This window comes from Labrus mixtus, chromosome 5, assembly GCF_963584025.1.
Source record: "Labrus mixtus chromosome 5, fLabMix1.1, whole genome shotgun sequence".
Classification (NCBI taxonomy): domain Eukaryota; kingdom Metazoa; phylum Chordata; class Actinopteri; order Labriformes; family Labridae; genus Labrus; species Labrus mixtus.
Genome location: NC_083616.1, coordinates 1040497 through 1101444, shown reverse-complemented (window position 1 = coordinate 1101444; position 60948 = coordinate 1040497). Strand labels below are relative to the sequence as shown.

The window sequence follows — 60948 nt, the reverse complement described above, 5'->3', positions numbered from 1 at the left end:
ATCAGTGTGTGAATGTGTAGGTGTGACCTGCGGTGTAAAAGAGCGTTGAGTAGTCAGAAGACTAGAAAATAAATATACAAGCTGAAGTCCATTCACCATTATCAAACGAGTCACTGATAAATAAGTTTGTGTCAATTACAATAAAAGGTTGAACCTTTAAAAAATATGATAGTTAATTTCTTCACAGCAAGAAAGTAGACACCTGGAGGAATTCAGACATATATCACATGTTGATTTATGTTTCATATTTCATGAAAAGAAAACCATCACAATGAAGAATTTCAAAATAAAGTCCAAATTTACTTGAATTATACGGAGCACCAAGTGCGCACAAAATATTTTATTTGACTTTTTGGGACTTGAGGGGCTCCGTAGAATTCACCCTACAGGCCTATTAGATATTTTCCATAAAGTTTCTCATTATTTTAGATATTTGGTCAGTGTATTAAAGAGATACTCCGTGTTTTTACACTCAATCGTGATAATAACTTGAATATCTTTGTGGTTGTGTGTTAGGGTCTTATTTCACCCACTGTTAAAAAAAAAGTGCAGTGTCACCATCTACGTTACAGTCGACATGGCAGGCGACACAAAACCACTGAAATGAATGCAAATGAGCCCGAGCCCCGTGGTTTACATAGAAACAGAGAGCTCCGGGTTTGAATGGAGATGTTGAGCTATTTCCTGGTTGCTTCCTGTGTGTGCGTTTCTCTCTCTCTCTCTCTCTCTCTCTCTCTCTCTCTCGCTGGTTTGAACGTAGCTGACACTGTTCGTCCAATGATATGAGTCCACATGCAGCGCAGAGAAGAGGGGCAGCAGTGAGGCAGTAAAAAGCAGACTGTCAGCACCGTGCCCACCCACACGGAGAGAGAGAGAGAGCTGCGCCACGGTGAGCCACGGCACGACGGCACGGAACGACTGAACACCGGACCGGGTGAATGCAGGCGACAGCGCAGGACAGTGCTGCAGACACTCTTCCACCATTTTCGGAGAATACAGGACGCTCAGACTAGTTCTCCTCCACACAGGGGAAAGGGGACTAATCCCACCGCAACACCTTGGACCGTGGGGTTCTCGTCACACCGCGGTGGTCAGTGGCTGTCCGTAGACTACCCGGGTGTGTTTAATGCTCAGCTCTCAGTGGGACAGAACTCCTCATTCTGAAAGTACTGACACAGTTACAGAGTCCTGAAGGTAAGGAGGCTGCCGTAGTGTTCAGAGTACAGCTGTGCGTGAAGGAGCTGTGCGTCGGTACAACATGGAGAACGCTCACACCAAGAGTGTGGAAGAAGTTTACACTCATTTCTGCGTCAACGAGATCACCGGACTCTCCCTGGACGAGGTGAAGCGTCAGAAGGACAAATGGGGCCTAAACGGTAGGAACACTGACTTCATGTGTGAAACTCTGTTAACGGGAGGCATGGTAACGTGTGCAGCATGTCAGTGTTTCAGGATGTGGGCTAAAAGTCAGCAACATCTCCGGCCGGCCGCTGTTACCTGGTGTTAACCAGCTGTTACCCGGTGTTAACACCCTGTTACCCGGTGTTAACCCCCTGTTACCCGGTGTTACCCCGGTGTTAACCCGCTGTTACCCGGTGTTAACCCGCTGTTACCCGGTGTGAACCCCTTGCTACCCGGTGTTCACCCGCTGTTACCCGGTGTTAACCCCCTGTTACCCGCTGTTAACCCGCTGTTACCCGCTGTTAACCCCCTGTTACCCGGTGTTAACCCCCTGTTACCAGGTGTTACCCAGCTGTTACCCGCTGTTACCTGGTGTTAACCCGCTGTTACCCGCTGTTAACCCCCTGTTACCCGGTGTTAACCCACTGTTACCAGGTGTTACCCAGCTGTTACCCGGTGTTAACCCCCTGTTACCAGGTGTTACCCAGCTGTTACCCGGTGTTAACCCCCTGTTACCCGCTGTTAACCCGCTGTTACCCGCTGTTAACCCGCTGTTACCCGCTGTTACCCGCCGTTAACCCGCTGTTACCTGCTGTTACCCGCTGTTAACCCGATGTTACCCGGTGTTAACCCGATGTTACCTGCTGTTACCCGCTGTTACCCGCTGTTAACCCGCTGTTACCTGCTGTTACCCGCTGTTAACCCGATGTTACCCGGTGTTAACCCGATGTTACCCGCTGTTACCCGCTGTTAACCCGCTGTTACCCGCTGTCACCCGGTGTTACCCGCTGTCACCCGGTGTTAACCCGGTGTTACCCGGTGTAAACCCGCTGTTACCCGCTGTTTCCAGGTGACACTGTTTGCTTTGTAAACACTGAAACCTCATGACAACACCGGGGCCTCATAGGGCTGCTCAATTCACGCTGAAATCATGACCACCATTATATTTGATATCACGATTATTAAACACGATTTACTAATTTACAACATCTGCATCAGCTGACGTTGTTGAGGCAGTGGTGATATGAGGACAAACACTTTGAAAGATTTACCACACATGATAATAAAAACCAACACGGTGTGCAGCACAGTAACAGTTCAATCTCGATCATCTTTGTCCTCAGGGCTGTGAGAAGACAAAACATTTTTTTTTTTTAAATGTGAAACTCTGTTAATTTCCCCGCCCTACTTATCTTGGTGATATGGCGTCAGTGTTGCGCACGTGCCTGCAGGTATCTGTCAGTCTGCAGTAATGTAATCCTTCACAGTGAATCTCCTCTGACCTCAACAGCTGTTTGATATTAATATCACCTGAGAGGTCACGGAGGGGTCGCCTCGCGCCCTGTTAACACCTGAACCGCTGCGTTGATCCTCCTGTTTCCTGTTGGGGGAAACACGAGGACTCAGGGATCTGTATAGATAGGATCCTATCTGTAGTATGAAAAAGGGCCTCACCGTGGTTATGTATAAATACTCTGTGTGAGTGGTAATTACTAAATTCTCTCGCCCTCTTGTTCAGGATGTATGTTTAATGTAATCTGGATCATGTGGGCAGTTTTTTAGATCTCGCCCCCTCTCTCATAGTCGGCTGTAAATCCCCTCGGAGCACACACTGACCTCTGATTGTTTCAGGAATCAGAACCCTAACGCCTCACTAACTCTCCTTTTGTCTCCCTCCTCCGACGCTGCACCGACTCCCTCGTCTCTGCACGCAGAGCTACCAGCAGAAGAAGGTAACAACACTTACCTGCATCCCTACAGCATTTAGTGACATGTTTCTGTGATGCTTCATATTTAAACCAACTCTTCCTTTCTTCAGGGAAGTCTTTGTGGGAACTGGTCCTGGAACAGTTTGAAGATTTGCTTGTTCGGATTCTCCTGCTGGCTGCGTGTATATCTTTTGTAAGTTTACCTGATGACTCATTTCCTCTATCATCTCAGTCTTAAACTCTTGTGCTTCTTGTCTCTTAACTCTTTAAGCTCTCCATTCAGAGTGGGATCATCCTGAGAGGTTCAGGGACTGTGGGACAAGTCGCTACATCCTACAGTTAGCTTTGCATTTCCAACTAAAAATGGCCGACAATGCAAAGTGCTAAAGGGGTTCATGATTGGAGAGCTGTGTGGAGAGCAGACAGTTTATGAGGTGTGCATGGTGCTGAAGTGTGAACGTCTTCAGTCTGCATAACCCCTCTGAGGTTACCCTTTCGTGTTAGCGAGCTGAACAGCTGAGCGGGCTCATGAGCCATCTGAGGAATGGTGACAACAGCAGTAGTAGCATCGAGTTGCTATCAACATGTTGCCAAGTAAGACATCTGAGGCGTGGAGCTTTGCCGCTGTGTAAGGACTTATCCTGCTCTCCCCTGGGGAGTCTCTGACCAGATAAATGATTCATAGTCAGCCGGCGTTATGAACCAGTACCATGAGCGCCCCGCTGAGCGTCACAGCTTCACCAGGGGAACGATTCCACATCGAGTTAGCACTTCATTATTTATTTATTTGAGTTCTTTTTGTCTGTTATTTGATAGGGCAGTGGATAGAGTCAGACATTGAGAGAGAGAGTGGGGGATGACATGCAGGAAAGAGGTCGCAGGTCGGACTTGAACCCGGGCCGCCTGCTTGAAGCACAAAGCCTCGGTACATGGAGTGTGACCTAACCGCTAGGCCATTTACCCCCATGTGTTAGCACTTTAAATTAATAATGCTAGGCATGTCATTTGAGCGACTTCACTTTGTTCACGTTTGAATTCACAGATGGCTGGTGAACATTTGGATAAGTGAGCCCCCCCCCCGTGTGTGTGTGTGTGTGTGTGTGTGTGTGTGTGTGTGTGTGTGTGTGTGTGTGTGTGTGTGTGTGTGTGTGTGTGTGTGTGTGTGTGTGTGTGTGTGTGTGTGTGTGTGTGTGTGTGTGTGTGTGTGTGTGTGTGTGTGTGTGTGTGTGTGTGTGTGTGTGTGTGTGTGTGTGTGTGTGTGTGTGTGTGTGTGTGTGTGTGTGTGTGTGTGTGTGTGTGTGTGTGTGTGTGTGTGTGTGTGTGTGTGTGTGTGTGTGTGTGTGTGTGTGTGTGTGTGTGTGTGTGTGTGTGTGTGTGTGTGTGTGTGTGTGTGTGTGTGTGTGTGTGTGTGTGTGTGTGTGTGTGTGTGTGTGTGTGTGTGTGTGTGTGTATAGCGTGCATCTAGCGTGCAGTGTCCCGTCAGGTGATACAGAGGTGTCAGTGGCTGCTGTCTGACAGCCGAGCAGAGCACCACTCAAGACCAAATTTGGGCTCTGGCCCCTCGGTGGGAGGGCTCTCAACGGACAAACACAGATGCCCACCTGAACGTAAAATAAAGAGTACCGCCTGAGTCACACGTCTGAAGTTTATTCAGCTCATTAAAGTCAGTCAGGTTCTCATAAATAAATCTCTAAACTTGAGTTCTACTGCCATGATTTAGATATTTCTGGTCTGTTCTGTTTTTTCCTGAGATGAAGGGCTGCAGGTTTGTCTCCCTGAATGTTGATAGATCATGTTTATTAGAGCTTAAAGTGAAACCAGCTTTACCAGCTCCTCATCAAGCTGACTCCTGAGTCACATGCTGCTTTTTTTTATCCTAGAATAAATATTTATTTAAGTTTTGAACTGTGACATAACGAATCATTCACAGCACATCGTTGGGCTCTACTTTAACTGACTGAGATGCAGTCTTAGTTTAGAAATTTAGAAAAGGGCTATATAAATCTAATTTATTATTATTATTATTAGTTTGTATGTAGGCCCTGACTGATACTGTATTTGTGGGCCGATACCGGCACTGATAGATTTATAACGACGACAAGATGGTCACTCAGCTGGAAAGTAACTGAGCATGTACGTGCATCACCGCTCGATACTCTGGAGAGTGATGAAGTTTGTTGTAATCCATATAGCACCCTCTGCTGGTGAAAGAGAACTGCTAGTTTAATACAATGAAACTCAAATTAAATGGTTTTTTAATAAATCGAGTCATATCAGCGCATATCTGCAGTTAAATTAGCCGATACCGATAGTCACTGGAAATGCTAATATCGGCCGATTATCGGCTCTATTTGTATGTATATTCATTTTTTGCATCGTTGAAGGTTAAGGACTGTAACAGCAGAGTTCTGAAGTGAAGCCTCTGTAAAGATATTTAAGTTATTATGTCTTTGTCTTCTGCCACAGCAACACTCTTCAGACTTCTTCATTCGCTAAAATGCCGTTACTAAGCTCAGCCGTCATCACGTCTTCTTACATTCATGTTAACTCTGCTACAGTGTACTATCGATGTCCCAGTTTGTGAGGTCACATTGTGTTTCAGCGTTGCAGGAGCACGGCACAGCAGGAGCTCCACATACACACACAGTCAGACATGCACACACACAGCGCTGCGCTCCCCCGCTGTCTCAGCTGATCCTGTCTCACTCCTGTAACGCCTCTGTTTCTACCTCTGACGACGGTACAGAGGGGGGGAGGGGGGGGTCACTTCGTCCTTCAGATTGAAGATCATTGAAGATTATTACCTGATGGGACGTTAACTAATCGCTGGTGACACTCAGGCTCATTTTGGGGCAATTTAAGTGGAACATTTCTAAAGATATCTTAGAGGATCAGCTGTGTCTTCATGAGTGTCTCCATGCAGGACGTGGAGATGATCTCCAAACACAAATGTTCACATGTTCCCTGTGCATTCAAATAAAGAAGTACAAATGTCTGTAGAAACAGCAGCAGCTTTTCCTCAGCACATGAAGTTTTATGTAAGAAATGTGTGGGATGATCCTCCTCAGCTGTTTAGTGTTTGATGTCGAGCTTCTAGAAACTGACGGGCACATTATTTCTGCTGCACTAAAAGCTCTCTCTCTCTCTCTCTCTCTCTCTGTCTGAAACGTCTTTGATAATGAAGCCAAGTTTTGTTCTGGTTTCAGGTCCTGGCCTGGTTTGAGGAGGGAGAAGAAACCATCACGGCCTTCGTGGAGCCTTTTGTCATCTTACTCATTCTTATAGCCAACGCCATCGTTGGTGTTTGGCAGGTGAGAGACTCTCAGACCCTCTTTTTCAGTTATTGAATTAGCATAAAACAAACATCTCATCCGTCGTCCTGAAGGCAGGAACGAAAAAAAAACATGCTACCATTTTACAATAAGAGGACGGTCTACAGAACAGCACACTGAAGATCTCAAGGACAGTTTTACAAACACACTGGACACTTTAGTCATATAAGAAATAACAGACACACTGGACACTTTAGTCATACAAGAAATAACAGACACACTGGACACTTTAGTAGCATAAGAAATAACAGACACACTGGACACTTTAGTAGCATAAGAAATAACAGACACACTGGACACTTTAGTAGCATAAGAAATAACAGACACACTGGACACTTTAGTAGCATAAGAAATAACAGACACACTGGACACTTTAGTCATATAAGAAATAACAGACACACTGGACACTTTAGTCATATAAGAAATAACAGACACACTGGACACTTTAGTAGCATAAGAAATAACAGACACACTGGACACTTTAGTAGCATAAGAAATAACAGACACACTGGACACTTTAGTCATATAAGAAATAACAGACACACTGGACACTTTAGTCATACAAGAAATAACAGACACACTGGACACTTTAGTAGCATAAGAAATAACAGACACACTGGACACTTTAGTAGCATAAGAAATAACAGACACACTGGACACTTTAGTAGCATAAGAAATAACAGACACACTGGACACTTTAGTAGCATAAGAAATAACAGACACACTGGACACTTTAGTCATACAAGAAATAACAGACACACTGGACACTTTAGTAGCATAAGAAATAACAGACACACTGGACACTTTAGTCAAATAAGAAATAACAGACACACTGGACACTTTAGTCACAAGAAATAACAGACACACTGGACATTTTAGTCATATAAGAAATAACAGACACACTGGACACTTTAGTCAAATAAGAAATAACAGACACACTGGACACTTTAGTCAAATAAGAAATAACAGAAACACTGGACACTTTAGTCATACAAGAAATAACAGACACACTGGACACTTTAGTCATACAAGAAATAACAGACACACTGGACACTTTAGTCATACAAGAAATAACAGACACACTGGACACTTTAGTAGCATAAGAAATAACAGACACACTGGACACTTTAGTAACATAAGAAATAACAGACACACTGGACACTTTAGTCAAATAAGAAATAACAGACACACTGGACACTTTAGTCAAATAAGAAATAACAGACACACTGGACACTTTAGTCAAATAAGAAATAACAGACACACTGGACACTTTAGTCAAATAAGAAATAACAGACACACTGGACACTTTAGTAGCATAAGAAATAACAGACACACTGGACACTTTAGTCAAATAAGAAATAACAGACACACTGGACACTTTAGTCATAAGAAATAACAGACACACTGGACACTTTAGTCATAAGAAATAACAGTCACACTGGACACTTTAGTCACATAAGAAATAACAGACACACTGGACACTTTAGTAACATAAGAAATAACAGACACACTGGACACTTTAGTCATATAAGAAATAACAGACACACTGGACACTTTAGTAACATAAGAAATAACAGACACACTGGACACTTTAGTCATAAGAAATAACAGACACACTGGACACTTTAGTAACATAAGAAATAACAGACACACTGGACACTTTAGTCATATAAAAAATAACAGACACACTGGACACTTTAGTCATATAAGAAATAACAGACACACTGGACACTTTAGTAACATAAGAAATAACAGACACACTGGACACTTTAGTAACATAAGAAATAACAGACACGCTGGACACTTTAGTCATATAAGAAATAACAGACACACTGGACACTTTAGTAACATAAGAAATAACAGACACACTGGACACTTTAGTAACATAAGAAATAACAGACACGCTGGACACTTTAGTCATATAAGAAATAACAGACACACTGGACATTTTAGTCACATAAGAAATAACAGACACACTGGACATTTTAGTCATATAAGAAATAACAGACACACTGGACACTTTAGTCACATAAGAAATAACAGACACACTGGACACTTTAGTCACAAGAAATAACAGACACACTGGACACTTTAGTCACATAAGAAATAACAGACACACTGGACATTTTAGTCACATAAGAAATAACAGACACACTGGACACTTTAGTCATATAAGAAATAACAGACACACTGGACACTTTAGTCATATAAGAAATAACAGACACACTGGACATTTTAGTCATATAAGAAATAACAGACACACTGGACACTTTAGTCACATAAGAAATAACAGACACACTGGACATTTTAGTCAAATAAGAAATAACAGACACACTGGACACTTTAGTCACATAAGAAATAACAGACACACTGGACACTTAAGTCACATAAGAAATAACAGACACACTGGACATTTTAGTCAAATAAGAAATAACAGACACACTGGACATTTTAGTCAAATAAGAAATAACAGACACACTGGACACTTTAGTCACATAAGAAATAACAGACACACTGGACACTTTAGTCAAATAAGAAATAACAGACACACTGGACACTTTAGTCATACAAGAAATAACAGACACACTGGACACTTTAGTCATACAAGAAATAACAGACACACTGGACACTTTAGTAGCATAAGAAATAACAGACACACTGGACACTTTAGTCAAATAAGAAATAACAGACACACTGGACACTTTAGTCAAATAAGAAATAACAGACACACTGGACACTTTAGTCAAATAAGAAATAACAGACACACTGGACATTTTAGTCAAATAAAAAATAACAGACACACTGGACACTTTAGTCAAATAAGAAATAACAGACACACTGGACACTTTAGTCATATAAGAAATAACAGACACACTGGACACTTTAGTCACAAGAAATAACAGACACACTGGACATTTTAGTCATATAAGAAATAACAGACACACTGGACATTTTAGTCATATAAGAAATAACAGACACACTGGACACTTTAGTCACAAGAAATAACAGACACACTGGACACTTTAGTCACATAAGAAATAACAGACACACTGGACATTTTAGTCACATAAGAAATAACAGACACACTGGACACTTTAGTCATATAAGAAATAACAGACACACTGGACACTTTAGTCATAAGAAATAACAGACACACTGGACACTTAAGTCACATAAGAAATAACAGACACACTGGACATTTTAGTCAAATAAGAAATAACAGACACACTGGACATTTTAGTCAAATAAGAAATAACAGACACACTGGACATTTAAGTCAAATAAGAAATAACAGACACACTGGACATTTAAGTCAAATAAGAAATAACAGACACACTGGACACTTTAGTCATAAGAAATAACAGACACACTGGACACTTTAGTCATAAGAAATAACAGACACACTGGACACTTTAGTCACATAAGAAATAACAGACACACTGGACACTTTAGTCATAAGAAATAACAGTCACACTGGACACTTTAGTAACATAAGAAATAACAGACACACTGGACACTTTAGTAACATAAGAAATAACAGACACACTGGACACTTTAGTCATATAAGAAATAACAGACACACTGGACACTTTAGTAACATAAGAAATAACAGACACACTGGACACTTTAGTCATATAAAAAATAACAGACACACTGGACACTTTAGTAACATAAGAAATAACAGACACACTGGACACTTTAGTCATAAGAAATAACAGACACACTGGACACTTTAGTAACATAAGAAATAACAGACACACTGGACATTTTAGTCAAATAAGAAATAACAGACACACTGGACACTTTAGTCATAAGAAATAACAGACACACTGGACACTTTAGTCACATAAGAAATAACAGACACACTGGACACTTTAGTAACATAAGAAATAACAGACACACTGGACACTTTAGTCATATAAGAAATAACAGACACACTGGACACTTTAGTAACATAAGAAATAACAGACACACTGGACACTTTAGTAACATAAGAAATAACAGACACACTGGACACTTTAGTCATATAAAAAATAACAGACACACTGGACACTTTAGTAACATAAGAAATAACAGACACACTGGACATTTTAGTCACATAAGAAATAACAGACACACTGGACACTTTAGTCATATAAGAAATAACAGACACACTGGACATTTTAGTCACATAAGAAATAACAGACACACTGGACATTTTAGTCATATAAGAAATAACAGACACACTGGACACTTTAGTCATATAAGAAATAACAGACACACTGGACACTTTAGTCATATAAGAAATAACAGACACACTGGACACTTTAGTCATATAAGAAATAACAGACACACTGGACACTTTAGTCATATAAGAAATAACAGACACACTGGACACTTTAGTCATATAAGAAATAACAGACACACTGGACATTTTAGTCACATAAGAAATAACAGACACACTGGACATTTTAGTCATATAAGAAATAACAGACACGCTGGACACTTTAGTCACATAAGAAATAACAGACACACTGGACACTTTAGTCACAAGAAATAACAGACACACTGGACACTTTAGTCACATAAGAAATAACAGACACACTGGACATTTTAGTCACATAAGAAATAACAGACACACTGGACACTTTAGTCATATAAGAAATAACAGACACACTGGACACTTTAGTCATATAAGAAATAACAGACACACTGGACACTTTAGTAACATAAGAAATAACAGACACACTGGACACTTTAGTCATATAAGAAATAACAGACACACTGGACATTTTAGTCAAATAAGAAATAACAGACACACTGGACACTTTAGTCACATAAGAAATAACAGACACACTGGACACTTTAGTCACATAAGAAATAACAGACACACTGGACACTTTAGTCATACAAGAAATAACAGACACACTGGACACTTAAGTCACATAAGAAATAACAGACACACTGGACATTTTAGTCAAATAAGAAATAACAGACACACTGGACACTTTAGTCATACAAGAAATAACAGACACACTGGACACTTAAGTCACATAAGAAATAACAGACACACTGGACATTTTAGTCAAATAAGAAATAACAGACACACTGGACACTTTAGTCACATAAGAAATAACAGACACACTGGACACTTTAGTCACATAAGAAATAACAGACACACTGGACACTTTAGTCACATAAGAAATAACAGACACACTGGACATTTTAGTCAAATAAGAAATAACAAACACACTGGACATTTAAGTCAAATAAGAAATAACAGACACACTGGACACTTTAGTCATAAGAAATAACAGACACACTGGACACTTTAGTCATATAAGAAATAACAGACACACTGGACATTTTAGTCAAATAAGAAATAACAGACACACTGGACACTTTAGTCACATAAGAAATAACAGACACACTGGACACTTTAGTCACATAAGAAATAACAGACACACTGGACACTTTAGTCACATAAGAAATAACAGACACACTGGACATTTTAGTCAAATAAGAAATAACAGACACACTGGACATTTAAGTCAAATAAGAAATAACAGACACACTGGACACTTTAGTCATAAGAAATAACAGACACACTGGACACTTTAGTCATAAGAAATAACAGTCACACTGGACACTTTAGTAACATAAGAAATAACAGACACACTGGACACTTTAGTCATATAAGAAATAACAGACACACTGGACACTTTAGTAACATAAGAAATAACAGACACACTGGACACTTTAGTAACATAAGAAATAACAGACACACTGGACACTTTAGTAACATAAGAAATAACAGACACACTGGACACTTTAGTCATAAGAAATAACAGACACACTGGACACTTTAGTAACATAAGAAATAACAGACACACTGGACATTTTAGTCAAATAAGAAATAACAGACACACTGGACACTTTAGTCATAAGAAATAACAGACACACTGGACACTTTAGTCACATAAGAAATAACAGACACACTGGACACTTTAGTAACATAAGAAATAACAGACACACTGGACACTTTAGTCATATAAGAAATAACAGACACACTGGACACTTTAGTAACATAAGAAATAACAGACACACTGGACACTTTAGTAACATAAGAAATAACAGACACACTGGACACTTTAGTCATATAAAAAATAACAGACACACTGGACACTTTAGTAACATAAGAAATAACAGACACACTGGACATTTTAGTCACATAAGAAATAACAGACACACTGGACACTTTAGTCATATAAGAAATAACAGACACACTGGACATTTTAGTCACATAAGAAATAACAGACACACTGGACATTTTAGTCATATAAGAAATAACAGACACACTGGACACTTTAGTCATATAAGAAATAACAGACACACTGGACACTTTAGTCATATAAGAAATAACAGACACACTGGACACTTTAGTCATATAAGAAATAACAGACACACTGGACACTTTAGTCATATAAGAAATAACAGACACACTGGACACTTTAGTCATATAAGAAATAACAGACACACTGGACATTTTAGTCACATAAGAAATAACAGACACGCTGGACATTTTAGTCATATAAGAAATAACAGACACGCTGGACACTTTAGTCACATAAGAAATAACAGACACACTGGACACTTTAGTCACAAGAAATAACAGACACACTGGACACTTTAGTCACATAAGAAATAACAGACACACTGGACATTTTAGTCACATAAGAAATAACAGACACACTGGACACTTTAGTCATATAAGAAATAACAGACACACTGGACACTTTAGTCATATAAGAAATAACAGACACACTGGACACTTTAGTAACATAAGAAATAACAGACACACTGGACACTTTAGTCATATAAGAAATAACAGACACACTGGACATTTTAGTCAAATAAGAAATAACAGACACACTGGACACTTTAGTCACATAAGAAATAACAGACACACTGGACACTTTAGTCACATAAGAAATAACAGACACACTGGACATTTTAGTCAAATAAGAAATAACAGACACACTGGACACTTTAGTCATACAAGAAATAACAGACACACTGGACACTTAAGTCACATAAGAAATAACAGACACACTGGACATTTTAGTCAAATAAGAAATAACAGACACACTGGACACTTTAGTCACATAAGAAATAACAGACACACTGGACACTTTAGTCACATAAGAAATAACAGACACACTGGACACTTTAGTCACATAAGAAATAACAGACACACTGGACATTTTAGTCAAATAAGAAATAACAAACACACTGGACATTTAAGTCAAATAAGAAATAACAGACACACTGGACACTTTAGTCATAAGAAATAACAGACACACTGGACACTTTAGTCATATAAGAAATAACAGACACACTGGACATTTTAGTCAAATAAGAAATAACAGACACACTGGACACTTTAGTCACATAAGAAATAACAGACACACTGGACACTTTAGTCACATAAGAAATAACAGACACACTGGACACTTTAGTCACATAAGAAATAACAGACACACTGGACATTTTAGTCAAATAAGAAATAACAGACACACTGGACATTTAAGTCAAATAAGAAATAACAGACACACTGGACACTTTAGTCATAAGAAATAACAGACACACTGGACACTTTAGTCATAAGAAATAACAGTCACACTGGACACTTTAGTAACATAAGAAATAACAGACACACTGGACACTTTAGTCATATAAGAAATAACAGACACACTGGACACTTTAGTAACATAAGAAATAACAGACACACTGGACACTTTAGTCATAAGAAATAACAGACACACTGGACACTTTAGTAACATAAGAAATAACAGACACACTGGACACTTTAGTAACATAAGAAATAACAGACACACTGGACACTTTAGTCATAAGAAATAACAGACACACTGGACACTTTAGTAACATAAGAAATAACAGACACACTGGACACTTTAGTAACATAAGAAATAACAGACACACTGGACACTTTAGTCATAAGAAATAACAGACACACTGGACACTTTAGTCATAAGAAATAACAGACACACTGGACACTTTAGTAACATAAGAAATAACAGACACACTGGACACTTTAGTCATAAGAAATAACAGACACACTGGACACTTTAGTCATAAGAAATAACAGTCACACTGGACACTTTAGTAACATAAGAAATAACAGACACACTGGACACTTTAGTCATATAAGAAATAACAGACACACTGGACACTTTAGTAACATAAGAAATAACAGACACACTGGACACTTTAGTCATAAGAAATAACAGACACACTGGACACTTTAGTAACATAAGAAATAACAGACACACTGGACACTTTAGTCATATAAAAAATAACAGACACACTGGACACTTTAGTCATATAAGAAATAACAGACACACTGGACACTTTAGTAACATAAGAAATAACAGACACACTGGACACTTTAGTCATAAGAAATAACAGACACACTGGACACTTTAGTAACATAAGAAATAACAGACACACTGGACATTTTAGTCACATAAGAAATAACAGACACACTGGACACTTTAGTCATATAAGAAATAACAGACACACTGGACACTTTAGTCATATAAGAAATAACAGACACACTGGACACTTTAGTCATATAAGAAATAACAGACACACTGGACACTTTAGTCATATAAGAAATAACAGACACACTGGACATTTTAGTCATATAAGAAATAACAGACACACTGGACACTTTAGTCACATAAGAAATAACAGACACACTGGACACTTTAGTCACAAGAAATAACAGACACACTGGACACTTTAGTCATATAAGAAATAACAGACACACTGGACACTTTAGTCATATAAGAAATAACAGACACACTGGACACTTTAGTAACATAAGAAATAACAGACACACTGGACACTTTAGTAGCATAAGAAATAACAGACACACTGGACACTTTAGTCACATAAGAAATAACAGACACACTGGACACTTTAGTCATAAGAAATAACAGACACACTAGACACTAAAAAGATGCAGGATGTGCCAGAATCCCCGGAAAACGGGCATGTAAAGGGGACGACAGATCCTATAAAGGATTAGTTTATATCCAATGATTGAGTTTCAGTAGTTGTCACGATGAAGGTGATTTGATCCAGGAATGTCTGCCTCTGAGAGACAACACTCTTAAAACTATTGTATTTACAATTTGACTCAGAAATCAATCGCAGAAACAAATTACATTTCTGTGAAACAGTTTGACGTATTTCCTGCTTTTCTGCATGAATTGCAGTTAGGTCTTTCAAACGATTTGATATTTTAATCCTGATTAATTACCACATTTAATCACATGTTTGAAGTCCCATTATTTCGCATTTAAAATAAAAATTGGCTTTTATTTTGAATGTTTGTCCTGTCTTAAGCTGAGAGTACCTTACTCGCTGTGTGCTTTTATTTTGAAATGCTATGGCAGCGTCTCAAAAGAGAGATGACCCCCTGAGGTTAACCTTACTGATGAACAGTGAGGATCAGGTGAAGGGTAAATATTTGGAAACATCAAGAGGCAGAAAATTAAATGATTAATTATCCAGTTTCATTACGAGTAACCTCTAAATGTCCTCCAAACCAAAGACTTGATAAATTAATCACCGCCTCAGAATATTCAAGAGGAAATGTTCTCACACAGTTCGCTCCGGCAGAGCGAGTGTTACTTCATCACTTTTGAACTGATTCTCTTTTTTTTTTTTCTCCTCTCAGGAACGAAACGCTGAAGATGCAATTGAAGCTCTCAAAGAGTATGAGCCTGAGATGGGGAAAGTTTACCGGCAGGACAGGAAGACGGTGCAGAGGATCAAGGCCAAAGACATCGTCCCCGGTGACATCGTGGAAGTTGCCGGTAGGTGTTATGTGGTTTTTTTGTTCTGGGATTAAACCTGTTAAACCATGTGAATAATTATTAGGTTGATGATTTTAGTCGTTGCTTCTGAATGCCACTTAGAGGTCAAAGGTCACAGAAATGTTTGCAGTGTAATGCCCCTGCAGCTTTTATGCAGAATTGAAATTACTCTGTGAGGCGTGCGAGCATCAGCTGTGGTCGAAGGTGTCCATTTTTCTGTCTGTATGTCTGTCCATCTGTTTCTCTTATTGTGTTATTCTTGGCTCTGACCAATGACCATCCAATCCTCACAAGTATAAAGTATTTTGTTCAGATCTCAGACTCACACACACACGAGCTGTTTCATGCCACACAAACCCTGACAGCCAGGGACACACACACAACAAGCTAACATGTTGGCAGGGTAGATGGTGCTCATGAGCAGAGGAGAAACACAGGACGTCTCCCTGCACCTCTGTTTCGACCTCTTAGGAGGAGGGCACAAGGGGGATCACTTTGTCCCCCCATTAAGCCTCGGCAACATTCAGATTGAAAGTGAAACATCACAGTGAGGTAAATATTGTGTCTTGAAACGGCGTTCTGTTCAGGGCTACTGTCACCATCCCAGACTCCTCCTCCTTCTCGCTGCTGGGTGGGCAGAGGCATACGACCTTGGGATGGTTCTGTTCTCTGTGCTGTGGTTCTCTCTGCTGTGGCCTCAGATGAAGCTCACTGTAGACAGATCAATGAGTCCAGTTGTAGTCATGGATCGTATTTAGCTCATGCTTCAATTCAATCCCCCCTCCCCCATCCCCTCCATCCCCATGTGCCGCTGCAGAGGTGACTCACCCTGCAAGAGTGATGTATTTTGAGAAGTTATTAACCCATTGTCTCAGAGGGCTGGGCACCATCACTATTTATACCCCTCTCTACTTTTTATTTCTACACACACATCGAGGTGGAGCAGCATGCTGCCGCCCCCACTGACACTCACCCTGAATCTCAAGTATCTGACCATCCGTCCATCCATCCATTGTTTAATCCATCCATCCGTCCAACCATCCATTGTTTAATCCATCCATCCTTGTTTAATCCATCCATCCATCCATCCATCCATTGTTTAATCCATCCATTGTTTAATCCATCCATCTGTCCATCATCCATTGTTCAATCCATCCATCCATTGTTCAGTCCATCCATCCATCCATTGTTTAATCCAGCCATCCATTGTTTAATCCATCCATTCATCCATTGTTTAATCCATCCATCCATCCATCCATCCATTGTTTAATCCATCCATCCATCCATCCATCCATCCATCCATCCATTGTTTAGTCCATCCATCCCTCCATCCATCCATTGTTTAATCAATCCATTGTTTAATCCATCCATCATCCATTGTTCAGTCCATCCATCCATCCATTGTTTAATCCATCCATCCATCCATTGTTTAATCCATCCATCCATCCATTGTTTAGTCCTTCCATCCATCCGTCCATTGTTTAATCCATCCATCCATTGTTTAATCCATCCATCCATCCATTGTTTAGTCCATCCATCCATCCATCCATCCATTGTATAATCCATCCGTTGTTCAATCCATCCATCCATTGTCTAGTCCATCCATCCATCCATTGTTTAATCCATCCATCCATCCATTGTTTAATCCATCCATCCATCCATCCATCCATTGTTTAATCCATCCATCCATCCATCATGTTTCCATCCATCATAATTCTAAATCTAAAAGTGACAAACAGTTCCGATCTTCAGGATATAAAGATTAAATTTCTGAGTGCTGCTGTCATAACCTAAAATATGTCTCAACGACTCTGCCACGGTCTCGACCAGAGACGGATGTGCTGAGGAATGTCGAGCTCCTTGAAACAGTAGCGTTATCTTGATACTCCGTTTAACCCTAAGCCACTGAAGTGATGCATAGTTTTTTCTGTGCATGGTGGCAGGTTTTATTTTTAGGTGTCATCATAGGCCACTGAGATTATGGAATGCTGTTATTTATAGAGGCAGTGACAGTCATGAAGATGACAGGTGTCTGGTCCCACCCGCTGCAAGCTCCTCCCTCCCTGCCTGCTCCAGGGAACGCTGCCTCTGTGGGGGGACACGGGACGAGTACATTAGGACTCCTGAGTAACCTTGACAAGGACAAATGGAGAAGGAGTGCAGAGGGAGGTTTCTGATCTTATACAGAACCCTGTACAATTAGCTCTGTGTGAACCAGAGTGTAGGACGCTGAATAATTTGGCTAAGGATCAAAGCAGAAACTTTTGCATATCAGAGCTTGTTATTTGAAAACTCCTGATGAAAGTAGCTGAGGGCTTTGCTGTCAGCATCTTCAGGCTTAATTTAAGAAAACGCAGCCCAGCAGGCAGCAGCAGGAAAATGATTCCTCCTGCAGTAAGAAGAAGCCCATCAGCTCAATTCACTCCCTAATATTCTCAAAACCTCTTTCACAATAGTTCCTGACGCCGGGCTCCTTTTTTATATAAATATTATTTTCCTGAAGCTTCAAAGTGACCCCTACCATGCAGAGGAGGAATGTGATGACGCAGATGCAGGCTGGTCCGACTGCTGAGCGGAGATCTAGAGGACACAGAGATGAGCCCTCTGTGGCTGCCTCAGCCGTGAGAGGAATAGCCTGCAGCCAATCACTGCTGCTCTCTGTCAGGCTGCTGCTGCTTTGATCACTGCCTCCTACTCATCGCTCGTCAGCAGCTCGCTCACTGGAATTTGTTTTAGTGAAATAACATCTTTAAGCATTGCTTTATATCAGTCTTTCATGTTTCAAACAGCTGGTGTCTGTTTTATTTCTTCTCTTCAGCTGTCGATGTTGGCATCATGCGACTCACTCCGAGCCGTGATAAGGCGTTTCTGGGACTGACAGATAACGATGTTTTAGGACATTAATTCCCTTTTTATGAATGTGGAGGTTGATTTTATATATTTTGAGCCTTAAATTAAATTAGCTTTTACTTTCTTTATGCTCCGATTGTAATCCCCGCCCCCCCTCGTGATCTAGCTGCACAAAAGATTCTCAGAGGATTCTTTCTTTAACGCCTAACGATGTCTGCTCGGCTACACGTGCTGCACACGAGGCTGAGACTTTTATAAACAATGGAGGCAGAGTTTGCTATCCTTGACAAAATACTTTACGATTTTTAAGACCCCAAAGAACTGTTTTTATGCATTGTATGTTGTGCAAACAGTTTGATTTCATGGTGCATATCAGAAAACACATTCCCCATTACAGACATATCTGTTAAAGGCCCGTATCAGCAGACCAATGTACGAGGGTCTACTCGTAAAAAGGAAACTAGCTCGGGCTAATCTACGCTCCTACATCCTAATAAATCTTCAGGACAGGACATTCAAATCAGTGATTGAATCCCAAAAACTCAGACTCTGAAAAGAATCCACACTTATAACCAGGCTTTCACTACTATCTAGATTTGCTCGATTCAAGCCCCCCCCCCATCCCCATGTCCGTAGCTGTAGCACTCGGTGGGATGGCTCTCGGCTGCCTGTGTGGAGTCTGGTAGTGACGGAGGCTCATGTGGGGCAGTGTAGGAGGGACCACCTCACATCTGCTCCTATTGTGCTGGACAGAGATGACCTTATAGGGAAGTGCTCTGAGGAGAACCGTCCCACACCACCATGCTCAATGCACAGTGACCCTACCCATCAGGGCCCTGCAACCCCCCACTAAGATTCCAGACACCATGGATAGAGTATGTGGCATTTAATGTGGTCTGGCAAGCATCCTTTGTCACGGAGGGACTGTCTTTGGCAAAGCTTCCAGAGATGTCAGCGAGGCCGAGAGAAACGGTCTCATCTCACCGACGGCCTTTAGAAATGCAGAAACCCCCTTAATTTGTTGGTTGGACTTTAAGAAGGGGTCGGAGGTTAAAGACACTAACTGTAGGAGTCAGCAGCAGCAGGAACAGAGATTGGTTAAAAGAAGGTGGTGTGAAGCATGCATGTGAGAATGTGTTCTGGTACATGAATCAAGAGCTGCAATCAAACTGTCCAAACGTCCAGCCTCAGGTCAGCACATTTTAACCCTGGATCCTACCAGACTGACTTCAAAAGTCCATATGGCAATATATCCTTACTATTTTTATTTACCAGTCAAACAGCATTTCATTTGAGTTTAACTGTATTTTACACTAGCAGCTCTCTTCCTGAATGTCACCAGCAGAGGGCGCTATACCGATTACAACGAGCATCATCACTCTCCAGAGTGTCGAGCACTGATGAACGTACATGCTCAGTTACTTTCCAGTTGAGTGACCATCTTATCTTCATTATAAATATTTTACGAAGTGTTTGATATCTGAGGGATCAACACAATCAATGTGTATATCTATCTGAAAGATATCGGCCGATATGTCAGTATCTGAATTTTTCTCTCCCGAATTTCGATATTGGTATCGGCCCCAAAAATCTCAAATCGGTCGGGCCTTACTCATGACATGAAGACACTCCTGTCTACTCAAACCTATACTCCTCACATCACATCATGCAATCTGTTGTTCTTTTTTCCTGTAAGACTCCTCAACATTAAGGAAATGTTTATTCTCTGTAACCTCAGTGAAAAATCTAAAAAGACACACACATCCCTCAGTGGGTGCTGGATCAAAAACATGAATAGGTATAAAGAAGCAGAAAAGATCCACACACTAAGGGTCTCCTGTTTTAAAGATTTATTAACGAGTGACGTGCATGTTGGCTCCAAATGTGACTCGTTAATAAATCCATTAAGCGGGAGCTCCGTGGTGTGCAGATCTTTTCAGCTTCTTTATTCTCTGTGAGCTCAACTTCAGACGTCCAAACGTTCAGTTTCCTTTATTTGTTGAAAGCATGTGTGTGAATAATCTTTTATTTTATTTTATTAAAATCTTTGACTCATTTACTGTTTTGAGCACGTCAAAGCTTGAGTGATTCTTCAAAGGTAGAGATCTACAGGACGGGCGGGTCAGGGACGGGCAGGGACGGTCGGTGCCGGGCGGGTCGGGGACAAGCGGGTCGCTGGATCATTTGATGCTAAATTCATTGTCATTCATCGTCATTGTTAATGTACACTTCCGCCAGGGTCCAATGAACGCCTGTTCATCTTGACAAAAGTCGTAGTGCTCCCAGTCCTGGGACAAAGTTGGGTTACTACGGCAACAGAAACAGTTGCATGCTCTATGTAGGCTGAAACTAGCTGCTCATAAGATTCATAACCCTCCAGGAGGAGACGGTGTGGAAATGCGACAGTGTTACTTGTTTCTTTGGTCTTAATAAATCAAGATCCTGCACACCACGGCTGATTCATGGGAGGCAGCAACGATGTAAATGACACATTTGCATAGCAAAGAAGAAAGTCGGTTTTAGGACCATGCACTGCATTTTCCTGTCATTGATTTTGCTGAGTCATGGCAACAAGCTTGTCTTCAGTGCATGCAGGACGAGTCACTGAAAGGTTATTATTTGACCTATCTGTAGACATTTCTTTTCCTACATTTCCATGTTGATGAAACATTGCTTTTGTGTAAGCGTTAGTGTGTGTTGTGAGGGAGTCAGTAGTGGAGCTGAGGTGGAAAGAGGCTAGATGCTTCACCTGCTCTGAAATGGTCTACTCAGAGTGACAGAAGGTCAGCCCTTTTGTTCAGCTGTCATCAGCACATGTCTCCTCCTGGCTGTCCCGGAGGAGAGCAGGCCTGCAGAGCACACATCCCCAAACACACGGCAGAGGCAGGTGCCAGTCAAAGCTGGCAGCTTTATTCACTCGCTGCCTGGCTTTGCTGTTAAAAGGTCCGGGCAGCTCGGGGGGTGTTGTATCGGGTGCAGTGCGTCACCAGTTCTGAGCTTTTGTCACTTCCAAATGTGTGGATGCGACCTGTTGTTGGCGAGCACAGAGGTGAACATGTGGCCATTTCCGAGGAGATGTTTGGACTGTGACCAAGTAGGATGTTGAAATAAAGAAACAGACCATCCACACAAACACTTAATCAGAGAGAGAGAGGGAGAGAGACAGAGAGAGAGAGACAGAGAGGGACAGAGAGAGAGGGAGAGAGAGAGACAGAGAGGGACAGAGAGAGAGGGGGAGAGAGAGAGACAGAGAGGGAGAGAGAGAGAGATCCCTCGCTGTGTTTTCTGGCTCGGCACTCTTTAAGAAGCTGTCAGTGTTTCCTCAGACGTAATGACTTAAAGCACAGGAAGCGTTACACAACCAGCAACAATGTGATTGTTCAGTTTTGAGTCGACTAAGAAAAACATGTCATGCTTTGTTCCTGTGCTACATCTGTTGAGAAATCCTCTGCATCTGTTTGGATGGATCGTCTCTCTCTCTCTGCGTAACATTCAGCAGAAGACTGATGCATCAGGAAGTGATGTCATTCATCAACACGGTTTAGAAATGTACAGCAGAAACACATGAATCCATCTGATGTTCTTCATGCAGTGAAATGATTTAGAGGAGAAAGACTTTAGTTTCCACTGTGACCGTTGAGCTGATGGTAGGTGCTAATTCCATCCCCTGTTCTCACCTGTTCACTTTGAGGTTTCCATGGTTCAAAGATTCATAGAGAGCGACACAAGTCCTTCTCAGAAAAGCTATTACTGTCTGCATGATCGGCCAGTTCCTGCTGGCAGATCAGAGCTCCTGGTACAGCCTCCACAGACTCATGTCTCACAGTGACAACGCTTAAACGAGGCGGTCCTTTAAGAAGGAAGTGTGTACAAATAGTAGTCTTGATCATGTCGAGTAATGATGAATGAATAATGATCATGTCATGGTGAGGATTTGAATACAAAGAGGGTCTATGTGCGCCCCCTTTGGTCTGTGGCAGTAATCAGAAAACAGCTGCCACATTTAAACCTGACCAGCTCATTGGGGAATATGTTGAAATGCTTCTCCCATCTTTGGCTGCATGCATTGTTGCTCCCATTGCTATTTTCTTCTCCGTCCACTCAAGGTCGTTGATGGTGGGCGGGAGGGGGGAGGAGGAGGAGGGAGGGGGTTATACTTGTGTCTTTGAAATGGGAACCTGTTTACTGTTTTCATGATTTCTTTGCCTCAGTGTTTCTTAAACTTTTTAATATTTGGCAGTCGTGTCACACTGTGCTCGAGGTCGGAGTCTTTTGTGACACAATTAGCTCTTTTTAACTAAGTAGGTCCATACAAAAAAAAATACGCCCATAGCCTGAGCCATTTCCCCAGTTTCCATCGCCTTTATGTACCATTAGGAAGCTGAATTGGGTCACTGCAATTCCGACGTTCCCAAATTGGCCTTTTCCTTTGAGACGGGCCTTTTATGGCTCACAGGTCCTTGGTTTCCTTCTCTTTCTTTGGCGCTCCGTCTCTTCCCCCTGCAGTGATGGCAGCTCTGCTCTGTTGCTGTGTGGCAGCGACCTCCCTGTAATGAGCTGCGTTCAGTCAGTGCAGTTTACACTAACGCTGAGTTACAACATCTCATCTGTTAAATCTTCATTTAGCCCCCCACACACACACACACATACAGCAGGAGGGCACGGTTAGACTCAAGAGGAAATCAAACCTCCAGCGACATTAGAATGAAGCCAAGAGGCGGTTTAACTCCTTATTCCATTTCCCATCTGCACAGCTGTACCAAGAGTCAGCCTCTAGTTTGACACTTTAATGCTAACCTCAATTATTTAAATCACACCTTTAATGTTTGCACTGACTGTTATTTAATGTTTGTTTTTTGATCTTTTTAAACATTGCTGTACATATATAAACAACACAACTTCAGAAGGTCAACACTTTTTATTTTTTATTTTTTATATTCAGGTCTAATTACAGATTTTTGTTTATAGGTTCTTGTTTAAATCTCACATATATTTTTATCCCTGCACAGGTTATGTACATTTCTTGTATAAGTCTATTTTTTAATTGCACAGTTTAAGTTTGATTCATCTAGAGGTATTCTTTAAATATTTTTTCAGGTTAATATATATGTATGGGAGGGAGGGGGGGTGGTTTAATTTGTAACAAATGTTTCATGTCATGTACGTATTTGTAACCTGCTACTGGATGCTTTGAATTTCCCTCGGGATCAATAAAGTTTCTATCTATCTATCTATCTATTCTGCTCGTTGTCGTCTGAGTGAGACTCTCAGACAATTAAATTCTGTTTCATTTCTAATAAAAGTGTCCGTGTGTTCACGCTCCTGATCTCTTCTTGTTTGTGTATTTTCTCTGACTGTGTGTTTCGTTTCATTACAGTTGGAGATAAGGTCCCTGCAGACATCCGTATCTGTTCCATCAAATCCACCACTCTGAGGGTAGACCAGTCCATCCTGACCGGTAAGACCTGACAGACATCAAATGTCGTCCTGTAACGTCCATGTTTGTTGGGTGCTGCCTTTAAAGATTCATGTTGATAAATTCTCTTTATGAATGTACTAATCATATGCTCATCTTTGAAGTGCAGAAATCCTGCACAGATTGAAACCTTTGAATGCATCCTTTGTTTGTTTGATTCTAAGCTAAAGGCTAAAGTCTCCTCTCTAATTCAGTGTGATGAACAATAGAGGCGCTAACTGGTTTCATACAATATCCCACTCCGATAGAGCTCAACAGTTTGAGTCTGGAAGTAAAAATCCTGTTCATTTCCTCCATAGTTGATTTGATTATTAGCCATGATGTAATAACCATCACAGGTAGATTGACCACGAGCTACCTGAGTGTGAAACAATGGTTTATGTTCCTTTAGGAGACACAAGTTCATCTGATATCAACCTCGATTTAAGAACTACACTACCCACAATCATAGTGTCTCCGATTGGTTGGACTTGATGTTACCATGGCAATTACCCGCCCCTTGGTGCAGTATGTGAATGGATAGTTTGGCTGGTTAATTAGCTAACAGTAAATGTACTAATAACCTCGTCATACTGCAGTGAATGTAGTTTATACTTTCAACAACACAAACTGCAACACATTAAAACACTTGTATCAACAGTTTAAACATGATAACAACGACTAAAGTGAAGAAGCAGTATCATTCGCAATGCATTGTGGGATGTGTAGTTCATTGACTCAGGAAGAAAATGATGTACACAGTCTTGTACCTTTGGCTTTTTCTCTTTTTTTTAACGCTGTTTTGGCGCCGAATCAAATGTACTAAAGTCACAAGTATTGGGGTAGCTGGTTGTCATGGTTACAGGGTCCAGTCTCTTGATATAATAAGGATTTTGTGAAATGTCCATGGAGGATTTGAATGGAGGAAATTTACTTCCCGTAAACAGAGCCACCGTAAAAAGTAGGCGCTCACTGTTGAGCTCTGTTGGCTTCTGCTGGTGTGAAAAACATGGCCGACATGCAGCAACAGTAACCGGCTCAGACTGATGTTAGCATTGTGAGTTATTCAAGTGTCAGTTTGTATTTATGATTTGGGTTTTATATCCATCAGGGTTTTATATTCAGACTCTCCTCTCATGCTCCTTTAATTCAGGATAACCTCCTTCAGTCTCTCACCTGTGTGCTGGACGGTAATGAGTTCAATCATTAAAGTTAGCTGCACAACGAGCTAACATGTTAGCATGTGAGGGATCAGTGAGCTCTGTAGATCTCAGTAAATGATTGAGCTTCATTCCTTAGATCATCCGCAAAGAGACACATGTAACGCTCTGCTGTCTTTCCAGGTGAATCCATCTCTGTGATCAAACACACCGACCCCGTGCCGGACCCTCGAGCCGTTAACCAGGACAAGAAGAACATGCTCTTCTCTGTAAGCTGTGCACACGTTATCACACTTCCTGTTGATGTCCTCCTTCTTCCACTTTGTTTAGTTTCTCTTCACTTCCTGGAAAAACTTGCTCCGCTTGTATTGTGTTCTTCTTCTGCAGATGTGTGAGATGTTATCAGATGAACTTGAGCCAACATGTATATTTCTTATTATTTCAGGGTACGAACATCGCCGCAGGAAAGGCGGTGGGCGTGGCCGTGTCCACGGGTGTCAACACAGAGATCGGGAAGATCCGGGATGAGATGGCGGCCACGGAGCAGGAGAGAACACCCCTGCAGCAGAAGCTGGATGAGTTTGGTGAGCAGCTCTCCAAGGTCATCTCCCTCATCTGCATCGCCGTGTGGATCATCAACATCGGACACTTCAACGACCCGGTGCACGGAGGCTCCTGGATCCGTGGTGCGGTGTACTACTTTAAGATCGCTGTGGCCCTCGCCGTGGCTGCCATCCCTGAAGGACTTCCTGCCGTCATCACCACCTGCCTGGCTCTGGGCACTCGCCGCATGGCTAAGAAGAACGCCATCGTCCGCAGCCTGCCATCCGTGGAGACCCTCGGCTGCACCTCTGTCATCTGCTCTGACAAGACGGGAACCCTGACCACCAACCAGATGTCTGTGAGCAGAGTGAGTCACACACACACACACACACACACACACTCATGCTGCATTTCTGGACACTTTGGTCCTTTGTGCTTTGTCATCTTTTGCGGCTCTGAAGTTGGTTTAAGTTGACAGTTGTTATGGAATCTCTCTCTCTCTCTCTCTCTCTCTCGCGGGCCGTTCCTTGTGATCAGGTATTCAGGTTATTTAACAGGAAGGCAACATGCTGCCGCTCTGCTCATCCACATCGAGCCGGTAGATCACTGGCAGCGCTGCTGTTGCATAACTGACCTTGCGTCACCAATCTGCCTGTAGTTCCTCTCTCTCCCTCTCTCTCTCTCTCTCTCCCTCTCTCTCTCTCCTCACTCTCTCTCCATCTTAATTCAATTCAGTTCAAAAAGGCTTTATTTGCAGAGAAGCGAAACTCTCTCTCTCTCTTTTTGTGTCTCTCTCTCTTTTTTTCTCTCTCTCTCTCCCTCTCTCTTTTTCTTCTCTCTCTCTTTTTGTCTCTCTCTCTCTCCCTCTCTCTTTTTCTTCTCTCTCTCTTTTTGTCTCTCTCTCTCTCTGTCAGCTCGGCCCCTCAATAAGAAGTAATTTCAGCATGAATTCAAATCTAATCCTCTTTTCTTGACATTCAAATAATCTCTAACAACTTTAGCCAATTCCTGCTCTACTGGGTGTTTTTATCGTGGTTATTGAAGAGTCGCATTTTGAACTACTGGAAACATAAAACCCCTGAAGAGCTGCGGTAATTAGATTCACTCTCATCAGTCTCATGTCATGTAATAACAAAAAAAAACTCCTTCAAAAACAAAGTGGTCATATCGTTTATAAAGAGTGTAAAGTCTGAGGAAATCCTCAACCAATCGTATCTCAGTCTCATGATGAAAAAGAGTATTAATTAGTATATTAATTTCACCCATGTCCTGCTGAAACCGACATGATGACTAGCTGTGTGTGTGTGTGTGTGTGTGTGTGTGTGTGTGTGTGTGTGTGTGTGTGTGTGTGTGTGTGTGTGTGTGTGTGTGTGTGTGTGTGTGTGTGTGTGTGTGTGTGTGTGTGTGTGTGTGTGTGTGTGTGTGTGTGTGTGTGTGTGTGTGTGTGTGTGTGTGTGTGTGTGTGTGTGTGTGTGTGTGTGTGTGTGTGTGTGTGTGTGTGTGTGTGTGTGTGTGTGTGTGTGTGTGTGTGTGTGTGTGTGTGTGTGTGTGTGTGTGTGTGTGTGTGTGTGTGTGTGTGTGTGAGGATGAAAGCGTGGTGCTGGGGCAGACCTGGCTCTGCGGTTCCTTCCTCTGGGCACAGCATCTCTCTTATCTCTTCTGTCTTCACATGGAGAGAAACTCGACAGCGTTTTTCTCCCGTTAGTCAGCGGGCCGCGCGGGCCTCGTTGTGACGCGCTCTGTAACACTGCAGGATGATCTGCTCGCGCCCTTCATGTCTGCTGCGGCGCTCTGCTGCCACCTGCTGTCTCAGTAAAGACACTGCATGCTGATTTAAAAACCCTGACATGTCTGCTTTTTTTAAAACTGATATCTTGTTCTGTCCCACGTGCTCTGTCCTTCCTCCAGATGTTTGTTGTCAACAAAGCTGAAGGTGACAGCTGCTCACTGTCCGAGTTCACCATCACAGGCTCCACCTACGCACCCGAGGGAGAAGTGTGAGTACTGAAATGTGACACTGATTGATTGTGTGTGACCACATGTCTTAGTGAAACATATATGAACTGTACACACACACACACACACACACACACACCTTTCTTCTGTGTAACCATGTTATGTCTTAGATGCTGTAAATCAGACGGAGCCTTTGTGTTTGTCTGTTTCTTTTGGGTTTTTTGTTCATTTATGTCAATTGTCTATTATTTTTAGTTATTTCAATCCTCAACCAATCGTATCTCAGTCTCATGATGAAAAAGAGTATTAATTAGTATATTAATTTCACCCATGTTCTGCTGAAACCGACATGATGACAATGTGAATGAAAATGTATTATCACAATATAAACTGCGGACCCCAGGAAGAATAGCTTCTTGCTATGCTGAAGCTAATGGGGATCCAAATAAAACAAACAAACAAACAAACACTGGTGAAAATACTCTGAACTTGTCCCCAGGTTCCAGGATGGTAAACCAGTGAAAAGCTCCCAGTTTGATGCCCTGACTGAACTGGCTACGATCTGTGCCCTGTGCAACGACTCCTCTTTGGACTTCAATGAGGTGTGCCCCCCCTTCCTGCCTCTTTCTTCACACATCACACTTATTTATTTCACATGACTAAATACAGACAGTCGTACGGTCGGAGCTCCACTGGATAGTCTCACTGTGATGGGAGATCTAAAAAAGACCTTTGCTTATATTCTGCATTTTACGGTATCCGTCACATGAAACCTGAAGATCTTTATACTAAAATCTAAAAATGTTCCTCAAAGAGAACATAGACGATCTGGATGTCAAAGCTGCGCCTGTCTGTTTGATAGAAATGAACTGAAGGGTCAAACCTAGACGATTTATTCTGAGATATCAATGTATGAACCTCATGTTTTTTTTTCTTTGTGTTCAGGTGAAGGGTGTGTACGAGAAGGTGGGCGAGGCCACAGAGACGGCGCTGACCTGTCTGGTGGAGAAGATGAATGTTTTCGACACTGAGGTCCAGAGTCTGTCCAAGATCGACAGAGCCAACGCCTGCAACTCTGTGAGTGACAGCAGCTCCTCGGGGTCTCTCTCTCTCCACTCAGCAGGGTTTTTAAAACCTGTTTGTCTGTTGTTGTTTTTCTGATCAGGTGATCAAGCAGCTGATGAAGAAGGAGTTCACCCTGGAGTTCTCCAGAGACAGGAAGTCCATGTCTGTGTACTGCACCCCCAACAAATCTCGCTCGTCCATGGGGAAGATGTTTGTGAAGGTAACCTGACTGCAACTTGACCTTGACCTTTGACCCTCAGGTCGTCGTTTTAGAGCTCCTGTGAGGAAGACTAAAAGACTCCAGGTCTCATTTTTACCAAGTGCAATTAATATGTTGAACAACAATTATCTATTTGTTGCTCTTTTTGCACTTGAATTGCACATTTGCACACCTCCACTTTGCACTTTAATAACTTTCCATTTAAAGATAAAGATAAAGATAAATTTTATTGATCCCCCGTGGGGGAAATTTTTGCATTACAGCAGCTCAAGAAAACAGGAATATAATTATTAAAAATAAAAATAGAAGTTAAAAATCAAACATATTCACATCAGTTAAATAAAAAAATACAGTAATAGAAAATTTCCATTCTGGTACGGGCTCTTGACTGATTTTATTGCGTTGTTTTTATTTGTTTTTATATTTTGCTGTGTTGTCCAATTTTCCAATTTGTTTTGGTCCATGTTTTATGGTGATGCTGTCCTCATGTTGTGTTTCTTGCCTTCTGTGTGCTCCTGTTGCAACGCAAATTTCCCCTTGTGGGACACTAAAAAGTCTAAATCTGAATCTGAATCCCGACCGACCTGACCGCCATGTTGTTAATATTTGATTCCTCTGCACCACAGGGGGCCCCAGAGGGAGTCATCGAGAGGTGCACTCACATCAGACTGGGCAACACTAAAGTCCCCCTGAGCAAAGGTATCAAGGAGAAGATCATGTCTGTGATCCGGGATTACGGGACCGGGCGTGACACCCTGAGGTGCCTGGCTCTGGCCACGCGAGACAGCCCGCCCAAAATGGAGGACATGATATTAACAGAAACGCCCAAATTTGTAGAGTATGAGGTGAGTTTTCATTAAATTGTGGATATGTAATAACGTGTTTTATTCCCAAAGACATTCACATTGTCTTTGTCTCTCCGCCTCCAGTCCGACCTGACCTTCGTTGGCTGCGTCGGCATGCTCGACCCCCCCAGACAGGAAGTGGCCGCCTCCATCAAGCTGTGCCGGCAGGCCGGCATCCGCGTCATCATGATCACCGGGGACAACAAGGGCACAGCTGTGGCTATCTGCCGCCGCATTGGTATCCTAGGCGAGGAAGACGACGTGGAGCGCATGGCGTTCACTGGACGAGAGTTCGACGAGCTCTCGCCGTTCGATCAACGCGAGGCGGTCACTCACGCTCGCTGTTTTGCACGTGTCGAACCTTCCCACAAGTCCAAGATCGTGGAGTTCCTGCAAGGATTTGATGAAATCACTGCTATGGTATGGCGTCCACAATGTAGCATTTCTTTTTTTTGTCTTTCTTTTCGCTGTTTGTCTTGTATACTTTTTTGAAACTGTCTCTTCTTCTCTTCAGACCGGTGATGGCGTGAACGACGCCCCCGCCCTGAAGAAGGCAGAGATCGGTATCGCCATGGGCTCTGGCACCGCCGTGGCCAAGTCGGCCTCTGAGATGGTCCTCGCCGATGACAACTTCTCGTCCATTGTGGCCGCTGTGGAAGAGGGCAGAGCAATTTACAACAACATGAAGCAGTTCATCAGATACCTCATCTCCTCCAACGTGGGCGAGGTCGTCTGGTGAGTGGGATGATGATGGTCAAACATGCAAAGTGTTTCGCTAAGTCGCTAACTCTAGCTAATTCCCCCCGTTAGCATCTTCCTCACGGCTGCACTGGGCTTCCCCGAGGCTCTGATTCCCGTTCAGCTGCTCTGGGTGAACCTGGTGACTGATGGCCTCCCCGCCACCGCCCTGGGATTCAACCCCCCAGACCTGGACATCATGGAGAAGCCTCCTCGTAACGCCAAGGAGCCCCTCATCTCTGGCTGGCTCTTCTTCAGATACCTGGCCATCGGAGGTTTGTTTTGTTGCCTTATTGCAGTGTGATATGTCATTTATATGTATGTATCAAGCAGCAACCTCCGGTGTTGAAAAATGAAGCCGATGCTGAAGTGTGTAAAATCCTGCAGTTCCTCAAGTGTCCACTAGAGGCTGGTTGCAGAAGCACAGGAAGTCACATACACACCCATTCTAAAAAGCCTGTTTTTACAGCAGAGATTAACATGTTTACAGTCTGGTTCAAAAAAACAAATAGGTGTGATTAGCTCATGTCTCGATCAACACACACTGTACAGGGGGTGAATGTTTTGATGACTCATCAGTTTTGATTTGATGAAGGATAAGAGTTATTCACAATAAGGCGTGTAGCTGACCTGATTGACAGGTGGGCGTGGTGTAACGGTTTGTCAAGAGGTTTAAAACCCGCCTCAGCTCCAGCTCTCAGCCTGTCGTTAGGATGACTGAAAGTTAGACTGAGACAGCATTTCCAGCATGGAGACCGCCATCGATGGGACTCCAGCGCCCCCTGCAGGAACAGATGGGTGACGTCACTCAGACTTCAAACATTAACATTAACAGTTCATGGTATATATGTAATTTGTGTTATTAGGCTATGTGGGCGCGGCCACAGTGGGAGCGGCTGCCTGGTGGTTCACGGTCTCTGAAGATGGACCTCAGCTTACCCTGTACCAGCTGGTAAGACTTCCTGTCTGAGAGTTCATTGTTCAGCATGTTGTACACCCCCCCAACACTCCTCACTCCTCGGCTTTCCTACCCTGCAGAGCCACTTTCTCCAGTGCGCCCCAGACAACCCTGAGTTCGATGGCCTGGACTGCCATGTGTTTGAGTCGCCCTATCCGATGACCATGGCGCTGTCAGTGCTGGTCACCATAGAGATGTGCAATGCTCTAAACAGGTAACTAGGATCCTCTCAGTTTAGGGGTCATTTGCACAAACAAAGGATAAACTAAAAATAAATATCCTGAGTTTTTCTCTTCCTCCTCCAGTCTGTCTGAGAACCAGTCCCTGCTGAGGATGCCTCCCTGGGAGAACATTTGGCTCCTCGGGGCCATCTGCCTCTCCATGTCCCTCCACTTCCTCATCCTCTACGTGGAACCTCTGCCTGTGAGTTTACAGAACCTGCTCATTCGATCATGACTCCACGGGAATGATCTAACCCTGGTGGTTATATGACCGTATTACACTCTTGTAATGGACACTGATATGCTACCATACACTGTCCGTGCCTCACTAAGCGGGTAGGAGCGTCTACTGTGACTGCAGCACATTTAACGTCTGTCTCGTGCACGCGCAGGTCGAGTATTTAATATCAACAAAGTCACGTGACGTGACGTCATGTGACCTGGGATGACGCCTGACGTAGCTTAAATAGCCTGCGTCATCATGTGAGACGCCCCTTCAGAATCTTCTCGCCAAGATTCCGAGTGACGGAAAACTCTGGCGGTCATCCAGAATTCATAGAACCGTAGTTACATACAGGGTCCAAAATTAACACCCGCCAAGCGCCAAATGCGGGTAGATTTTCAGTTTGGCGAGTACTTTTCAGAGGGCTATCCGCCACAGGGCGGGTAAATGTTTTATCAAAAAGTCATGCTATAAGTATTCAGCACGTTTGATGTAGCCTAGCTGCAGCTACTTTTCCTGCTCCTCTCTCTGCTGTCATGACTGTCTGTGAGCATCGCGGGGCACGCTGAGACACACCAACATACATTGTAGCGCAAACGTACACACACACACACACACACACCGGAGCGCCGAGTCGGGAACACACGTGATCCGGTCTGGGAACTACTGCCTACAAATAATACATTATGAAAAAAATAAAGGTTTTTACAATTTCTCAATTTTCTGATCTGATGACGTGACTTAAATTTGTTATTGATTAAACAGAACATAATGCCTTCTCAATTAAATGTACTGTAACACATGTGTATAGGACACAAAAACACAATTTGTTATTTTGGCCGGTGAATTTTTTCATCTACCTGCCACCTTGGCCGGTGAGTCAAAAAGTTAATTTAGGACCCTGGTTACATACTTAACTCTCGTTCTATTTCATTCTTCCTGACCGCCAGAGGCAGTTCTTAACACTGGATGACTAATACCAGCATGGTCACGAGGAATCCCAACTCACCGTGAACGGTCTTAAGGTTCCTGAAAAACAGCTGCTGCCAGTGCCCTGGGAACAGCGACATTTACCCTGTAAAAACGGGCTAAGGTACATGGTGTGGCCCAAGTGGCTGCAGCACATATCTCCCGTAGTGCTGCCCAGGAAGTGGAGACACTCCTGGTGGAATGGCCCTTGATATTAAGAGGCATTGGCAGACCCCTTGACCTGTAGGCCTTTTCAATAGCCATAACTATCCACCTGGAAAGCCTCTGCTTGGACAGGGCCTGTCCTTTCTTGTGGCCGCCATAGCAGGCAAACAGGCAATCAGAGTGGCAAAAACTTGAGGTTGCCTGGATGTAGTGTCTCAAAGCCCTAACTGGGCAGAGCAGCTCTGCTGAATTGGCTTCCTCATCCTGCAGGGATGAGGGGTGATAAGCTCCCATATCAATGACCTGATTAAAGTGGCTTGCCCCCAACCTCTTGGGGAAGAATGATGGGTTAGGCCAAAGTGCCACTCCTGTGCCATCTGAGTTCCATCGCATACATGCCTCACTCACCGACAAGGCTTGAAGCTCACTCACACATTTTGCTGAAGCCATTGCCAGAAGAAAAGCAGCCTTTGCTGACAGCCACTCAATCCCTGCCTGCCCCAGAGGCTCAAAGGGGGGAGGCAAAGGCCTTCAAGCACCAAAGGCAGGTCCCACGAGGGAACCTTAACAGCCTGCGGAGGGTTTCGCCGCTGAGCTCCTCTAAGAAACCGGTTCACCAGAGTGTGAGAGCCCAAGGTGTGGTTATCAACTTTAATATGCCTGGCCGAAATCACAGCCACATATACCTTTTAAGGTGGAAACAGAGAGCTCCTTCTCTAGCAAAGACTGCAGAAACCGCAGTACTACTGGCACAGAGGTACTCTCAGGAGTCTCTTTGTGAGCTCTACACCATTCTGAAAAAAGCTTCCACCTGTTGGCATAAAGTGCCCTCGAGTCATTTAATGTCTGGATAACCGCTTGGTCACAAGCAGCTAGGAGTGGTTCAGGCCCCTCAAGGGCCATACCCACAATTGCAGGCGCTCCGGAGTCGGATGCCAGATGCTGCCCCCCAGCTGTCAGAGCAGGTCCTGCTGTGTCGGCAGGCACCATGGAACTCCGTTCAGAAGACTGTACATGCATGGAAACCAGGGCCTCCCTGGCCAGTTCGGGGCAACCAACAAAAGTCTGTGGTTGACCTGCTGTAATCTGTGTAGCGTTGCTGCGATGAGAGGAAACAGTGGGAAGGCATAAAGAAGTCAATCTGGCCATGGGTGTGCCAGAGCATCCTGTCCTAGAGGACTCGTCGTCTCCATCAAGGAGAACCAAAGAGGGCAGTGGGTCGAGGACCTCGAAGCAAACAGGTCCACCTCTGCCTTGCCATATATTCGCCATATCTCCTCTATCACCTCTGGTTGGAGCCTCCACTCCCCTGAGGGAGGTTTCTGGCGAGATAGAAAGTCTGCCACCAGGTTCTGTGGCCCCGGCAGGTACATGGCCCTGAAGTTGAGACATCGGTCATTACCACTTCGCGACATGAGGGTACTATACCCAACAAGACGCCTCTGGACAGAAACTCCCTGTTTGGAGACATGGCCGCGACATCGGCTGGAGACCATGACTCTCTTGGATCTGTGCACCCTTGGATCTAAATGGAGGCCCTTTGTCCAAACCTGGAGGGGCCGTAGGTTCAAAAGACCCAGTGGCACCACTGATGTTACCGACGTTAGCATACCCAACAGCCTGAGGAAAAGGCTGTACTGTAACCTCCTGCCCCTCCGGAAATGGAGGAGAAGCTGGAGTATGGCCTCCACTCTGCATTGTGTCAGGGAGGCCAGCATACGACCTGAATCCAGGGTCAATCCAATAAACACCGCCCTTTGGCTGGGTTGACAGCTCTTGGCGTAATTGACTGTGAGTCCCAACTGTGACACATGGTGTTATTTTTGCAGAGGGGAAGTCCTCGGTGGCTCTTTTTGCCAGCTGCCACAGTGCTGTGGGTATATTACCTTTTCTCCTGGTCAGGTCATTTATAATAATAATTTATACTTTATTGAGGCCAAAATACACACACATGCACAAACAGGATTTGATCCGGTGTGAATGATGATCTGCTCTACTCCCTCAAACCTTCCACTGGACAGATGTTCCATGACTTACTCGTGGTTGGGCTCCAGAGTTTCACTGATCTTTTCTCAGGAAACAGCCGTGTTAAGTTGATGTGTCGCCCGTTGGAGTCACAGATAAACAGGATTTCTTTATGTGTGGCAATATTCATTTGTGTTTCAGGTTGACTGACAGAGAAGTGTGTGTCTCTACTTGAAGGCTTTGGGTAGGCTGGTGGGACTAGAGACAGAGGTGTTGAGGATATTGAGCATCCTGACCGGTTCATTTCAGAGGGGGGAGAGGTGGCATCTATTATCTGACGATCCTCTTCCTCTTCTTGTCTTGTTCTGCTTTGGTTGATGATGGTCATTTCCAGTGTCAGCATCATCATCCAAAGAGCTTGGTTATCCTCCTCTAGCTCTCTCACAGCCTGTTGTAGTTCTTAAATCTGATCTTGTTGTTGGAGGATCAGAGTGTGTGTTTCGTTCTTCTGTTGTTTAACATAAGTTTTCTGATACAGGTTAGCAAGGGTTTTCTCTCTGAACTCCATGAATTCCCTCTCCAGCACAGACAGACGTTCTTTCAGAGTCATCAAACTGTTGGAGAACCTGGGAGTAGTCTCAGGAGACAGTAGAAATTAGGCTTTTTTGGATGTAGTGAGGCTGTCAGACTTACTTGTGTTGTCTGCCTCTGAGGTTGTTGAGTTTCCAATCTCTTTCTCTTCCATCTCCTCCTTCATGTTCTGAAAGTCCTTTTGAAAATGATCCAGGCAGTTTTCCGATCCTTGGACCATGACTGTACCGTTGTGGTAAATATTAATGGTCAGCACTGAGCTGGTTGTATCTCTATCTTCATACACAGATATTTGTCTTCCTTTGCTGATTCCATTTTTCTTAATGTACCTGAAGGCTTCAGTAAAAGTAGTATGCCATGTATTTGGTTTGTTTGTGAAAAAAATTAGATTTGTCTTTACTCTTCTTTTCTCTGTTACTGAAAAGTCTGCCACAACTGTTTCAGGTGAGTCTTTCAGGACTTCTAGTTTGAAAGTCTTTTTTGCCTTCACAGATGTGATGTGATCTCGATAGAGTATCTCACATCCTTGTATCATTTTAGCTGATTTAGTTTTCTCTGATTTAAAACAGTTATCTGTGGTGATCTTCAGTTAGCTGTAGTCCCTTGGCAGTTACTGGCAGTTGGTGTTAGCCTTTAAGCTAGCTGGTAGTTGAAGTTGTACCATGGTCTTTGTTTTTCTTCTTTCTTTACTTTACCTTGATGGAAATTTCCAGTTCTTTCTTTCAAAAGTATCCTGGAGTGTTAGTCTTCTTTGTTGTTGTAGATTATAATGTATCTTGTCGACTTTGCTATAAAAACACTACAAATTAAAGAATGTAATTCAGGAGGTCATCTTTCTTGCTGCCAACAGCTTTGGTAACCATGGTAACCACTCTCTCTCTCTCCCAGGTCATCTTCCAGATCACCCCTCTGGACACGACCCAGTGGATGATGGTGCTGAAGATCTCGCTGCCCGTCATCCTGCTGGACGAGCTGCTAAAGTTTGTTGCCAGGAACTACTTGGACTTCGGTAAACATCTGGAGAAGCCGGTCAGAAAAGGCTGCTCTCTGTCCGCATGTGCCGACGGCATCTCCTGGCCCTTCGTGGCCGTCTCCCTGCCCCTGGTGCTGTGGATCTACAGCACCGACACTAACGTGTCTGCCATGTTGTGGCCCTGACTGACTCCACTACGATCCCCTCCCTGTGCACCAGTGTGAAGTGGACATTAACACACACATATAACACACTTACATTCACAACAGCTCACAGTCAACAGTTGCACATGCTCGGACAGATCTTTTCTATTGAAACATTTTTTTTAAGGAGGGGGAGGGGGGGTCGTCATATTTTAATGACTCTGACTGACATTATTAAGTCCATAACTTTTATTACACCATCACGCTTTTCTCTCTTTCAGTCCGTCGTTTTGAATGCTAAGAGAAGCTCGCCTTGTCGGAGCTGTGTGTTGAGCTGTACAGAGAATTTACACTATTTTATAACGATTAATATTTTGTAATTTTTGCGGGGTTGTTGGGGACGAGAATGCTTTGGTAAGTAAAACACTCATTTCGGGGGGCGAAGGCGGTGTGTGTGTGTCTTTGCCCCTGGCATGAATCTCGACCGTCAGTTTTGAGCTCCGTGCGTATTCATCGATGATTTTCTGCAATAGGCAGAGCACAGCTACCTCAGTGCTGTTTGTGACCATGACTTTAACCATTTCAGAAAGGATCCTTTTACACCTGTGAGGTCAGCGCCTATTTCTTCTGCAGGAGAGACAACGCCCTCTCACACACACACACACACACACACACACACACACACACACACAGACCATAATATGTTACCAGTTTGACTTTAGCCGTGTTTTTGATACAGTCTGTCGCTTCATTTGTTTACTTGAAGAAAACACGGTCGTCTTGATTCTCTTTGTTTGAGTTTAAGCTTCTTTTTGTTTTTGAGTGCCAGTCTCAACCTCCGATCTTATTTCTTGTTTTTTTTTTTATCTTAACAACAATGATCTTTCTAATATATATGTAAAATGTGCACATACTGTACTTGAAGATGTAAAAAAAGGCACCAAGCAGCTGTTAGTCTTATCAACTGAGCACAACGTGGACGACAGGTCGTTGGACGAGTCTGTAAATCTGTACATAGCACACAAAGTAGAATCTCTCTCTGTGGTTTTTTTATTATGTCGTCGCTTCCTAAACGCTTCACATGCGTCTTCTTCCACTAGTTCACACGCTCACGCTCGTAGCTCGCAGCCTCTCTGCGCGCCCGCTCCGATAACCCCGCGGCTAACGAGTGCTTTGAGTTGATGAGGTAAAAAGCTAACTTGTTGTTTCTTCCAATGCTTCCACGTGTTCACCTGCAGAGTGAGTACACTTTGACCTGCATGCCTGCTGCTGCTCGCTCATTCTTCTTCTGCTGTTTTTATAGCAACTACTGCTTCTTCTTCTTGTGTTTTTTTTTAGCGGCTGCTTCGCTGTCGCATCATTTCTCACATGAGAATGATTGACAGATCTGCATTATGTTTGATATGACTAGCAGTTTATCTTAATAACTTAATAAAACGTAATGGTACTGCAGTGAAAGGGGAGCCTTTAATGTCACCAAGTGCCAGCTAACGCTAGATATAGGAGCCGTTAGTATTTGCAGCGGTCTCCATGGTAACTGTTTGTGTTCCACTGTATTCTTTCAGCATGTGATAACTGGCGTAGACGCCATAGGACATGGTTATCTTGTGTTTTTAGTTATTCTCTGCTTGTCCGATGCATGGCCTTCATGTATCTGTGCTCCTTCTCTGACAGGAAGTGATGATGATTTGACTTATCTGCTGTTCTGGCCTGTGACTCCTGCATCCACTGATCTGATTCTTCCTCTCTTTCTCTCTCTCTTTTTCTTCTTCTCCTTCGCAGCAAAGGCCGAGTAAAGCCCGCCTCTTCTCTAAACTCCTTTCAGAAACGTTTGGTTTTTGTTTTGTGTTGTGCATGTGTGTTTCGGACAAAGAACATCTTCCAACAGCTGCATGTCGGTCGAGTAATTTAAGGTCAGAGGCTCATAAGTTCATGGATCATTTGATAGACTGAAAATCGAACCACCGGACCAGTCCTCTCATCGTCCTGCATGAAGAGCCTTAGATCACCATTTAGCTCCATCTTTTCAGACACAGCTCTTAGTGCCGTGTACAGTCAAGTGTACGATATTCTGTGGTGCATGTCCGCTGAATCAGCCATCTGTTTGACCACACCTGTGTTCTAGACTTTGTATAGTATCTGTAACTAGAATAGACATCCGTCAGGTAGTACAAACGTTAAATAAGCTCAAACACAGTTCATCTTTCCTAAGGAAAAACTTTAATGGGATATTTAAAAACCAAACAGCCTTTTCTTTTTCTTTTTGTGCTTTGCACTGAGACGTGCGACATGTTTGGAGCAGGTTTTTCGTCATATCTGGGAAGGCGGACGTGCGGCGGTGCAGTGATGCGCCGATTTTATCACGAGGGCGGTGGGCTGACCTTCCACTGGCATTTTTTTGCCAAACTGCTGTACTGTATTTTCAGAGATGATTGTACAATGTATCACATGAACTTTGGTTTCAGGTAAATAAAAACTGTCATATGAAGAGTTTACTCACCTGTGTCAACTTTCATTTCAATTGTGTTTAGTGACGGGGCGCCCATCCCAAACATGTCAGCTGGGGACCCCCACTGTCCCCTTATATTTTATACTTATTCATTTATTGTTAGAAAGGCAAGAAGCAGAACACAAGCAGGGGCGTGTCCAGACCGTTTTGACTTGGGGGGCCCACCTGGTGCATGGACGTATGTAGGGATGGCCTGGAGTTTGAGGGCACACATGCAAATGAATTTTAAGAAAATATACCCTTTCTATCACCACTAATGAGCCTGTTATCGTGTAAAGTATAAATATTCTTAGATTGATCCTTTAAGGACTCAAAAACAAAGATTTAAGAGCAAATTCACGATTTAAAGTTTGTTGAAAATCACATGTATTTGTTCGTTTTTATGGAAAGAATAGTTGATTTTATCTTAAGTCCCGCCTCTGATTAGCCAAATGGCCAATCATGGATTGCAAATACCTGCAAGGCACCGACTCAACCACTGAGCATCGAGTATCTTCATGGTGGGGGTTATTTGACCAGCGGGGTAACATTTTAAAGTGATACTCAAATCGACACTTTTATCTAGTGGTTACCAATCCTTTTATTTTAGCCCGTGACCCCACCATGACTTCACAAAAGTCTGGAAACCCCAGACACCCAAAACTAATACGTGATCGTTTTTTTTTTTTACAATGCCCTATTAAATATTTATTTCAGAGCACATGTCTCTATCATGTGTATAACTATGGACAGAGGGAGGATGTGTGAGTGACTCGGTGAGACATAGACAGATACTGATAGTTTGTTAGACTTATTTTGGCGCCTGTGTTCATTTCGGACAATGAAGCCCACGCTAAACTAGCTTAATTAAGGCAGATTGCTACGATATATTCTTTTATTGATCAGTTATTTGAAATCTTAGACGACTCACTCTGAGTTCCATGGCACCCCACGTGGAGTCTGGACTCCCCCAGGTTGGTAAGTCTGCTTTCACATGTCAAACGGAGCCACAGTCAAGTTCCTCTCTATGGTTTCCTTAATGAAGAACCAAAATGTCTACATCAGAGAAGATTTATGAATCACTGTTTTGGGAACAATCAGGAAACAGAAGTGAAAAGAAACTCGACTCTCTACAGGTGTTAGGATTCAAAATGTCTCCTTATTCGGATCATAACAAGATGACGTGCCACGTTTGTAAACAGACTCGAGCTTCTTTTCTAGTCTTCTGACTACTCAAAGTGTTTTTACTCCGCAGGTCACCGACAGGCTGCTGTGTAAAGTGACCTTTAGAAGTATCAAATCCATTCATACAGATTCACACACCGTTTACAAAGACCGACTCTTCCCACTAATCCACAGCCGCCCAATCCGAACTAAACACAAAGACTGATAGTCTATGGTTGGAAGCTGCGCTCTTCTTTATTTATGCTACGCCTTGCAGATATTTGCAATAAAAACAATCTGAGTCCGTGCCAGCACCTGTGCTTCCAGTTATTGTTCTGGCAATGTGCTGACAATGACATGATGATGATGTCAGTCAGGAAGATATTTCACTGAAATCTACAAATGTCATCCTCATGGGGGCGCCAGAGGAACATTTTACATATTTTATTTATTCTGTTTTTTACACGAGCCAGAGTCACACACATGCCTGAGCATGTATTAATGGAGAGATGTCAGAGTGAGGCTGCTACACAGAGAGCGCTCCAGACCTGTTGGGGGTGCGGTGCCTTGCTCACGGGCACCTCGTCAGTACTCAGGAAGTGACCTGGCACCTCTCCACCAACCAGACCAACTTACATACTTTGGTCCGCACTGTTTTGTTCGTTGTTTGCAAAAGAATATTAGTCCTTTGTCAGTTTACGAATCTCTTGTTTATTGCCGGTAACATGTAGTTAGCATACATCTTCTACCTCGGCTATCTAACTTAACTCCGTCTCATAGCTTTTATGATTAACCACTATCACCACCTTGTGGTCAACTGTAATCGCACCTGATCATCACATCCCCTTTCCTTTGAGGCAACATAACAGGGTATAAACAAAATAAGTGTCAGGTTTGTTAACAGTGCTATTCTTACCAAAACATGTCATAGCAACATATCAATATTTAGAAAACTTAGGATGCCATCGCAAACCTCTATATGACCATAAAAACAGTTTGAAAGGTCTATAAAACATTAGCTCACACACTAAAGAACATAACCTTTAATTATTATTATTATTATTATTATTTTCTTAAATCACAAGTTCAGTCTATCAGGTTTCTTGATTTCTCTTGTAGATCTTCTCACCTCAGGTTCTGTCAAAGTTTGTGTGCCTGTGTTGTTGTCTGTAGGAGACTCACTGTCTTCTTCACTGAGCTCCTGCGTTTTTAACAGACTGCGACGGTTTCGCCTAAGGATTTGTCCTTCCTCAGTCTTTATGGTGAATGACCGTGGAGCTACTTCTTGAAGAACAGTGGCTTTTGTTTTCCAACCATTAGGTTCCTCAGTCCTGACTGTGTCGTCAGTTGACAGTGTGGGAAGCTGCTTGGCAGTTTTGTCATAAAATGACTTCTGTTTCATCTTCTGATGCTGCAGTCTTCGTTCCAGCTTTGGACGTCTCTTTTGTTTGATGTAGCTTGGCAGTGTCGTACGCAGCTTTCTGTTCATCAGCAGCTTGGCAGGTGATAATCCACACTCGAGAGGTGATGCTCTGTAGCTGAGTAGAGCAAGGTACGGATCTGAATCACTGTCTTCAGCTTTCTTCAGGAGTTGCTTAAGGATGTGGACTCCTTTTTCAGCTTTCCCATTTGATTGTGCATACAGTGGACTAGATGTCACATGTTTGAAGTTGTACTTTCTTGCAAACTGCTGCCACTCTCTGCTGTTAAAGCATGGTCCATTATCACTCACCACTGTGTTTGGTATACCATGTCTGGCAAAAATGGATTTTACTTGTGTTATGACACACATTGATGATGTGTTTGATAGTAAAGCCATTTCAGGGAAGTTTGAGTTGAAGTTAGTCAATGACCACCAAATAGTCTTTACTCTTGAGATGAAACAAATCCATTGCTACCTTAAACCATGGCGCTGTTGGGACATCAGCTACCACCATGGGCTCTTTGGTTTGCTTGTTCCTGTGTTTCTGGCATGTGTCACATCTGCTTATCAGTTTCTCAATGTCTTTATTGATGCCAGGTCAGAAGACTGTGTCTCTCGCCCTTCTTTTACATTTCTCCACACCGAGATGACCTTTGTGGATCCTCTGTAGAATGTCCTGTCTCAGCTTCTGTGGAATAATGATTCTGTCTTGCTTTGACCAACAGCCCTTTCACGACAGCCAGCTCACCTCTGATGTGATAAAACAATGGACAGGAACCTACAGGCCATCCATTTTTTTATATTTTCAACGACACGTTGCAGCTCTGTATCCTTTGCTGTTTCTTCGGCTATTTGTTTGGACTTTGTGTCAGATACAGGAAGAGCAGAAGAAATCATGTTCACATGGCTTTGAACATCCTCATCTGTCGTACTCACACTGCCTCCAGTGGGCGCTTGTGAGAGTGCATCAGCGAGTATGAGGTGCTTTCCTGGTGTATAAATCAGTTCAAAGTCATATCTCTGCAGTTTCATCATCAGACGTTGTATCCTTGGTGTCATTTCATTCAGGTTCTTCTTTATTATGGCCACTAGTGGACGATGGTCTGTTTCCACAGTGCAGGAGGGAAGACCATATACATAGCTGTGGAACCTCTCAAGGCCAAACACTAACCCAAGACATTCTGTCTCTATCTGGGCATATCTACATTCAGTTTCTGTCATGGACCTTGAGGCATAGGCAATGCTCACCTTCAGCCTGTAGAAGTACTGCCCCGATACCATCCTTTGATGCATCCGTTGACACTTTGATCCTCTTTGTGGGATCAAAAAATGCCAGAACAGGTGTAGTTGTCAGTGTGTTGTTTAAGCCTTTCCCACTCATTTTCATGCTTTGTTGTCCACTTGAAATCTTTCTCCTTGTGCAGGAGTTCACGAATGCAGGACGTCTTTGCAGATAAATTAGGAATGAATTTACCTATAAAGTTCACCATCCCCATGATGCGCAGGACAGCCGTTCTGTCTGTGGGTCTTGGCATGTTCTTTATGGCATTTATCTTTTCCTGGTCGGGCTCGACACCTTGTGGAGAGAGCTTGTCTCCGAGGAAAACGATTTCCTGAGCTCCAAACTGGCATTTACTCTTGTTGAGCTTCAATCCATGCTTTTGTATCCGCTCTAGAGCTCTGGTAAGCCTGTCATTGTGCTCTTGAAGTGTGGAGCCCCAGATGACGATGTCATCCACATAGACATGCACTCCCTCCAGCCCCTCGATAATGTGCTCCATGGCTCTATGAAATATTTCAGATGCTGAAATTATTCCAAACGGCAGTCTTAGGAAGCAAAATCGGCCAAACGGTGTATTAAAGGTGCAGTATTTTGTGCTGCTTTCATCCAGTTTTAAAAGCCAGAAACCCTGTGATGCGTCGAGTTTTGTGAAGTATCTGGCAGCTGACATTTCACTAGTGATTTCTTCACGTTTTGGAATCTGATAATGTTCCCACTTAGTGTTCTCATTTAGATCCTTTGGATCCATGCATATTCTCAGGTCGCCATTTTTTTTCTTAGCACATACCATAGAATTGACCCAGTCTGTTGGTTCCTCGACTTTTCTAATCACACCCAGTGTAGTCATCCTGTTCAGTTCGTTCTTAAGGCGCTCTCGTAGTGGTGCCGGGACTCTTCGTGCAGGATGTACCACTGGCTGTGCATTTTCTTTCAGCTGAATTTTGTGAATGGCAACACACCAAAACCCCTGAACACATCTTCAAATTTCTGTGTGATGCAGTTAACAGAGTCACTTGGTGCATTCATTTCTGTGTTGATGAGATACACTCTTTTAACCAGCCCCAGATTTTCACATGCTTTATCACCTAGCAGTGAATCAAGTCCTTCAGGTACAACAGAAAATAGTAGGTGATGCACTTTTTCTTTCACTGTCACTCTTAGCTGGCATGTGCCCAAACACTTGATGTCTTGTCCATTGTAGTCCTTCAGCTCAAGTGTTTTCCTTTGTATTTTTGGCTTAATCTTCATGTCTTTAATGTCAGACATGCTTATTAGATTAGCTTTTGCACCAGTGTCCAACTTTACTGTGACTAATGTTCCATTTATTTGCAGTGGTGCTATCCACTTGTCTTCATTTATGGAATTGATTTCTTTTTCTGGTTTATTTTCACAGTTTATCATGCCAACAAAAAATGTTTCACTGAGATCTGTCTCCTCAACTATATTTACAGATCTTCCTTCGTTTTTGTCCTTTCTTTTTGAGAAGCATTGTTTAGCAAAATGGTTATTTCCTTGGCAGTTCGAGCATATCTTACCAAATGCTGGACACTGTCTCGGCTTGTGCTGTGAGCCACAGCGTTTGCAGGTGAATTTACAGTCATCAGTCCGATGCGTCTGCCGGGTATGCGTGCGTTGTCCTCCTTTGCCTGAGACAGCATCAACAGCCACACTGTCACCCACGTTGGCCGTTCCCGCCTCTCTCTCGCTGAACGTCCTCACATGCATTTGAGACAGCTCACTTGCCTTGCAAATGGTGATGGCTCCATCTAGCTTCAGCTCTGATTCCCTCAGTAGCCGTTCTCTTAGCTTTTTATCTTCCACGCCACAAACGATCTGGTCCCTCATCATAGAGTCCTTCAATGTTGCAAAGTTGCACGACTGTGCTTTTAGCCTTAAGTCCGTAAGGAAGCTATCAAAAGGCTCACGTCGTTGCTGCATCCGAGACCGAAATATATCTCTCATATGTCTCGTTCTTCTTTGGAGAGCAATGTGCATCAAAGTTTACAAGCACAATGTCCAACTTGTCCTTATCATCCGGACATTCATACACAAACGTGTTGTACACTTCTATGACTTGTGGCCCTGCTATAGTTAGCAGTAACGCTACCTTTCTAGCATCCGGCTTCGTCTCCAGTCCCATTGCCGTGATATACAGAAGAAACTGTTGCTTAAACGTGCGCCAATTGCTGTCGACATTCCCCGTGAGCTTCAGACTCTCCGGTAGCTTCAGAGCATCCATGTCGCTTTTCATAATCCACCACGCAGCTTATTTTACTCCTGGTACCATGTTTTGTTCGTTGTTTGCAAAAGAATATTAGTCCTTTGTCAGTTTACGAATCTCTTGTTTATTGCCGGTAACATGTAGTTAGCATACATCTTCTACCTCGGCTATCAACTTAACGCCGTCTCCTAGCTTTTATGATTAACCACTATCACCACCTTGTGGTCAACTGTAATAGCACCTGATCATCACATGCACTGGGAGTTGAGCCGATGAAACCTTCCTCCCTGAGTCCCTACAGACTGAGCTACTGCTGCCCAGAGAAAGGATGGAGATCATCAAAGTCATCATCTGACGATCATTTATTTCTGTATTAAATTTAAAGCCATTCCATCTAATTGTTATTTAATGGTCTCATCAAAATCTCCTTTACTTTTCAGGAAATTAATTCTTTAAAGGACGAGGAGACATCATGACAGGTGTACTCATGGTGTGAGATTTCTACCTGCTGCTTCTTCAGTTTCCTTTGTTTGTCCTCATGCTGAGAGTGACAAGGTATTTACCTTTAACAAAAATGAAGGAGGGTCCATATCACCTGTTTTTTTAATTCTTATATGTGTGGCTGTGGATCACTGGTAGAGTCGGTCGTCTCTCAACCTGAAGGTCAGGGATTGGATCCCCAGCTCCTGCAGCCACATGTCCAATGTGTCCTTGAGCAAGACACTTAACCCCAATGTGTATGAATGGATGAGTTAATACTGATGGAGTCCTTACTCAGCAGCCTCTACCATCAGTGTGTGAATGTGTATGAATGGATGAGTTAATACTGACGGACTCTTTACTCAGCAGCCTCTACCACCAGTGTGTGAATGTGTATGAATGGATGAGTTAATACTGATGGACTCTTTACTCAGCAGCCGCTACCATCAGGGTGTGAATGTGTATGAATGGATGAGTTAATACTGATGGACTCTTTACTCAGCAGCCTCTACCATCAGGGTGTGAATGTTTATGAATGGATGAGTTAATACTGACGGACTCTTTACTCAGCAGCCTCTACCATCAGTGTATGAATGGATGAGTTAATACTGACGGACTCTTTACTCAGCAGCCTCTACCATCAGGGTGTGAATGTGTATGAATGGATGAGTTAATACTGACGGACTCTTTACTCAGCAGCCTCTGCCATCAGTGTATGAATGGATGAGTTAATACTGATGGACTCTTTACACAGCAGCCTCTACCATCAGTGTGTGAATGTGTATGAATGGATGAGTTAATACTGATGGACTCTTTACACAGCAGCCTCTACCATCAGTGTATGAATGGATGAGTTAATACTGATGGACTCTTTACTCAGCAGCCTCTACCATCAGTGTATGAATGGATGAGTTAATACTGACGGACTCTTTACTCAGCAGCCTCTACCATCAGTGTATGAATGGATGAGTTAATACTGACGGACTCTTTACTCAGCAGCCTCTACCATCAGTGTATGAATGGATGAGTTAATACTGACGTACTCTTTACTCAGCAGCCTCTACCATCAGTGTATGAATGGATGAGTTAATACTGATGGACTCTTTACTCAGCAGCCTCTACCATCAGGGTGTGAATGTTTATGAATGGATGAGTTAATACTGACGGACTCTTTACTCAGCAGCCTCTACCATCAGTGTATGAATGGATGAGTTAATACTGACGGACTCTTTACTCAGCAGCCTCTACCATCAGTGTATGAATGGATGAGTTAATACTGATGGACTCTTTACTCAGCAGCCTCTACCATCAGGGTGTGAATGTGTATGAATGGATGAATTAATACTGACGGACTCTTTACTCAGCAGCCTCTGCCATCAGTGTATGAATGGATGAGTTAATACTGATGGACTCTTTACACAGCAGCCTCTACCATCAGTGTGTGAATGTGTATGAATGGATGAGTTAATACTGATGGACTCTTTACACAGCAGCCTCTACCATCAGTGTATGAATGGATGAGTTAATACTGATGGACTCTTTACTCAGCAGCCTCTACCATCAGTGTGTGAATGGATGAGTTAATACTGACGGACTCTTTACTCAGCAGCCTCTACCATCAGTGTATGAATGGATGAGTTAATACTGACGGACTCTTTACTCAGCAGCCTCTACCATCAGTGTATGAATGGATGAGTTAATACTGACGTACTCTTTACTCAGCAGCCTCTACCATCAGTGTATGAATGGAAGAGTTAATACTGATGGACTCTTTACACAGCAGCCTCTACCATCAGTGTGTGAATGTGTATGAATGGATGAGTTAATACTGATGGACTCTTTACACAGCAGCCTCTACCATCAGTGTGTGAATGTGTATGAATGGATGAGTTAATACTGACGGACTCTTTACTCAGCAGCCTCTACCATCAGTGTGTGAATGTGTATGAATGGATGAGTTAATACTGACGGACTCTTTACTCAGCAGCCTCTACCATCAGTGTATGAATGGATGAGTTAATACTGATGGACTCTTTACTCAGCAGCCTCTACCATCAGGGTGTGAATGTGTATGAATGGATGAGTTAATACTGACGGACTCTTTACTCAGCAGCCTCTACCATCAGTGTATGAATGGATGAGTTAATACTGATGGACTCTTTACACAGCAGCCTCTACCATCAGTGTATGAATGGATGAGTTAATACTGACGGACTCTTTACTCAGCAGCCTCTACCATCAGTGTATGAATGGATGAGTTAATACTGACGGACTCTTTACTCAGCAGCCTCTACCATCAGTGTATGAATGGATGAGTTAATACTGACGGACTCTTTACTCAGCAGCCTCTACCATCAGTGTATGAATGGATGAGTTAATACTGATGGACTCTTTACTCAGCAGCCTCTACCATCAGTGTATGAATGGATGAGTTAATACTGACGGACTCTTTACTCAGCAGCCTCTACCATCAGTGTATGAATGGATGAGTTAATACTGATGGACTCTTTACACAGCAGCCTCTACCATCAGTGTGTGAATGTGTATGAATGGATGAGTTAATACTGATGGACTCTTTACACAGCAGCCTCTACCATCAGTGTGTGAATGTGTATGAATGGATGAGTTAATACTGATGGACTCTTTACACAGCAGCCTCTACCATCAGTGTGTGAATGTGTATGAATGGATGAGTTAATACTGATGGACTCTTTACACAGCAGCCTCTGCCTCAGCCTTTGAGGAGTCAGAAGACTAGAAAAGAAAAAAACAAGCTCAGGTCAATTTAGCATTCTTATATAGGGCCTAGTATGTTTTATTGAAGATTTATTGAAGCATCATCGGCGTACCTGCTGTCTGAACTCTGAGAAGAGGGAACACATCTATATTTCAAGGGTCAGTCAAAGGAGACAAAGAGATTGTAAAGTTTTTTTATTTGTACAAAAAAATCCCCAAAATGCTCAGAAAATTGCATGATAGATATTTTGAATAGTTCGAAGCATTGTGTAACTGAAACAGTGCTGTTAGTCAGTAATGAATGGAAGCACTCACAGGGAGCACAACGAGCCAGACGAAAAAAGAACTAAAGTCCAAAAAACAACATCAGACCGAGACAACATCCTCAATGACCGGTCTGTCCATCGATTGTACACACGGCAGCAGGATCAGGATGTTTAGCCAACAAACACACCACATGACAAATACTTTCAATGGAGAAAAAAAAACCATAATGAGTGCAGTCACACACACACACACAGGAAGCTAACAGAAATAAGGACAGGGACAAAAACAAACATGTTACAATTTCTTTCTAACTAAACTTCAGTTACAGCCTGCAGGAGCAGCTGGTGTTCACTCTGTTCATGATGTGTTAAAGATCAGATTATTATACATTCATGTTCCGGGGTGCTTAATCAGGTACGACACACCATCATATTGTGTTTATGTTTTTTTAAGGATTATTTTTGAGGCTTTATTTTAGAGAGAGGATGGCAGATAGAGTCAGAAATCAGAGAGTGAGAGAGAGAGAGAGAGAGAGAGAGGTGATGACATGCGGGAAACGGGCCACATGTTGGATTTGAACACGGGCCGCCCGCTTGGAGGACTACAGCCATCGTACATGGGGCTTGTGCACTAACCGCTAGTCCACCAGAAATGTGTTCATTTCTAATTATGATAACATGATATATTTTATGGGAATCGTTCAGACATCATTTCTACAATTTTAGTAAAATAAATAAGCTTTCTTGCCTACATGGGCGGCTCCCAGGGGTGGCCAGCCACCCTGAAATCTGATTGGCCACACCAAAATCCTGCACTATGATTGGCCCTTTACCTTGTCAGAGGCGGGACTAATGTGTATTATTTGGGCCGTGTTGCAACAGGCTGCTGGAAGCTTTCTTTGCATTTCAAGGTGTTCATTTTGTTTTGTCAGAACTTTAAAATTCTGACCTGACAAACATCTTTGAGATTTAATCTTAGGAGATTTAAATGTTGCCTACGTGTACATTTTTCTCATTTAATAATCATTCACAGGACTCTAACATCTGTATGATACTTTACTTTGACATGATTGGACGTGACAGAGGCTGAATCATGATGTTCATCAGTGTGAGAGAACGTCAGGCCGACCCTCTGACGTCACACCTGCTTGATCAAATAAAAAATAAAGAGAAATATATGAAAGTTGTTTTGGTTCTAACATTGTAGACACCTGTCTGTGCTTTTACACTCCTAACAGGATGATGAATTCATGTTTTCTGCTCTTTGGAGACTCGTCACGTCTTTTATTCGACCTCCGAGCGGATGAAAAACATCAGCAGAACATTTTGACCTGCGTTCATGTATTAACTACTTTATTACTTTACAGGTAACTTTACCTTTAATGCACTTTAAGACTATTCACCATTAAGAGTTGTCAGCACAATCAAGTGAATCTTTGATTTATTTTTGGATTAATCGATGATCAGAACGCTTTTCAGAATCTTTATCTCATCAGTGAAATATTGATGTGGAACTCAGAAGAACTGAATGTCATGCCCGCTTTACATCCTGTCACACACACACACACACACACACACACACACACACACACACACACACACACACACTGAGAGGACAGATGTGAAAAAGAGCCTCCAAACAGCATACAGGTATTTTTATATTTCTGCCTAAAAAAAGATTCTCATTCAAAAGGTGTAGACGTTTTTTATATAAATATATCGATTTCCTCCAAACCTCTTTATAAAAAAATCATTCTTTGGGTTGATCCTTCCCAACAACCAGCTGAGATGACGAGGAGACATCTGCATAGGTTTACACAGCTGCATGACAACAAACACACAGGACGTCACAGCGCCACGCTCAGACGTCAACACAGGGTCAGAGGTCAACACACTCAGAGGTCAACACAGGGTCAGAGGTCAACACACGCTCAGAGGTCAACAAACTCAGAGGTCAACACACACTCAGAGGTCAACACAGGGTCAGAGGTCAACACACGCTCAGAGGTCAACAAACTCAGAGGTCAACACACACTCAGAGGTCAACACAGGGTCAGAGGTCAACACACGCTCAGAGGTCAACAAACTCAGAGGTCAACACACACTCAGAGGTCAACACAGGGTCAGAGGTCAACACAGGGTCACACTGTCAGTCGCTCAGAGGTCAACACAGGGTCACACTGTCAATCGCTCAGAGGTCAACACACGCTCAGAGGTCAACACACGCTCAGAGGTCAGTCGCTCAGAGGTCAACACACGCTCAGAGGTCAACACACGCTCAGAGGTCAGTCGCTCAGAGGTCAACACACGCTCAGAGGTCAGTCGCTCAGAGGTCAACACTCGCTCAGAGGTCAGTCGCTCAGAGGTCAACACACGCTCAGAGGTCAGTCGCTCAGAGGTCAACACACGCTCAGAGGTCAGTCGCTCAGAGGTCAACACATGCTCAGAGGTCAGTTGCTCAGAGGTCAACACAGGGTCACACTGTCAGTCGCTCAGAGGTCAACATGTAGACATCAGCTAAGATGGAAGCCCGGCAGCTCAGAGATCAGAGGGCCGTGAAGTGTTGAAACAATGAGAATGGAGGTAGACCTTTTTCTGTGGGTGTTGAACCAGAGAGGCTCAGATGTGAAGTCCAGAGCTTGAACACAGACGAGTCGTCGTTTGATGAAGCGGTGAACAGTTCATCCTCCTTCCTCCTTCTCATAATGTAAACATTGGAAACGTTTTGGTCGACTAGGAAGATGATGAGCATCACGTGGAGAATGTTGGAAAGTGCCTTCCTGACAGACATTTACAATATAAAGTGGAGGAGTGGAGACAGTGTCACTAACTTCTGTGTCCCAAAGGTTTATTCAGATGTCAGAGATGAACGTGACGGCTCGCTGACTTCACCTCCAACAGGCCAAACTCAAAGTGCTGGTTTTTAAACATTCACCATCCTGCTCTGCTCATGATTCACTCCATCTTTCTTTCATTTCTGGGGGAGAAAATTCAACCGTAATGAAATCTACTGACAGCACCGCCTCTCTTCATTCTCTTCATTTAAATATTCTTTCTTTTAGACATACTTTTAGGGTCACAAATTGAACTCAAAGGAGCAGTATGTAACTCTGACACCTAGTGGTTAAAATGGGTACTGCAGTCTAAATTCTAAACATTGTAGAGAGCTGTCTCCCCCCCCTCCTCTCCAGAGTCGATGCTCACACAGGTCACCATGTGGTGGACACTGAAGCTTCAGTGTTTATCCAGCTCTGTATGGGTCTGTAAACCTTTCTGTGTTCTAACCTCTCTCCATTTTTCAAAAACATCTCCAATATTGATCCTAGTTTGAGCACGTTTCTGCTCATGGAGCTTATTAGAAACATGCAGAGGCTTTTTAGGTCGAGTACAATCACTTCTATCTGAACCACTTCTCTTGCCCGCTTCCATCACTGCAACACCTGTTGACCTGATAACTGCTCTCATATCTGACAAACCGAGGGGCATCCAAAACGGCCATGTGGAGGTGTCTTAAAACCTCCTACCTTCTCTGGTCCAAACAAATCCAGAGCATTCAGGAGCAGAATCTAAAGTTAGAAGGAGGACATACTGGCTGCTGCATTGTTGTCAGAGAAGCCAGCACTTCAACATAGCATGTTTCATTAATGTCTGATCATATAGTAAGATACCTTTATCATTTCACTCACTACACATCTCACTTATTGGACCTTTAATGTAAACAGCATCGGCAGCTTATCAAACTTAAACAAAGTTGAATCAAATCAGTTTTTTTCTTCAGTTGTTACATACACTCTCTATGCTCTTGAGGAAAACCTTCAAGTTCAACTGATTCTTTAAACTTTGTTCCCCATTAACTGAAAGTTGCTGACTCAGGTTGGGGAAAGCAGCAACACTAGAGCTTAACTGTCTGAATAAAAGCTGAACCTGCAGAGAACTCCTGGGAGAGGCTTATCATTGTCTGAAGATTTCATTATGAATGAACCCCTCTTCACATGTTTTGTCATGTGTAATCTCACCCACAGGGAAACCTTATAGATTCATTGTTTTAGAAAAATATAGATAAGAAACATTGCATGAACATAAGCTACTCAGGTCCCCAAATGTTATGAAAGTGCATTTTTAGTTAGTGTGAAAAAGGTCCTTTCTCTGACGCTGACTGGAAGTTTAGATCCTGTGGTAGTGGTCTAACATGAAACCCTTTGGTTCTGTATACAGCTAACCTTTATGAAGCTCCTGAACAAATGAATAAACCTGAGAGATCACATGTGGGCTGGCTTCAACATGTCCACAATCCTGTAAGGTCCCTGACCCCCACCCGTCTTTCCCCAGACTCTTTGGCCTGATAACTGGGAGTGTGTTCCCTCTACATCGTTGGCAGTGGGCTTAGTACAGATGGTTGTAGGCACTACGTCCTCTCTGGAGGTAAATGTTGTGACCCTGTTCACGTTCTGTAAGACCGCTCGCTTTCTAGAAGAGGAGCTGAAGCCAAAGCCTCTGGGGAAGTTCTATTCATATACATCTATCTCTCACTGTCAGCAGAGATGAGTAATGGGACAGATAAAGTGCAATATGACCCCCCCCCCCCAAACCTCGGTGTGTGTGTCACTGCCCGTCTTTGGCTGCGGTGTTCCCCCTGTACTGTCCCTCCGCCTCGTCCGTCTCCGCCTCTCTGCTGCTGCACTCAGGCCGGTCCAATGGGCCTCAGCTCTTTTTGAAAAAAGAGAAAAGTCTCCTGTCCCGGTCTGAGATTCGGTGAGCTCGCCTGGAGGACTGACCGCCGTGGGCCCTGGACGCCCCTGACAGCGAAGAAGGGGCCGAGCGCCACTCGTCCTGGTACTTGTCCATCAACTGCTGGTCAATGACTCTGTGCATATCGTCCTAAAGTCGAGGACAAAGACACAAGTGAGAAAAAGACAGAAGGGGAGTGTCACACAGAGAGGACGGGGTGGGGGGGATTTAAACCTTTAAAAACCAGACCCTGTAAACGGAGGAGAGCGGGGAGAGTTAACCTAAGTATTGATGACATCATCTCTGAATACTTCTCAAAGTTATGAGTCGTAAACAACAGGAATGTCTGAGCACAGAATGATCAGGACCAATTTAACCCACCATAGCACAAATTTGCTGCTAGGCCTTTAAATCTGTTCCAGACACTTTCTGTGTTTAGCTTTTATAATCTAAAGAAGAGAAACAACTCCTACTGAGGTCACTTCCCTCTCTATGTTGGCCATAAATGGACTGCATGAATATTTTATCGAGCTTTCCTTTCTACATAAGGAGCCCACCGCCTTTGAGCATGAGGAGCCTCAGTTCTTTATCTCACCAAATACCTCAAATTACTCAACACATTTATTAAGTTTCTGGGTGTTTTTGTTGGTAGTTGTTTGGCGTTAAAGCCATAAGGGGGTGCTGTTGCTCAAGCAGCTGAAACAAGTTGGCAACAAAGATAAAGACATCAAATGTCTATAAATGAACAAGTGATGTCACATAAAAGAGCCCTGATCAGCAAAGAGAAGAAGAAGAAATCTTTTGAACACATTTCAACAGAGGTAAAGGTGAATGAAGAGAGGAGAGAGGGGGGGGGGTGCAGACAGAGAGAGAGAGAGAGAGAGAGAGACAAAGGGAGAGAGAGAGAGATAGACAGAGAGAGAGAGAGAGAGAGTGAGAGAGAGGGAGAGAGAGACAGAGAGACAGAGGGAGAGAGAGAGACAAAGGGAGAGAGAGAGACAAAGGGAGAGAGAGAGATAGACAGAGAGAGAGAGAGAGAGAGAGAGAGAGAGGGAGAGAGATACAGAGAGACAGAGGGAGAGAGAGAGACAAAGGGAGAGAGAGATAGACAGAGAGAGAGAGAGAGAGAGAGAGTGAGAGAGAGGGAGAGAGAGACAGAGAGACAGAGGGAGAGAGAGAGAGAGAGAGAGAGAGAGAGAGAGTGAGAGAGAGGGAGAGACAGACAGAGAGACAGAGGGAGAGAGAGAGACAGAGAGAGAGAGAGAGAGAGAGAGAGAGAGAGACAGAGAGAGAGGCGGTGGATTGGGATGGTGTTCTGTGGTGGTTTATGGGTCTGAAGGAATGCTGCAGTGGGCATTTCCCCCGAGTCGGATATCAGTGGCATGGAATGGCTCAGCGTGGCGTTGTCTATTAGTGCAGGGTGAAATGGCGAGATGGCACAGCTCGGGCTCACCTCTAAGGCTGGAGGGGGGGTACCACAGGGGGGAAAGGGTGGTACGGAAGCTGAGAAAGGCCACTAGATCAGAAACCACAAGAGCCAAAAAGTAAAGAGCCCTGAGGAGGCAAACTGTGGGCAGGGGAGAAGAGAGAGGAAAGAGCTACTAGTTACAGGTCAGGGGATGGGAAGGACACACACACATACACACACACACACACACACACACACACACACACACACACACACACACACACACACACACACACAGTGTCCTCTACATACAACAAATGCTTCCTCACTAACATCCAAAACAGGCAAACTGACCAAACACCCTGAGGAGTTAAATGAGTGATTAGGTGTATGCACAGGTTCAGGTTAAAGAGTGGAGTAATAGATGGACGTTATAGCCCCCCCTACTGACGGTAGTATAGAATTAACTCCTCCTCCAAGAAACAATTAGAATCAATGATCCGTCAAATACAGTTTTCTTAAAGGAAGAATGACGCTTTAGGAGCAGTAGCCTCAAACGCATAAGGTCAAACGCTATTGATGGTCAAGTTTTTAAAGCTTGGAACTGGGACCTTAATGGAACTGGGTTTCCATCCCTCTCTCTACCAACAGCAGAGTCAAAGAACTGTCCATAAGTGTCTATTTGTCGGTTTCAATCCGAAGAATCTGTTCAGTGTGGACTGTGCCGACCTGACGGAGCGTTGTTTCATTGGTACGATAAATGTGAAACAAAAACGTTAGGTTAACACCTTGACTCCATCAGCTGCTCCCTACTGCGCACACCTTTGCTACAAATGCTACAACATGCCAGCCCCTATTGGAGGGTATTTTGTCAAGGCGTCTTCACCTCCTCACATTGTACCAAAGTGAGGAGGTGAAGAAGCCTTGTCCATCTTTATATACGGTTCAAACAGACTGAACATGTTAGAGAGAAGACGGGGGATGGACAAGCTGCACTAGAAGTGTCATTTCACTCTGAAATACTCCACAGTATTCTGACTTATTTTCCAGTTGTAGTAACATCATTAATCCATACATCCCATACTAACCACACCATATTTATCTTTTACTAATAAACCACCTGTGACCATTGACCAACCTGCCAAGCTTCCAGCTGCTGCGAGAGGTTGAGCTTCTGCTGGATGGCGTCCAGGAGCTGGCTGTTCAGAGACATGATGTCTATTTTACACTTGGCCAGTTCCATCTCCACAGCTTTCTTCCTGAAAGGCACACATCACACATTCAGTGTAAATACAGTGACATCCCCTGAACGTAATGATCCTAAAGAAAGTCTGTTCCAACTCCTCCAGTGGGGAGGAATGTAACATAAGGTGGATGAGGACGCAGGTAGGTATTAGATAGATAGATACTTTATTGATCCCGAGGGAAATTCAAACTACTACAGTATATACACTACTGTATTAGACTACAGTCAGCAGCAGGTCAGCTTGGCTAAAACAGTTAGCAGAAAGCAGTTAGCATCGCTCTGTCAAATGGTATAACCCTATCCCAAAGAAAGGTTTTTTTAAGGTTTAGTTCTGGGCTTTTTGTGCCTTTAATGTAGAGATAGGACCGTGAATAGAGTCAGAAATCAGAGAGAGAGAGAGAGGAATGACATGGAGCCACAGGTCGGATTCGAGCCCGGGTCGCCCGCTTGGAGGACTACAGCCTCCGCACACATATGGTGCCCCATGCACTTTGATTTTAAAGGAGTAACATAAGAAAGATATAACATGTTAAGAAGGGAGCTGAAGGGATGTTGGTAGACCACCTTAACTGGGAAAGTGTTTGCATTCCTTTCCTCTCCCAAAAACATTTGATAATCTCTGAGGTTGGTTTGAGTTATTTTATTGTTTCATTCCTGTTGCTGGTTACACCGTCAGACTTTTAAGGGTGTTTCCATAACTCCAGTCCTTAGTAATAACAGTTCATGTTTGTCAATATAATAAAAACACACCTGATGTTCTGATGAGCTGGAATACGTCTTAAATTGACATTGTAGGTTAAAGAAGGTGAAGGTGGCAGATGATGCATATTTGCACTCGTGTTGAGGACTTACTTGGCTATGGCGTCGTCTCTGTCTCTGATAGCGCTCTGTAGCTGCTCGCTTGGTTCTCGGAGTTCAGCCATCGTCTTCATCCGTTCGTTTTCCTCCCGGAGAGAGCGCGTTTCTACAGAGAGCAGCGCCATCTGCAGGTGACATATAACACATCAACACAGGCTCAGGTCTTATAGATCATTACAGCAAAGGTTGCTCATGACGTGACCCACATGAACCAGGAAGTAACTGGCCTGTGTGTGCAGCTTCTTTTGTGTAAATGAAGATGAGAGCTGGACCCAGCAGTGTCCACCTTTACAAACATAACCATCTTATTGGCTTACAAACTGGTGACTGACCTGTTCTCCATACAGGAACACAGGGTTGTCTAAATGTTATTCTTTGACATGATGAGCACTACTTTATTTATTGGTTCCCAACCTGGGGTCCGGGCCCCCTAAGTAGTCCCTGGGCCAGAGCCCAAAATCAGTCGGTACCACTCAAGGTGGTAAACTTTTTAGAAAATGTCTGTAGATTACTTTTTGTTGAGAGACTTTCCTGAGTGGCAGCTGTGTCACGGTCTTAGCTATCTTTTGGAGGGAATCAGGATTTAGAATAGTTTTATTGGCCAATAAGAGCCACAGTTACCTCAGAATCTGTCAGAAAGATTAACTATTTGGCTAAAATGAAAGCAGAAAATGTCTCCTGTAAGATGTTACCAAACACGATATTATTAAGCATCAAAAAATGCCCTGACCATGAGTCTAAACCAGGACATGCAGCAGCGTCTAAAATGCATTTTACTTTTGGGTTCACTTCATGAACTGGTTACTGTGACACAGCTGCTACTCAGGAAAGTCTATCAAACCAAAATATCACCTACAGACATTTTCAAGGATCATTACTAAGGTTTGCCACCTTGAGTGGTACCAGAATGTGGTCTGGCCCAGAGACTTAAAGGGGACATATTCTGAAAAATCCACTTCTACAGTGTTTCTGAACATATATCTGGGTAACCTGAGTGTCTACTGACCCACAAAATGTGAAATAAACCCATCCAGTCCTTTGTTTGTGGTCTGCATAAGTCTTACAACACAGAGAAAAATGTGCTCTCCTTGTGATGTCACAGTGGGATTCTGGTAAAAAAAAATCCCCTCCCCTCCCCTGATATCTCCACCCATGGACTCCACCCCCAGCCTAGAACAAAACTTTTGCGCAGGTCGGCCATTTTTATTCTCGCTCCAGAGGAGTGATGTCTACGGGGGAAACTCGGGCGAGGTTATTGCATTTAAAGAGATACACACACCAAAACGGAGCGTTCTGAGAGAGCTGGTTTATACAGGGTCACAAACCTCCTCTGGTGCTTGATTCATGTTATATTTTGCTCCAAGGTAAAGAGGGAGGGAACCACATTGTTTTTACTCCATTACTAACATGAAGCTCAGAGACACATGACCACCAGCAGAGCGTTTCTCCCTGCTTCTCTCTCTTTATGTAACACCTGATCTCTCATACATGTGCACATACACAGCGTGTTCATGTTAACGCGTGCACACTTCCACACCTGGTTTACCTGATTGTTACCTGATTTGTTACCTGATTGTGTAGCTGTAGCGTCTCCTCTTCGTTGCTGCGTGTTTTGTCGTGCTCGGCTTCGTACAGCTCTCTGACTTCCCTCAGCTCCTCTCCTAGCTTCCTCACCTGCTCCTCCAGAGCCTCCTCATCACTTCTCCTCGAGCCCTTTCAACACAGCAGAAAATCAACAACCCTCACTGTATGCGTCTGTATTATTAACACGCTCAGTTTACTCGTGATGTTTGACACATTAAGACAGCTTTAAGAAACAAATGTTCTCTTGTCACTTCATGGTGGATAAATGGTGAATGGACTTGAGCTTGTATATTTCTTTGCTAGTCTTTTACATGTGGCTACAGGAGCTGGGGATCGAACCCCCGACCTTCAGGTTGAGAGACGACTCTACCACTGATCCACAGCCGCCCCCAAGATAGGAATAAACATTTAACCATTAATTCTTATCTCCCTTCAGACTCTAAATGAATCCCATGGAAAGTCAATCACTTGTATGGTATGTAACCTTTAGGGTACTATTTTTCAAAACAAACTTTAGCTTCCCTCTGAATCCAAAATGACAACACCAAGTGTCATCGTTCTTCTGGGGAAAAGAATTAGAAAAAAAAACATGGAGCTTATATTTGGTTGGTTGTTTATTACCGTGGACTCGTTGCCGTCCAGCAGATTCTGTGTTAACCTCCGCAGCTCTAGCAGGCTGGTGTGGAGGCTTCCAGTAGGCACATCCTTGGCTGAGGACGTCTCAGAGGACTCGTCCATGGAAGAGTCGGTCGACAGCGCTGAGTCTGTGACGTCATTTCCCCGGAGATGGGAGCACAGCGAGCGGACTTCACAGTAGGCCTCCCAAAGCTGGAGACGCATCTGAACAGGAAAAGCAAGGGGGGGGGAGGAGTGTTTGCAAAGAGGCAGGTAAGTATTTGAGCATTAACACAGTGTGGTGCTGTACCTACCTGTTCCCTCTCCTGCTCCTGCTCCTCCTGCTCCATGCTCTGTTCGATCTCACACAGCAGGCTGGATGGGTGCGGGGTGAGGCTGTGGAGGCTGTGTTCTTCTGTTAGGTCCTCCAGCCGAGCGCTCAGCTGTCTGTGGGACACCTGGACCTCCTGGAGCTCCTGCTGGTTCTGCCGTAACTAAACTCAACAGAAGAGGAAATCCTTTAAGTACACAGCAGGTCTCCGGAGAGGTCAGACGATTACTTTTAGGAAGATTGTGAAGTAGTGAAAAAAAGGTATTTTTCTTCCAATATATCCAGGTGTTGTAGTAATCTCCCAAAGGTTTTAGAGTATTTAGTGTTTGTACCTGTAGGTCCTTCTGATGACACTGTCTCTCCAACACAAGCGTCCTCTCTCGGAGGTCGTCCACTGTGTTCTGCAGCAGCTCGTTCTCCTCCAGCATGGCGTGTACGCGGTATTCTAGCTCCATCTTCCTCTCGGACAGCATCTTAATCTAACAAGCCAACACATCCCAAATCAGTTTCCTGTTCCGTGGTAAATAGGCACTACATGGCGAAACTGGATTGCTCAGCTCTCTTGGTCAATAGCAGGTGGATGGGCGGCTATGCCCAGTTTGTTGTCTTCCTTTCTTTAAGGCAGGCTGAGGTCTGACTCAGGATTTAAAAAGTCCTCCCACTGGTCTTGAGAATGTTCGTTGCCTAGCATTGGTGTAGGCGTTAGTTGCCACCCTGATCTTGAGGAATGTCTTGTTGACACTCGAGCT

General features: G+C 43.3%; 2 protein-coding genes and 1 long non-coding RNA gene across 8 annotated transcripts in view; 1 reads left to right on the top strand and 2 right to left on the bottom strand.

The window, feature by feature from the left end:
* The first annotated feature begins 783 nt into the window (after window positions 1-783).
* LOC132973693 (sarcoplasmic/endoplasmic reticulum calcium ATPase 2-like) lies at window positions 784-39864 on the top strand. Of its 3 annotated transcripts, none has more exons than XR_009673060.1 (21): window positions 784-1376; window positions 3117-3134; window positions 3221-3303; window positions 6317-6421; window positions 16191-16329; window positions 24557-24637; window positions 25978-26063; window positions 26240-26704; window positions 28246-28334; window positions 28793-28895; window positions 29239-29370; window positions 29459-29578; window positions 30205-30423; window positions 30508-30843; window positions 30938-31158; window positions 31234-31436; window positions 32028-32113; window positions 32200-32333; window positions 32425-32542; window positions 37142-38608; window positions 39152-39864. XR_009673060.1 is itself a non-coding variant. In XM_061037227.1 (21 exons), the coding sequence occupies exons 1-21, from the start codon at window positions 1259-1261 to the stop codon at window positions 39163-39165; spliced, it is 2991 nt and encodes a 996-aa protein (XP_060893210.1). In that variant the 5' UTR covers window positions 784-1258; the 3' UTR covers window positions 39166-39864. The 3 variants fall into 3 exon arrangements, 2 of the variants coding, with proteins under 2 accessions (XP_060893210.1, XP_060893209.1); XM_061037227.1 differs by having other exon boundaries at window positions 37142-37262; XM_061037226.1 differs by having other exon boundaries at window positions 37142-39864.
* An 11250-nt stretch (window positions 39865-51114) lies between these two features.
* On the bottom strand, window positions 51115-52655 carry LOC132973689 (uncharacterized). Its single transcript, XR_009673059.1, has 2 exons — window positions 51869-52655; window positions 51115-51515 (listed from the first exon to the last, which is right to left on the bottom strand). It is a non-coding gene; the product is annotated as an uncharacterized LOC132973689 (long non-coding RNA).
* A 38-nt stretch (window positions 52656-52693) lies between these two features.
* Window positions 52694-60948, bottom strand: part of bicdl1 (BICD family like cargo adaptor 1) — a 24366-nt gene continuing 16111 nt past the window's right edge. For 2 of the 4 annotated variants that reach the window (XM_061037217.1, XM_061037218.1), the window contains 7 exons: window positions 60532-60678; window positions 60183-60362; window positions 59875-60093; window positions 59239-59382; window positions 57664-57794; window positions 56704-56824; window positions 52694-54307 (listed from right to left, as the gene is read on the bottom strand). In XM_061037217.1, the coding sequence (XP_060893200.1) occupies window positions 54131-54307; window positions 56704-56824; window positions 57664-57794; window positions 59239-59382; window positions 59875-60093; window positions 60183-60362; window positions 60532-60678 (1119 nt within the window). In that variant the 3' untranslated portion in view covers window positions 52694-54130. Of the gene's footprint in view, window positions 54308-55260; window positions 55725-56703; window positions 56825-57663; window positions 57795-59238; window positions 59383-59874; window positions 60094-60182; window positions 60363-60531; window positions 60679-60948 lie in introns of those variants that run through there. The other 2 variants (XR_009673058.1, XM_061037220.1) reach the window with 2 other exon arrangements.

What these genes read in the sequence shown, in the direction of transcription:
- LOC132973693 (XM_061037226.1), top strand. Translation starts at nt 1,259, where the DNA reads ATGGAGAACGCTCACACCAAGAGTGTGGAAGAAGTTTACACTCATTTC. An exon ending in AGAAGAACATGCTCTTCTCT is followed by an intron (nt 26,064 to 26,239) that starts GTAAGCTGTGCA and finishes TTATTATTTCAG; the next exon opens with GGTACGAACATCGCCGCAGG. An exon ending in TCTACGTGGAACCTCTGCCT is followed by an intron (nt 32,543 to 37,141) that starts GTGAGTTTACAG and finishes TCTCTCTCCCAG; the next exon opens with GTCATCTTCCAGATCACCCC.